Below are 53,935 nucleotides of genomic sequence, written 5' to 3'. Positions count from 1 at the left end.
CCTTTTCAGAAGTTGCAGGAAAATACAAATCACTAATGCATTTAGTTAATGTCTTATGATTAATGCATTTTCTAATAAGTTCAATACATTTAGTTGATTTCCTACTGAGTTCAATACATTTTCGAGTATTGTTTAATTCCATTTTAATGGCTAGATTCCATGATTCCGTCCACTCTCGCCGCAGCGCCGATTTTATAGGGCCCTACTTGTGAAAGCGTGACACTGTAAGATGGTATTTTGTAACTTAGCTAGTCATGTTGTCAATAGAACAAACGTTCAAATGATTCCCATCTGACTCAGATTGCGATTTATAATGGACCGTTCTAGGATTGCGTAAACAACAACAGTCATTTTGTGATGGTCGGGATGCAGGGCTCTGTTCCAAACAAAACAATACAGATGTCCTTGCTCCTCAACGGCACAGCTAGGGTAGCTAGAAAAATCACCTTATAGTTAAAGGCTCTCTTCTTGAGTCATAAAAGTGCACTGAAATTACTTAGGAACTGTGCACACTTTGGAGATGTGTGTGGCCACTTGAAGACACCAGTGAGACCTCTCACTCAAACCCTTTCATTTTTGGTCTTATGTTGAACCTACCTCAAATTTGTTCAAAAGAACAATGAATATTGTTATTTTGTTACTGAATATATCCAGAGCCTTTTCAGATTTCGCTACAAATGCTGTGAAAAGTACAGTAAATGTCAAATGAACTCTGTAAACTGTTGTCCTCATCTTTTGGTCTGATAATATCCCCATAATCTCCTGAGTTTTGGCTTTCAATTTCTACCATGGTTATGCATATGCTTCTTATATTTCTTTTGTTAGAAGCATTTCAATTTGGCCCTATTCATAGAGGCCAATTCCCACGAGTACAGTCGAGCAGAGCCTGGTATTGGAGTGTTGCTGCTGTGCTCTGATCAATGTGTCTGAGGGGAGCTGTGCTGTATGTTGTTCTAAGCACAGCTCCCCTTTTTCGTTTGGAGTTGTCCAATCGGTAATGAATCGAAATGAGGATATCCCAGGAGCTATGAGAAACGGAGACAGGGCTGAATAATTGTACACAATTGTACAGGCAGACAAGCATACATTTATGCACATACATATGCAGTAGACCTAAACACACACACACACACACACACACACACACAGTAACACTATCTCTCCCAGTTCCTGCTCGGTGCTGATAGACTCTGAAGAGCTCCAACAGGCTGAGGCCTCGGCTGATTTAATTATTGTTTGTGTTCAATTCAAAATGCGGGAATTTACTCTCACAGCACAGCTCAATCCCCACAACTCCAACTCCTCTCCCTCTCCTCACTCACTCTTTCCTGCTCTCCCTCCCTCTCTCAGATGAACGCCCTGGACACCTTGGGGCAGACGGCCCTGCACCGTGCTGCCATGGCGGGACACCTCCAGACCTGCAGACTGCTGCTGAGCTACGGAGCAGACGCATCCATCCTCTCACTACAGGGCTTCACCGCCTCACAGATGGGCAACGAGGCCGTGCAGCAGATTCTCAATGGTACGGAGAGAGAGGGTGTGAGTGTGTGTGTGTGTGTGTGTGCGCTTGACAGCTCTGAATGTGTGTGTACAGCTTTATCCCCTCTCCATTGTCTTCAGACAGTCTTTGTCGGTTCCATCGCTGTATCCTTTCTGCTGGCTGTGAGTGTGTTCCACTAAGACACTGGTTGGTGATAATGTGACTTCTCCCCCAGAAAATGTTCCAGTGAGGAACTCTGACGTAGACTATCGGCTCCTGGAGGCAGCTAAAGCTGGAGACCTGGACACTGTGAAGGTAGGATTCTCTTTTGAAGTGTCTGTGTGTGTGTGTGTGTGTGTGTGTGTGTGTGTGTGTGTGTGTGTGTGTGTGTGTGGTCCCTACTATAGGTATAGCTAGCTGACTCACAGGAAAAGGAAGGCTAGTAAGCAAGCTTACATGACAGTCCCAGGACCCGTTGATATGAAACTGTTATTTCTACTACTCCGTGTTATGGTGTATGAACTCACTGGACTGCATCGCCTTCAACTCAAGATATTGTGAGAATGTTTTGAAAACTTGCCAGTTTCATCACGGCTGCTTTTGCAGGTTGGATATGAACTAGGCTTTGGTCTCACATCTCACACTAATACTCACATTCTGCCTGCTGACTTCTTGTGCTGCTGTCAGAATGTTGAGTGTGTCACTCTTTAGACTGCTTTCCTCTCTCTCTCTCTCTCTCTTCTCTCTCTCTCTCTCTCTCTCTCTCTCTCTCATCTCTCTCTCTCTCTCTCTCTCTCTCTCTCTCTCTCTCTCTCTCTCTCTCTCTCTCTCTCTCTCTCTCTCTCTCTCTCTCTCTCTCTCTCTCTCTCTCTCTCTCTCTCTCTCTCTCTCGTCTGTGTGTGTTCACATCCCATGCGTGTGTGAGCATGTTCTCTGCAGACATCCTGCCCTCCTTAGAATGTAAACTGAGTATTTCTCTTTTCTCACTCACTCTCTGCAGACTGCCTGTGCTGCTGTCAGAATGTAAACTGATTTTCTCTCTCCCCCTCTCCTCTCTCTCCCCCCTTCCTCTCCCCCCTTCCTCTCCCCCTCCCTCTCCCCCCTCCCTCTCCTCTCTCTCCCCTCTCTCTCCTCTCTTCTCTCTCCTCTCTCTCTCTCCTCTCCTCTCTCCCCTCCCTCGCTCTCCCCTCTCTCTCCCCTTCTCTCCCTCCCCTCTCTCTCTCCTCTCTCTCACCCCTCCCTCTCTCCTCTCTCCCCTTTCTCTCTCTCCCCTTTCTCCCGCTCTCCTCTCTCCCTCCCCTCTCTCTCCTCTCCCCTTTCTCCATCCCCTCTCTCCTCTCTCCATCCCCTCTCTCTCCTCTCCCTGTCTCTCTCCGTCTTTCTCCGCTCTCCGTCTCTCTCCCCTCTCTCCCTCTCTCCGCTCTCCCTCTCTCCGCTCTCCCTCTCCCCTCTCCTCTCGCTGTCTCCTCTCTCTCGCTGTCTCCTCTCTCTCGCTGTCTCCTCTCTCTCGCTGTCTCCTCTCTCTCGCTCTCTCTCCTCTCTCTCGCTGTCTCCTCTCTCTCGCTCTCTCCTCTCTCGCTCTCTCTCTCCTTTCTCTCCTCTCTCTCCTTTCTCTCCTCTCTCCTCCCTCTCTCTCCCCTCTCGCTCTCTGCTCTCTCTCTCCCCCTCTCGCTCTCTGCTCTCTCTCTCCCCTCTCGCTCTCTGCTCTCTCTCTCCCCTCTTGCTCTCTGCTCTCTCTCCCCCTTATCTCTCTCCTCTCTCTTTCCCCTCTCTCACCCCTCCCTCTCCCCTCTCTCCTCTCTCCCCTCTCCCACCTCCTCTCCCTCTCTCCCCTCTCTCTCCACTCTCTTTCTCTCCTCTCTCCCCCTCTTCTCTCTCTCCCCCTTATCTCTCTCCCTCTCTCTCTCTCCCCTCTCCCTCTCGCTCCTCTCTCCCTCTCTCCCTCTCGCTCCCCTCTCCCTCTCTCCCCTCTCCCTCTCCTCCCCTCTCCCTCTCTCCCCTCTCTCTCTTCTCCCCTCTCCCCTCTCTCTCTTCTCCCCTCTCCTCTCTCTCCCCTCTCTCTCTTCTCCCCTCTCCTCTCTCTCCCCTCTCTTCTCCCCTCTCTCTCCCTCCCCCTCTCTCTCCCTCTCCCTCTCTCCCCTCCCTCCCTCTCTCCCCTCTCGCTCTCTCCACTCTTTCTCCGCTCTCTCTCTCCTCTCGCTCCCCCCTTATCTCTCACCTCTCTCTTCCCTTATCTCTCTCCCCTCTCTCTTTCCCCTCTCTCTCTCACCCCTCCCTCTCTCCTCTCTCACCTCTCCCTTCTCCCTCTCTCCCCTCTCCCTCTCTCCGCTCTCTTTCTCCCCTCTCTCCTCTCCTCTCTCTCCCCCTTATCTCTCTCTCCTCTCTCCTTTCTCTCTCTCCCCTCTCCCTCGCTCCCCTCTCCCTCTTCTCTCCTTTCTCTCTCTCCCCTCTCCCTCTCTCTCTCGCTCCCCCTCTCCCTCTCTCCCCTCTCTCCTCTTCTCGCTCCCCTCTCTCCCCTCCCTCTCTCTCTCCCCCTCTCTCTCTTCTCTCTCCTCTCGCTCTCTCTCCCCCCTCCTCTCTCTCTCCCCCTCCCCCTCTCTCCCCCTTATCTCTCTCTCCTCTCTCCTTTCTCTCTCACTCCCCCTCTCCCTCTCTCTCCTCTCTCTCTCCTTTCTCCCCTCTCTCCTCTCTCCTCTCTCCTCCCTCTCCTCTCCCCTCTCGCTCTCTGCTCTCTCTCTCCCCTCTCGCTCTCTGCTCTCTCTCTCCCCTCTCGCTCTCTCCTCTCTCCCTCCCCTCTTTCTCCGCTCTCCGTCTCTCTCCCCTCTCTCCCTCTCTCCGCTCTCCCTCTCTCCGCTCTCCCTCTCCCCTCTCCTCTCTCCCTCTCTCTCGCCTCTCTCCTCTCTCTCGCTCTCCTCCTCTCTCTCGCTCTCTCCTCTCTCTCGCTCTCTCCTCTCTCTCGCTCTCTCCTCTCTCTCGCTCTCTACTCCCCCTCTCCTCTCTCCTCTCTCTCCCCTCTCGCTCTCTGCTCTCTCTCTCCCTTCTCGCTCTCTGCTCTCTCTCTCCCTTCTCGCTCTCTCCTCTCTCTCTCCCCTCTTGCTCTCTGCTCTCTCTCCCCCTTATCTCTCTCCTCTCTCTTTCCCCTCTCTCTCACCCCTCCCTCTCCCCTCTCTCCTCTCTCCCCTCTCCCTCTCTCCCCTCTCTCTCCACTATCTTTCTCTCCTCTCTCCCCCCTCTCCTCTCTCTCCCCCTTATCTCTCTCCCTCTCTCCCCTCTCCCTCTCTCTCTCTCCCCTCTCCCTCTCTCCCTCTCTCCCTCTCGCTCCCCTCTCCCTCTCCCCCTCTCTCCCCCTCGCTCCCCTCTCCCTCTCCCCCCTCTCTCCCCTCTCCCTCTCTCCCTCTCGCTCCCCTCTCCCTCTCTCCCCTCTCCCTCTCTCCCTTCTCTCTCTTCTCTCTCCCTCTCTCCCTTCTCTCTCTTCGTCTCTTCCCTCTCGCTCCCCTCTCCCCTCTCTCTTCTCCCCTCTCCTCTCTCTCCCCTCTCTCTCTTCTCCCTCTCCTCTCTCTCCCCTCTCTCTCCCTCCCCTCTCTCTCCTCCCCTCTCTCCCTCTCCTCTCTCTCCCCTCTCCCTCTCTCCCCTCCCTCCCTCTCTCTCCCTCTCGCTCTCTCCCCTCTCGCTCTCTCCACTCTTTCTCCGCTCGCTCTCTCCCTCTCCTCTCTCTCCCCCTTATCTCTCACCTCTCTCTTCCCCTTATCTCTCTCCCCTCTCTCTTTCCCCTCTCTCTCACCCCTCCCTCTCTCCTCTCTCACCTCTCCCTTCTCCCTCTCTCCCCTCTCCCCCCTCTCCCTCTCTCCGCTCTCTTTCTCCTCTCCTCTCTCTCTCCTCTCTCCTTTCTCTCTCTCCCCTCTCCCTCGCTCCCCTCTCCCTCTTCTCTCCTTTCTCTCTCTCCCTCTTCTCTCCTTTCTCTCTCTCCCCTCTCCCTCTCTCTCTCGCTCCCCTCTCCCTCTCTCCCCTCTCTCTCTTCTCGCTCCCCTCTCTCCCCTCCCTCTCTCTCTTCTCTCTCCTCTCGCTCTCTCTCCCCTCTCCTCTCTCTCCCCTCTCTCTTCTCCCCTCTCCCTCTCTCTCTCTCGCTCTCCTCTCTCCTCTCTCTCCCCCTTATCTCTCTCCCCTCTCCCTCTCTCATCTCCCTCTCTCTCTCTCTCTCTCTCTCTCTCCCCTCTCCCTCTCTCTCTCGCTCCCCTCTCCCTCTCTCCCCTCTCTCTCTTCTCGCTCCCCTCTCTCCCCTCCCTCTCTCTCTCTCCCCTCTCTCTCTCTCCTCTCCCTCTCTCCTCTCTCTCTCCCCCCTCCTCTCTCTCTCCCCCTCCCCTCTCTCCCCCTTTTCTCTCTCTCCTCTCTCCTTTCTCTCTCCCCTCTCCCTCTCGCTCCCCTCTCCCTCTTCTCTCCTTTCTCTCTCTCCCCTCTCCCTCTCTCTCTCGCTCCCCTCTCTCCCCTCTCCCTCTCTCTCGCTCCCCTCTCCCTCTCTCCCCTCTCTCTCTTCTCGCTCCCCTCTCTCCCCTCTCTCTCTTCTCGCTCCCCTCTCTCCCCTCTCTCTCTCCCCTCTCCCCTCTCTCCCCTCTCTCTCTCCCCTCTCTCTCTCTCTTCTCTCTCTCTCTTCTCTCTCCTCTCCCTCTCTCTCCCCTCTCCTCTCTCTCTCCCCCTCCTCTCTCTCTCCCCCTCCTCTCTCCCCTCTCCTCTCTCTCTCCCCCTCCTCTCTCCCCTCTCCTCTCTCTCTCCCCCTCCTCTCTCCCCTCTCCCCTCTCTCTCCCCTCTCCTCTCTCTCTCCGTCTCGCTCTCTCTCTCTCTCTCCTTGCAGTCGTTATGCTCTCCACAGAATGTGAATTGTCGGGACCTGGAGGGTCGTCACTCCACGCCGCTGCACTTCGCCGCCGGCTACAACCGTGTGGCGGTGGTGGAGTACCTGCTGCACCATGGGGCCGACGTCCACGCTAAAGACAAGGGGTGAGTCTTGTTGGCTGGCTAGTTGTCTTTCTGTAGCCTTCTTGTTAGCTCAGGAATCTATATCTGTCAGTCTATCACCTTCTGTCTCTGCAGTGCTTTCATCTTCTCCACTCCACCATTCCTTCATCCCCCCAGATGATATAGAATCTCTATCAAAGATGGTATCTCTCTGTAGTGTGCCCTCAGGCTACATCTCTTATATTAGACCCTAGACACTTCAGAGTAGGGAGAGGCTCATCACCTTCTAACCCTCCCTCCCTCTGTGTCTCCCTTGCTCTCTCACTTTTTCTCCCTCTCTATCGCTTTCTATCCTCTCTCTCCCTCCCCCTCTCTGTGCAGAGGTCTGGTGCCCTTGCACAACGCTTGCTCCTACGGTCACTATGAGGTGGCTGAGTTGCTGGTGAGACACGGGGCGTCTGTGAACGTAGCAGACCTGTGGAAGTTCACCCCGCTCCATGAGGCTGCAGCCAAGGGCAAATATGAGATCTGCAAGCTGCTCCTCAAGGTATGTCCTGCATCTCAGGTCTGTGGGACTCTAAAGCAGAGTTAGTCAGTCTCCAGAGACTATCACACGCTTTCTCAACACCTCTCTGTTTCTCTCTCTCTGTCTCTCTCTGTCTCTCTCTCTGTCTCTCTCTCTGTCTCTGTCTCTCTCTGTGTGTGTGTTTAAATCCCTTTTACAGAGAGGTACTGTAGAAAGTCATAACAGTTCAGTATTAGAATTTTACCACATGCTAAAGCCCTGTGGTAGTTATACTGTTTATTACGGCTGAATAGCAGACAGGAACAACACTTGTGTTTTATGGACTTTTTTCATTAAAACATCACTGGAGAAGGGAGTTTTTAAAGGTGCTTACAGACGGGCCGCTGTAAGCGGCGAAGGTCTCAGACTTCAATGGGAGTAGGGCGGCAAAACGCAAGCAGTTTTGCAAGCGGCGCGGTTTGTGGTGCTCGCTCCCATGAACGGTGCCGCTGGCTCGGTGCTCAGTGCGCCGAAAGATTAAATTGGCAGAAGTCTTGAGCGGCCGCCGCGCACGGTTGACCAATGGGCAGAGTTCATCTTGTCAACCAATCAAACAATGTTTTAATGACAACATTTGAGCAGACGACAACCGGGACCACTGGTCTCTACACATGGTAGGCAGATCTTCACGCGATTCAATTGCCATTTACCATAGCCCGTGTGTAACCGCCTAATATGTTTTTGTTAATCATTAGTGTTCAGGAAAGGGGAAGGTGGGTACCTAGTCAGTTGTACAACTGAATGCATTCAACTGAAATGTGTCTTCCGCATTTAACCCAACCCCTCTGAATCAGAGAGGTGCGGGGGCTGCCTTAATCGACATCCACGTCAACGGCGCCCGGGGAACAGTGGGTTAACTGCCTTGCTCAGGGGCAGAATGACAGATTTTTACCTTGTCAGCTCAGGGGAATTCGATCCAGCAACCTTTCGGTTACTGGCCCAGCGCTCCTACCTGCCAGGCTACCTGCCGTTAAGCAGGGCCAATTTCTGTGAGTTATAAAATCATAAGGACCTCAGAAACATGTGCGTCTGAGTTGTAAGCTGGAGAGTTATTTTTGAGAGCGTTATCATAAAAGAACGCTAAGAGCTGCTGAAGCGTGTTACTTCCCACCTCATAGTTAGAGGGTAAAGTGTTGCATTGAACTTGATGCACATAAGAATAACCTTTTGAAGAAATTACTCCGTCACCTCACTGATCAAGTGACATGATTTCTATCTAAAGAGAGCTTATTAGTTTAGTTTCAGAAGAGGATATTTTCTGAACCATTTTAAAATGTCTTCTCAAAGGCACAATAGTCTCACTTTGGCATCTAAGCAACCAGCAACCATGGGTGCACCACCACCAAAACATATAACTCTGCCTAACTGCAGAAGCAAAGAGGCTCCCCTCCATATTTATTTTTGACAGTGAAGCTAAAACATATAAATGTGGCTCTATACTCCAGCATTTTAGGTTTGAGATCAAATGTTTCATATTTTACATTTACATTTTAGTCATTTAGCAGACGCTCTTATCCAGAGCGACTTACAGTTAGTGAATACATTTTTTTTTTAATACTGGCCCCCCGTGGGAATCGAACCCACAACCCTGGCGTTGCAAACGCCATGCTCTATCAACTGAGCTACATCCCTGCCGGCCATTCCCTCCCCTACCCTGGACGACGCTGGGCCAATTGTGCGCCGCCCATGAGTCTCCCGGTCGCGGCCGGCTGCGACAGAGCCGAGGCGACAGTACAACATGTCACATTTTATTTGAGGTGATTTTCATACATATCTGTTTTACCGTTTAGAAATGAAAGCACTTTATGTATCCTAGTCCCTCTATTTGAAGATGTCATAAGTATTATGACAAATTCACTTATAGGATATTAAAGTAGTCAAAAGTTTAGTATTTGGTCCCATATTCCTAGCACGCAATGACTACATCTAGCTTGTGACTCTACAAACTCGTTGGATGCATTTGTTTTGGGTTATGTTTTTGCCCAATAGGAACTTTTGATTTGATCTCGAATCCATTTGATCTCAAATCCAAAATGCTGGAATATAGAGGCAAATGTAAAATTGTAGCTTCACTGTTCAAATACATACAGAGGAGAGTGTATATTCATGTCATACAATTAAAGCTATACTCAGTGCTATCCCTTAGCAATCCATTACAAGCCTCTCTGCTCTGGTGGTCCCCTCAGCATGGGGCGGACCCGACCAAGAAGAACCGTGACGGTAACACTCCTCTGGACATGGTGAAGGAGGGGGATACGGACATCCAGGACCTGCTGAGAGGAGACGCTGCCCTGCTGGACGCTGCTAAGAAGGGCTGTCTGGCCCGTGTCCAGAAACTCTGCAGCCCAGAGAACATCAACTGTAGAGACACACAGGGACGCAACTCCACCCCCCTGCACCTTGCAGGTAAGACTGGCCACCGAGACATAGCCAGGGGTACATAGACATGACCCATCTAGTTTGACTTCTGTTACTGAAGTTCTGTTAACAATTATCAATGGCTGTTATACTTGTCAAAAGGGCCAGATTTGATTAATAGTTTAATCAAATCCAACTTTATTTGGCACATGCTTCATAAACAACAGGTTTAGACTAACAGTGAAATGCTTATTTATGGGTCCTTTTCCCACAATGCACAGTTAAAGATATACAGTATATATAAAAAGTGACACAAGGAAAAAAAAACACAGTGAAATTATGGTGGATACATTATGTACAAAAAAAGTTCAGATCAGCCACTATCCACTGCAGGAGTTAAATGCCATACCACGTGTAGCGACCGCTGAAGTAGGTGTGCTAGTGGAAGCTCATGGAAGCCACTGTATTTTCAAGCTAGGCGTAAGTGTGATTCTAGATTTCCGCAGTGTGTATAGGTCCGAATGGTCATGCAGTATGTGTAGCCAGATGGCCAGGGCTGTTGGGCAAGTCTGCCCTCCCTGTGTCTGTGGGAGGACAACAGATGGGTGAGGGTGAACAAACAGTCACAGGAGGCAACAGGGAACGGACCTGGGCTGAGTCAACAGCTGACCTGACACAACCCTCACACCACCCCATGTGTTTACTACAGTATGACCTCTCTCTAGGTGGCGGAGGATCAGGACAGACTCCCCTCGTCTCCCACACTTTCTACCACAGCTTGATTTCACAGTTAAATTAGCAACTTTAGACCGCACAGGAGAAATTAAGATGGGTGTGTGTGGTGATTCAACCTATTCAATTTCAACTGCTACCATGACCTAAAACCACTTTTTAATTACGTTTACGTGCAATACTACCACTTAAACTTAGTGTCGCTAGTCTATCATTCACTTCCATTCTGCTAACTAGAGGTCCGTGCCGCAGTGGAGGTTTCTCAATTATCTCCCTTAGCAGGACATTAAGTCCAATCAAACACCCTGCTGCTGGGAGAGGTGTGTGTGTAGTAGTGTTAGAGGTGTGTGTGTCTATGTGCCAGACGCCATCTCCCCTCACATTCACACCGTGAAGAGCTGACTATTACTTTGATTAGCAGTCTCCTCATTAACTCTTCCGAGTCGGCGAACGCTTCGGCGCGTTCAAATCGCGGGCCGGCTTTAGGACCGCGCAGCATCCAAACCAAGTGACGCAGAGGGCTGCCGTCGATTTCATGCAGAAATGGAGACCCGAAGCTACGTTTTGAGTGTTTGTTTCATGTAAATACACCAACTAAAACCAAAGTTATGATAATTTCAATTCCATGAAAAAAGTGCGTCAAAATATGCGCTCTTTTATGAGCGCTTTGCATTTATTATAATAACTTTGTCGTCTTTTGTGATAAAAAGGAACGGAAAAAAACGTGTGCTTGTGCTAACCCGGTTCTTCAGGATGCACACGAGTATATAAACATTCATTCCCATGACAACTAGCCATTGCGAAAGAACGAACGAGAGGAATTAGTTCAGTTCATGAGTAGTTTTGGAGAGTTTTTCACGAGTTAGTATTTCAATTGTTAGTATTTCAAGAGTTTTATTGTCAGCAGTATCGTTTTTGTGAAGCAATATGAGGCGCACACTTCACGTTGAACAAGCCGTCGACTTGTTATTCCAAATGAGCGATGAAGAAACTTTGGAAAGTTCGTCGTCAGACGACGACGACGACGAGCAGCCTGGGCCATCAACAGCCCCCACCCCCACAACAAGCCGACGGAGGCCATCACAGAGGGGGCGTGGAAGGAAGGATCAGGCCAAGACCAGGTCAAGATCTCCAGCCCAGTCAGCAGCACAGCCAGAACAGAGCTCTGAGCCATGGAAAACAGAGACTGATCCTGACACTGCCCCACAAGCCAGTAGGTTCATGCCCCGCAGACCACCAGGAGCCCAGGTGGATTTGCATTCAGGGCACACACCAAAGGACCTCTTCCTGCTCTACTTCGCCGCAGATACAATGAGGACAATCTGCAGAAACACCAACAAACAGGCAGCAAGAAATCAGCAGAAGGGGAGCAAATATCAGTGGACTGACGTTGATGTGGAGGAACTGCACAGATTTCTGGGTCTCCTCATCTACACCTCATTGGTGACTCTGCCTAGTATCCAGGACTACTGGAAACAAAGCCACATATTGTCTGTTTCATTGCCAGCGAAGGTCATGCCAAGAGACAGATTCCGGTCCATCTCATGGAACATCCACCTAAGTGATCCAGAGGAGGATGTCATAAATGACCAGCGCAAAGGTACACCCCAGCATGACAAACTGTTCAGGGTCAAACCTCTGATGGACGACATTCGCACTGCCTGCCAGGCTCATTACCATCCTAAGAAGGAACTGTCAGTCGACGAGAGGATGGTGGCTACAAAAGCCAAAACTGGCATGACCCAGTACATGAAGGACAAGCCTAACAAATGGGGGATCAAGCTCTTTGTGTTGGTAGAGTCTAACAATGGCTACACTCTAAACTTCAACGTGTATGTTGGGAAAGCACACACACCCAGCGTGCATGGACTTTCATATGATGCTGTTATGGACCTCATTCAGCCATCACATCTTGGTACAGGATACCATATTTATATGGACAATTTCTACACCAGCCCAAAACTGTTCCTGAGTTTGGGAAGTATGAAGTTTGGAGCCTGTGGGACCTACAGAAGCAACAGAAAAGGGTGTCCTAGTGGCAGAGAAAATGCCCTCACCAGCAAATCGAAGAGGGGGTCTGTGAGATGGATCAGAGAGGATCGCCTGGTCTTTGTGAAGTGGATGGATACGCGGGAGGTGTCGGTGTGCTCCACAATCCACCCAGCGTTTTCGGGCGAGACAATCAAGAGGAAGGTGAAGGAAGGACCTGGACGCTGGGTAGCAAAAGACATTCCCTGCCCTACCCCCATCATGGCCTACAATAAGTACATGGGAGGGGTTGACCTGTCAGACCAGCTTCTCCAGTATTACTCAACCCATCGCAGAACTGCTCGCTGGTACCGTACCCTCTTCCTGCATTTTTTGGACATGGGAACAACAAATGCATACATCCTGCACTGTGACATCAGTGCGACCCAACAGGTCACACCCATGACGCACAAGAACTTTGTGGCAGAACTTGTGGCCCAGCTGTGCGGAGTGACCCAGACAGGGGTTCCACTTCAAAAAAGCACCAGCCATGTTCCTGTGGCCATTGCCAATGTTGCAGAGGCCAAAGACAAAGCCACAGCAGGCCGCAGGGTTTGTCAACGCTGTAAACAAGTTGACAAGAAGAGGTTTGTCACACCATGGAAGTGCAAGGCCTGTGATGTGGCTCTCTGTGTCATTGTGGACAGGAACTGTTTTGAAGAGTGGCACAAATAGGGTAAAGGCCAGTGGCTATACCTACTTTTTTTGTAAATAGTTGTGTATTGCTTGTATATATCTCAAGAATACTTTTATATGTTCATATTTGCACTTTGTGGTTCAATTTGAAGCTTTTTTTTTCATTTTGGACAGAAACTGTTTTGAGGAGTGGCACAAAAAGGTTTAGGGTTAGAATAGAAGAAAAACGCCAGTGGTTATACCTACTTTTTATTGTAAATAGTTATTTATTGCTTGTATATATCACCAAAATACTTTTATATGTTCATATTTGCACCTTGTGGTTCAATTTGAAGCTTTTTAAATGCTTGGTTCACCATGTTTGAGGGTTTTACAATAAAAAAAACATCTTTTTTCTAAACGGACTTTGTGTTTTCTGTGTGTGTTTGGGTCCAGTGTGTTGAAATAGTATGTCAAAGTGAAAAACTTACTAACAGATCATATAGGTGAGGTTGTGCTGAAAAAAAAGATACCCAACATTGGTCTGGTAAACATTTCTTTATGTAGTATATCAGGGCAAAATTGAAGGTACCCAAAAACGGCCAAAAAAGCTCCAGACTCCGAAGAGTTAAAGTAGCAGTCAGAGATAGTCTGACAGTGAAAGAGAGACACACCGAGAGCAGTGTGTGGATCAGCATCGGGCTGCAGCTAATAATGAGTGTTAATTAGACTGGGTCCTGAAGGGGAGTAAAATAGAGGAACAGTGTGGATAGGGACAGTGTGCTCACCGTGCAGAGGCCTCCAACACACCACTGCGGAACTGATTTCTGGATTTCTGCTCAATTTCTCACACCATAAATTGCTGCAGTGGTATAGGGTCACTCCTCCTTTGAAGCTGAGCTCATTTGAGACCTTGAAAGAATACTGAGTAGAAGAGAGAGAGAGAGAGAGAGAGCGAGAGAAAGAGGGATTGAGATACCAGTGTCAGATGGAACATTGAGCCCCATGGTGCCAGAGTAATCCTAGAATTTGAGGACTAAAGGGACAATTTTGCACCTTTTTCCATACAAAGGTCTCTGAAAAGTTATTGCTGACCAAATGAGGCATTCATGGCAATACATATGAGCACATCTTTGTCTGTATTAACCCATGATGTGTTTGCGTTCCCCCACCAGCTGGCTACAATAACCTGGAGGTAGCAGAGTACCTGCTGGAGCATGGAGCTGATGTCAACGCCCAGGACAAGGGGGGCCTCATCCCCCTCCACAACGCTGCCTCTTATGGGGTGAGTACCATAACCTCATCCCCCTCTTCTCCAATCCATGGAGCACAGCCAAAAAAGTGGACTATTACTTATAACACCAGAATGGTTGGCATTGGAAAAATGTGTACCAATTTTATGGAAGGTTTACTTACTATTTACATTTACATTTACGTCATTTAGCAGACGCTCTTATCCAGAGCGACTTACAAATAGGTGCATTCACCTTATAGCCAGTGGGATAACCACTTTACAATGTTATTTTTTTTTGGGGGGGGGGGGGGGGGTTGGAGTAAAAGGGAGGGGGGGGTAGAAGGATTACTTTATCCTATCCCAAGTATTCCTTAAAGAGGTGGGGTTTCAAATGTCTCCGGAAGGTGGTGAGTGACTCCGCTGTCCTGGCGTCGTGAGGGAGCTTGTTCCACCATTGGGGTGCCAGAGCAGCGAACAGTTTTGACTGGGCTGAGCGGGAACTATGCTTCCGCAGAGGTAGGGGAGCCAGCAGGCCAGAGGTGGATGAACGCAGTGCCCTCGTTTGGGTGTAGGGACTGATCAGAGCCTGAAGGTACGGAGGTGCCGTTCCCCTCACAGCTCCGTAGGCAAGCACCATGGTCTTGCAGCAGATGCGAGCTTCAACTGGAAGCCAGTGGAGTGTGCGGAGTAGCGGGGTGACGTGAGAGAACTTGGGAAGGTTGAACACCAGACGGGCTGCGGCATTCTGGATGAGTTGTAGGGGTTTAATGGCACAGGCAGGGAGCCCAGCCAACAGCGAGTTGCAATAATCCAGACGGGAGATGACAAGTGCCTGGATTAGGACCTGTGCCGCTTCCTGTGTAAGGCAGGGTCGTACTCTCCGAATGTTGTAGAGCATGAACCTACAGGATCGGGTCACCGCCTTGATGTTAGCGGAGAACGACAGGGTGTTGTCCAGGGTCACGCCAAGGCTCTTCGCACTCTGGGAGGAGGACACAACGGAGTTGTCAACCGTGATGGCGAGGTCATGGAACGGGCAGTCCTTCCCCGGGAGGAAGAGCAGCTCTGTCTTGCCGAGATTCAGCTTGAGGTGGTGATCCGTCATCCATACTGATATGTCTGCCAGACATGCAGAGATGCGATTCGCCACCTGGTTATCAGAAGGGGGAAAGGAGAAGATTAGTTGTGTGTCGTCAGCGTAGCAATGATAGGAGAGGCCATGTGAGGATATGACAGAGCCAAGTGACTTGGTGTATAGCGAGAATAGGAGAGGGCCTAGAACTGAGCCCTGGGGGACACCAGTGGTGAGAGCACGTGGTGCGGAGACAGCTTCTCGCCACGCCGCTTGGTAGGAGCGAGCGGTCAGGTAGGACGCAATCCAAGAGTGAGCCGCGCCGGAGATGCCCAGCTCGGAGAGGGTGGAGAGGAGGATCACAGTATCAAAGGCAGCAGACAGGTCTAGAAGGACAAGAGCAGAGGAGAGAGAGTTAGCTTTAGCAGTGCGGAGAGCCTCTGTGACACAGAGAAGAGCAGTCTCAATTGAATGACCAGTCTTGAAACCTGACTGGTTTGGATCAAGAAGGTCATTCTGAGAGAGATAGCAAGAGAGTTGGCTAAAGACGGCACGCTCAATAGTTTTGGAGAGAAAAGAAAGAAGGGATACTGGTCTGTAGTTGTTGACATCAGAGGGATCGAGTGTTGGTTTTTTGAGAAGGGGTGCAACTCTCGCTCTCTTGAAGACGGAAGGGACATAGCCAGCGGTCAAGGATGAGTTGATCAGCGAGGTGAGGTAAGGGAGAAGGTCACCGGAGATGGTCTGGAGAAGAGAGGAGGGGATAGGGTCAAGCGGGCAGGTTGTTGGGCGGCCTGCCGTCACAAGTCGCAAGATTTTATCTGGAGAGAGAGGGGAGAAAGAAGTCAAAGCAAAGGGTAGGGCAGTGTGAGCAGGACCAGCAGTGTCATTTGACTTAACAAACGAGGATCGGATGTCGTCAACCTTCTTTTTAAAATGGTTGACGAAGTCATCCACAGAGAGGGAGGAGGGGGGGGGGGGGGATTCAGCAGGGAGGAGAATGTGGCAAAGAGCTTCCTAGGGTTAGAGGCGGATGCTTGGAATTTAGAGTGGTAGAAAGTGGCCTTAGCAGCAGAAACAGATGAAGAAAATGTAGAGAGGTGGGAGTGAAAAGATGCCAGGTCTGCAGGGAGTCTAGTTTTCTTCCATTTCCGCTCAGCTGCCCGGAGCTCTGTTCTGTGAGCTCGCAATGAGTCATCAAGCCACGGAGCTGGAGGGGAGGACCGAGCCGGCCGGGAGGATAGGGGACATAGAGAGTCAAAGGATGCAGAAAGGGAGGAGAGGAGGGTTGAGGAGGCAGAATCAGGAGATTGGAGGGAGAAGGATTGAGCAGAGGGAAGAGATGATAGGATGGAAGAGGAGAGAGAGCGAAGGTTGTGACGGCGCATTACCATCTGTGTAGGGGCAGAGTGAGTAGTGTTGGAGGAGAGGGAGAGAGAAAAGGATACAAAGTAGTGGTCGGAGACTTGGAGGGGAGTTGCAGTGAGATTAGTAGAAGAACAGCATCTAGTAAAGATGAGGTCAAGCGTATTGCCTGCCTTGTGAGTAGGGGGGGACGGTGAGAGGGTGAGGTCAAAAGAGGAGAGGAGTGGAAAGAAGGAGGCAGAGAGAAATGAGTCAAATGTAGACGTAGGGAGGTTGAAATCCCCCAGAACTGTGAGGGGTGAGCCATCCTCAGGAAAGGAACTCATCAAGGCGTCAAGCTCATTGATGAACTCTCCAAGGGAACCTGGAGGGCGATAGATGACAAGGATATTAAGCTTAAATGGGCTAGTGACTGTGACAGCATGGAATTCAAATGAGGAGATAGACAGATGGGTCAGGGGAAAAATTTAGAATGTCCACTTGGGAGAGATGAGGATTCCTGTGCCACCACCCCGCTGACCAGATGCTCTCGGGGTATGCGAGAACACATGGTCAGACGAGGAGAGAGCAGCAGGAGTAGCAGTGTTTTCAGTGGTAATCCATGTTTCCGTCAGCGCCAAGAAGTCGAGGGACTGGAGGGTAGCATAGGCTGGGATGAAGTCTGCCTTGTTGGCAGCAGAACGGCAGTTCCAGAGGCTGCCTGAGACCTGTAACTCCACGTGGGTCGTGCGTGCAGGGACCACCAGGTTAGAGAGGCAGCAGCCACGCGGTGTGAGGCGTTTGTGTAGCCTGTGCGGAGAGGAGAGAACATAGATAGGCAGAGGCATAGTTGACAGGCTGCAGCAGATGGCTACAATAATGCAGAGGAGATCGGAATAAAATGAACTAAAAATCTGGGAAAGGAGAGAGCGGGGCCTCCCTCACCACAACTCCCAAATATAACTCTCCCAACTTCCACCTCAGAAACTATAATTGTTGTAAACTACAGCGGTTCAATGTTTTCTAGGAATAGACTAACCTAGTTTATTCAGCTAGCTAACTAGGTGCAGTATTCACAGCCAGCTAGCATGCCGGTCTCCAACAGCAGGGTTTAGCGCCAATACTCAGCCACAACAACCACCAGTGTATCAACATGCAAGCAGATCGTTCGTGTCCGTGTCTAACGTTGTGGGTTAGTCCCGACAGCTTGAGCGAGTCCGTCGTCAACTTATTCAGCCAGTTAGTTAGCTAGAATAGTTAGCAAACTAGCTAGCCATTGCTTTCAGACAAAGAAGAACCCCTCCTTTCACGGCACGAAAACACAGAGAGAGCCAAACTAATGTTAACTAGTCACCCATGTCCCGAATTCCTTGAGCGACTCGGGCTATCAATATGTAAAAAACAAAACAAGTGTAGGTTATGACTTACCCCTAGCAGCTACTGTTAGCTAGCCAAGTGCAAAGCTAGCCAATATTTACAGAGCCAATCAGAGCCCCTCTCTACTCCTGTTCCCCCACACGGCCTCTCTGTGCTTCCTCCTTATGCCAAACACATTCTGTTGTGTTCCTGAGTGTGACACATTGTGTCGTGCGTGTAAATGGTGTGCTGTAGAGGTCCCTCCAAGGCTGAAGAAACTCATAAACTTTTCATACAACACTGCGTTTCATCATTCATTTAGTAGGGAAGCACTGCCGTGGCCTAGTGAGGAAGGCGCAGTGTAAACTCTGGCTGATATGGAGATGATACGGAGAGTGGTCACAGAGGAAGAGAGAGAGAGAGAGCACAGCAGCACTGACAGGAAACACAACCTTGGTCTAAATCAAACAAGCTAAATAAATGTCCAAGCCACAACCAAACCCTCTCCCACCCTAAATCAAACACAATCTCAGTGACAGCTCTGACCATTGAGACAACACAGATGGGGAATCTTGGCCATTTGTTAAGCAAATAAGCAGTCCAAATAGTCGTTGTTTGTGTTGTTTATGCCATTGTTTAGTCCAGTAGTAGTGTGTGTGGCCCTGGGGACATAATTAGGGCCCAAGCAGGAAGCTTGGAGCATGCTGTTGTTTACATAACAGTCCTGGGTTCTGGGCTGGCTCAGTCCAGTCCAGCGCCTGCTACCCTTGGCATGGGTCCTGAGAACTCCTCCTGCTGCCTAAGTATCTGCATGTGTGCTGCTCTGACGGCCACGGTGTGGGTTTGGTGTACAGTTGAAGTCGGAAGTTTACATAAACTTAGGTTGGAGTCATTAAAACTCGTTTTTCAACCACTCCACACATTTCTTGTTAACAAACTATATAGTTTTGGCAAGTCGGTTAGGACATCTACTTTGTGCATGACACAAGTAATTTTTCCAACAATTGTTTACAGACAGATTATTTAACTTATAATTCACTGTATCACAATTCCAGTGGGTCAGAAGTTTACATACACTAAGTTGACTGTGCCTTTAAACAGCTTGGAAAATTCCAGAAAATGTCATGGCTTTAGAAGCTTCTGGTTAATTGACATCATTTGACTCAATTGGAGGTGTACCTGTGGATGTATTTCAAGGCCTACCTTCAAACTCAGTGCCTCTTTGCTTGACATCATGGGAAAATCCAAAGAAATCAGCCAAGACCTCAAATTTCCAAACGCCTGAAGGTACCACATTCATCTGTACAAACAATAGTACGGAAGTATAAACACCATGGGACCATACCGCTCAGGAAGGAGATGCGTTCTGTCTCCTAGAGATTAACGTACTTTGGTGCAAATCAATCCCAGAACAACAGCAAAGGGCCTTGTGAAGATGCTGGAGGAAACGGGTACAAAAATATTTATATCCACAGTAAAACGAGTCCTATATTGACATAACCTGAAAGGCCGCTCAGCAAGGAAGAAGCCACTGCTCCAAAACCGCCATAAAAAAGCCAGACTACGGTTTGCAACTGCACGTGGGGACAAAGATCGTACTTTTTGGAGAAATGTCCTCTGGTCTGATGAAACAAAAATAGAACTGTTTGGCCATAATGACCATCGTTATGTTTGGAGGAAAAAGGGGGGCCAAGCAAGCCGATGAACACCATCCCAACCGTGAAGCAAGGGGGTGGCAGCATCATGCTGTGGGGGTGCTTTGCTGCAGGAGGGACTGGTGCACTTCACAAAAGAGATGGCATCATGAGGAAGGAAAATGATGTGGATATATTGAAGCAACATCTCAAGACATCAGTCAGGAAGTTAAAGCTTGGTCGCAAATGGGTCTTCCAAATGGACAATGACCCCAAGCATACTTCCAAAGTTGTGGCAAAATGGCTTAAAGACAACAAAGTCAAGGTATTGGAGTGGCCATCACAAAGCCCTGACCTCAATCCTAAAGAAAATTTGTGGGCAGAACTGGAAAAGCATGTGTGATCAAGGAGGCCTACAAACCTGACTCAGTTACACCAGCTCTGTCAGGAGGAATGGGCCAAAACTCACCCAACTTATTGTGGGAAGCTTGTGGAAGGCTACCCGAAACGTTTGACCCAAGTTAAACAATTTAAAGGCAATGCTACCAAATACTAATTGAGTGTATGTAAACTTCTGACCCACTGGGAATGTGATGAAAGAAATAAAAGCTGAAATAAATCATTCTCTCTACTATTATTCTGACATTTCACATTCTTAAAATAAAGTGGTGATCCTAACTGACCTAAGACAGGGAATTTCTACTAGGATTAAATGTCAGGAATTGTGAAAAACTGAGGTTAAATGTATTTGGCTAAGGTGTATGTAACCTTCCGACTTCAACTGTATGTGCTCCTTAGGCCCATGGGTCAGCTGGTTGCTGGCAGGCCTTGGCTGACCTTGACTGGGCCTGGCCATCTATATTCCATAGGGCCACTGTGTGTGGTGATGATGCATGTCAGTGGGCTCGGCTCAACACTCTGAGATGATTACAGAACACTAGACATGTCAGATAGATGTTGATATGGTTTCTAAGTTCTCTCTTTCAATACGATAAGCATAGGAGTCATTTAATTGATTAACTCTTTCATACATTGAATGATATTTGTTTGGGGGGGGGTCATTCAGATTTAGCCTAACACGTTCCTGTTGTTTCTCCCGCAGCACGTGGATATAGCTGCTCTCCTGATCAAGTACAACACGTGTGTAAACGCTACAGATAAGTGGGCCTTCACCCCCCTCCACGAGGCGGCGCAGAAAGGCCGGACCCAGCTGTGTGCTCTGCTATTGGCCCACGGAGCTGACCCTACAATGAAGAACCAGGAGGGACAGACTCCACTGGACCTGGCTACGGTACACACACACACACACACGTAATTACCTCAGGTAATGGCCTCTCACAAAGTCATTCTGCCCTTTAATACTGGAATACACAACTGTAGTTTGTTAGGAGGATTTCAATCATGTTCTGATATTGAGAAGTAATTAACTTTGGGCAATTAAGAACTTCCTACAGATGAATGAGGTAGATGGTGTACTGTGTAAATCAATTAATATGTTTATCATAGTATCCTCATTACATGTCTGTTTCTTGTCTCCTCTGTCTCAGGCTGATGACATCAGAGCGCTGCTGATTGATGCCATGCCTCCAGACGCCCTGCCCAGCTGCTTCAAGCCTCAGGCCACGGTGGTCAGCACCTCAGTGGTCAGCGCCTCAGTGGTCAGCGCCTCAGTGGTCAGTGCAGCGGACATCTCTCCGGCCTCTACGCCATCCTGCCTGTCTGCAGCCAGCAGCGTAGACAACCTGGCCGGGCCCCTCAGTGAGCTCACTGTGGCTGGAGCCACCGGGCCTGCAGACGGAGCCGCCGGGTCCGACAGGAAGGAAGGAGAGAGTACGTAACCCTTCCGTCTTTTATATATATCATAGATCAAATATAATAAAACTTTGTGTCCAGCCAAGGATGGACAGTTTTCTTTGGCATCACCATACAATAATTATTAAAAAGTCACATAATGCAGTCATACATATGAAAAAGAGTTAGTCTGAGTAGACTGTATTAAAGCGGTCATTTGACATATTGTTTGTTTTTGTGTTTTATTGAACAGCCATCCTAGACATGAACATCAGCCAGTTCCTGAAGATTTTGGGCTTGGAGCACCTGCGCGACATCTTCGAGAGGGAACAGGTAAATGCACGTATCCTAGTGGTCCCTGTACAAGCCAATCACCTTCACCTTTACTGTTACCCAATCATACACCTCTGTCACTCACGTCACAAGCCTAAAAAGCTAAACTCTCAATCAATCTGTCATCCATGCCCTCTCTGTCTGCAGCTGCCCTTTTTACTGGAGCTTTGGATCTTTTGTCAGTCAGTCAGACAGTCAGTAGTATTACTTGCCTCCTTATCCATAGACAGATCATCTCAGACAGGCTGAAGTCAGACTTCACCGTGCTGCATGGCCAGACACTATGAAATGACCCTTATGCTGCCCCCACTGCTCGCTCTCTCTCGTCTCTTTCTCTGCATGTGTCTGGAGCAGCTCAAAGTACCCCGTGTCTCCGGCAGGGTAGTTTAGACTGACCTCTTCATCCCACCACTGATTGATTTTATGGGGGTGTTGGGTTCCACGCTGAGCGGCGTGCGGTGTTAGGGGTGTGCGGAGCGACATGTCAGGTGAAATCAGGCTGGGGACACGGTAGCCATGCTGGAACAGAGCGGGATCTCATTTGCACATAGATGAGCAGAGAGGTCCCTGCAGCGAGGGAACGGGAGTGCAGAGCGAGGAGTGAGGTCAGGAGAGGAGAGCAAATCAGAACTTATTCAACCTTCTTGTCTCTCCTAAAGACAAGTTCAGAATCAGAGCAACCTGGCCAGGAAAGGAAATAAGTTACATGAAGGAGGGGGTTCACTGCTAAAGGAAAGGGTTTGTCTTTCAGATGTAGAGAAGCTTATGAGATGTAAGTGGAGTCGTTTGGTCTCGTACCAGATTGGTTTTTGGTTCCTCACCATTATCACTGCATAACAGATTCCGCTCCAGCCATTACAACAAGCCCGTCCTCCCTAATTAAGGTGACACCAACCTCCTGTGCTGCATTATCACATCTGTATGTGAGTCACATGTGGGGGGTTCCTTTTCCTGATTGATTAGACAGGGCCAGCGGCCCGGTGGCCAGTGGGTGACAGACCTGTCTTACATGTGATGGATAGCCAAGGAGGAGGCTCTTTGAGATTGGGAGTGGGAAAGAGAAAATAGGGGATTCAGCCTTAGAGGATATATGCTCAGAGAATAGCAATGATGAAGGGTCCCCCACACACAGTCACTAACCTACCACACTCACACCACGGCCTCTCCATAGAGTCTCTATATTACACTCTCTCTATGTGATTGTGTGAGCGTTTGTTTATTTGTCCATATCTGAAGGTTTGTTTTTGTGAGTAGGCTAGATGATGCTGTGTGTTAAGGATGAGGATTCTCCAGTGTTGTTGATGAGTGAATATGCATTTTAGTTGTCACCCATTTAAAGCCCTCTCTTCTCCTCATCCACTGGCTAAGTTTATCCCCTCAGTGGGTGGAGAGATTTTTCACAACTCACTGCACTGGCCGGATGACTGAGGGTTTACACAGACAGACAGACAGACACAGACAGACACAGAGAGAGAGAGAGAGAGAGCTCTAAACCATATCTTGGTAGAAATGGGTCATGCTAGGCTGCAAACAGTGCTAGAAATAAAGGTGGCCAGTAAGTACATTTAACCAGACAACTAAGATAGACACAAAAATATACATTTTTTTAATGGAATTTGTTGAGATTCGTCATCCGAAATGTCACATTATTTGTAGCCGTCAGTGACTTGCTGTTCTCTGCACTGTCACTGGCTCTTGGTTCTAATTATATTATGATTGGATGTGTTTTTTGGACAGCCACTCCGATTGGCTGTGTTTAGGACACTGTCACTGCTCCTGTTTTGATTGGCTGATTGTTCTGTTTCCGTGCAGATTACGCTGGATGTCCTGGCTGATATGGGCCACGAGGAGCTGAAGGAGATTGGGATCAACGCCTACGGTCACCGCCACAAACTCATCAAAGGCATGGAGAGACTCCTGGGAGGACAGCAAGGTCAGAGAGACAGATCTCAGCCAAGATACTGCCAGCTGGATCATATTACATTCATCTCATCCCATATTGATTTCATATTTAAGCACACTCTTATACAGTATAGTGACTTAATTGGCCACATTCACGAGAGTTTAAGGTTATTAAGTAGGACTGTTTAACCTCTTATGAAATAGTACCACACATGCACACTGCTGCTAACCCATACCCAATGTCTCTCAGTACAACCTCCTACTCATAGAACGCCACCTATTGCTCTGTGTTATTATGGTTTCTCATAGTTAGAAAAATGTATTGAAGTGTCACTCCACTATGATGCAATTTATACAAAAGACAGATTTATTTATTTTAAACCACATTGTGGACCACTCAAATTGAGTTGAGACACTAAAGTCAAACATGGTACAGGCGTCATCTATACTACATTACATCATCTATACACATATATGCATAAAACAAAACAAAGTCAAGTGGATAAAAGGACAATTAGGCACTTGTAAAGAAACGTCTCCGTTGGATAAGGCGGCAGGCTTTGCCGCAGGCATTTACATTATTGTTACCTGATAAAATTTCACAGGATAAATGATTTTCATATGTTGTTGTGTTATTTTCCCTCTTCTCCAGGTGCTAACCCGTACCTGACGTTCCACTGTGCCAGTCAGGGTACGGTGCTCATAGACCTGGCCACTGACGATAAGGAGTTCCAGTCTGTAGAGGAGGAGGTATGTACTACTATAGCTATCCTCTACCATGTAACCACTGCTGACGTAGCTCTGATTGGACCAAGGGCTACTTGCTCAGTCAGCAGCACACCGACACAGATCATTTCCTCAATCATATGGACAATAGAAAACAGGCCTTCATTCAATTAGATTCAATCAGTGTTAGAACTGGACAAGGTAGACTTAGCAGAAATAAGGACATTGAACCAAAAGCTCTGTCATGATAACTCTGTTTTACCATCCTTGCAGTTGCAAAGTACGATCCGAGAGCACCAGGACGGGGGCAACGCAGGTGGGGTCTTCAGCAGGTACAACATCCTAAAGGTGAGTCGTAGGCACCTGGAGAGGAGACAACCCCCCCAAATCCCTATTCATCCTCAGTAAACACCTCTCTAATAACTGCTCTTGAGTGGCGCAGTGGTCTAAGGCACTGTATCTCAGTGCTAGAGGCGTCACTACAGACCCTGGTTCGATTCCAGGCTGTATCACAATCCGGCCGTGAGTCCCATAGGGCGGCGCACAATTGGCCCAGCGTCGTCCGGGTTTGGTCGGGGTAGGCCGTCATTGTAAATAAGAATTTGTTCTTAACTGACTTGCCTAGTTAAATAAAGGTTTAAAAAAATAATAATAACACTGTTGTGTGGAAGATATGAGCATGTGGGTAGTTCTGTTGAGTCTGACTGTGTGTGCTCTGTCCATCTGTCTGTCTCCAGATCCAGAAAGTCGTGAATAAGAAGTTGAGGGAGAGGTACTCACACAGACAGAAAGAGATCGCTGATGAAAACCACAACCACCACAACGAGCGCATGCTCTTCCACGGTAGGTTTCACCAGTACCTCTACCATTTACCTATCATTTCTGGTGAAGAGACACAATTCTCTTATAACTTTGTTTCTGAATGAGGGTTGTTTTTTCCCCCTTCCTCTGCCAGGCTCTCCATTCATCAACGCCATCATCCATAAGGGTTTTGACGAGCGGCATGCCTACATCGGGGGCATGTTCGGAGCGGGCATCTATTTCGCAGAGAACTCCTCCAAGAGTAACCAGTACGTGTATGGGATAGGAGGGGGCACTGGTTGCCCCACTCACAAAGACCGCTCCTGCTACATCTGCCACAGGTCAGACTCACTCCAGACAATCCTAAATAATGTGTGTGACGTGTAGTCTGTACTAATCATGTGATGTAATAATCCATGTGATGTGTGTTGTGTATTGCAGCCAGTGGTTTGTACTGTTCTGATGTGTGTGTTATGAATGAACTCAAGTTGTGTGTAATGTTCTGGTGTGTGTTAAATTGTTTATTACAGGTGTGTGTGTGTGTGTTTTGTTCTAATGTGTGTTGGGTTGTTGTGTGTTGCAGGCAGTTGTTGTTCTGCAGGGTGACCCTGGGTAAGTCCTTCCTCCAGTTCAGTGCCATGAAGATGGCCCATGCCCCCCCTGGACACCACGCTGTGATTGGCCGGCCCAGCGTCAATGGACTGGCCTACGCAGAGTACGTCATCTACAGAGGAGAACAGGTCAGTCGAACACACACACCTTACACAAGAGCCACGGTTCCACAGTGCACGTCTGTAGAAAAGCACATACTGTAGATGTGTTGAGACTGTATGGTTGGTGTTTATCATGACAATGACTCCTCTGTCCTCTCCCACTGTATTCCTCAGGCGTACCCAGAGTACCTAATCACGTATCAGATCCTGAAGCCAGAGAGCACACCCTCATCCACAGCCGGAGAAGAACAGAAGTCCTAGTCCAGACTCAACCAGACCAACTCACACCCACCTGTACTGGGAAAGAACCAACCACAGAGACTGTTACCAGAAACACTTCACACATTCTGGGCTGAGACGGGACAAACCACAGCCCCTTAACTCAACTCCACAACAATGGAAAGATTTCTTTCCTCCACTTGTTTTTTTGTTGTTGCATTTCACTATAAATGACCAGTTTCTCACAACCACAACCCATTTATTTCCCCCCCCCTTTTTTTGTATTAATTTCTTTCCTCATCCTTCTTCAGTGTTTACATGAAAATGTTGCCTTCCCGGGGATTCGTCTCTCGAGTCATGTTGTCGCCCCCTAGTGCCCATCTCCTGGTCTCTCGCTCATGGTTGCCCTTGGTGATTGTTGTCACTGGTTACGGCCAAATAGAGAGAACCAAGCGGATAATGGTTAGGTCAGGCATGGGGACTCAAAGCTCATTGGTTAGTGGTTAAGGTTAGAGATGGGGACCCAAAGCTCATTGGTAAGCGGTTAGGCTCAGAGATAAGGAACCATGGCAGTCTGCCTTTACCTGAGTGTTAGCTGCCCTAGTGAAGCCTGGCAGAGGCTCCTCTACCTATCCCTCAGACAGGGATAGAGATCAGGGTGGGTGTAGTAGTTTATATACTAGCCTCACTCCAAGCCCTGTGTCTTCAACAAGCCTGGCAAGGGAAGCTTCAGTATAGAGACCCCGGACCCAGATCATGTGTGACTAAAAAGACAACCAATAACCTCTCCCTTTCCTTTCAAGCACACTAATATTTTAAGCAAAAACTCATAAAAGCATTAGACCTCATTTATCCTATTAGCTCTGTATTATTTTTGTGATATTTCCATAATGGTTTTACGCTATTGTTTTGACTGTTTTTAGAGATGTGTACACTATAATGGGACCATGTCAAAACTGGGTCCTGATGTTTTTTTTTAAGTTGATGATATATAATATTCCTCTCTGGGGCCATTAGGGTTTTCCTCTCCATTCCTGGATTTGATGGAACATCCTCTGAAAGGTATCAGATTGGTAACACAGCAAATGTGATTGGGACTCAAATGGAGTTATGCGAGAAAGTACAGCAAGCTATGACACATGTATTACTATTATAATTACTGTTATTTGTATTTGTATTATTATTATAACATTACTTTGCACAAGAAAACACTGAACATCTGACGTTTCATGACCATTGCCCATCCAGTCAAACTCATCTATTAATGGATTTGCACTTTTTAACAGGAATAATTTTTAAATTATTTGAAAATTAATTGAAAATATCGTTGACAAAAAGATGTCCAGTATTGTACAGTGTGTAGCGGACGATGCCTTTGTATAGCTCACCATGTTGTTTACGGATGAAGAGTGGGCTGTATTAGTACTGTAAATTAAGTGGGGGTTTTTGTGGATCTTTTATGCTTTGGGTTTTTTCTGGGATGAAATTGAGTTTTTAGTTGAGTGAGTTGCTCAATTGTACCCTCTTAAGATTGTACCTGTATGAACTGTTTGCAGCTGTGTTTTCATCTTTTCTTGGTCACTTTTTGCCACATTCGTCCCTCTGCTCTCTGTGCTCTCTCTGAGGCGTAAACAATAACATTTCTTACTTCCTACTGAATGTGTCTACCATCCTCTGGGAAATAGCAGTTTGAAGCGACAGAAGAAATAGTGGCTGATTTGAATGCCACAGTCTGTGAATTGGAAGACAGTGTCTCTGTCTCCTCTCTCACTATCTGGTTCTAGCTGCATCTTGCTAGTGTGGTGCTGCGCTTTCCCAGTTATTTCCACTGCTAGGAGCACTAGTCCTCCATAACTGCCTGTGCTTTGACCTGAATGTTACTACAACCTGGAGTGATTCCCAAATGGCACCCTAATCCCTATATAGTACACTACTTTTGACCAGTGCCCTATTGGCATTGGTCAAAGGTAATGCACTATATAGGGAAAAGGGTGCCATTTGAGACGGAACCCTGGTCTCAATCTCCACTCCGCTTTCCTTCATACCAACAGCACCTGGATAGAGCCTCGCTGCCTCTACCTACTTCCTACTACAGTTCTTATCTTATTTTTTAACCGGTTTATTTTGTTTTCCTGGTGCTGAAAGATCCTGCAATGACCCACTCACAGCTGATCTGCAGACTAATGTAGCACTCCTCAGTGTTGTAAAGAAGTCTTAATAAAGTACATAACATCACATCCGACCAATGCCTATTACCTGCTACTTTTCTCACAATTAAGTAGTTCACTGAAGATTGTTTGGTCTGAATGTTAGACTTTGAATGGCTTTTGTTGAAGTTAAATGCACAGAATATGTGTTCCTCTAAAGGAGCAGGGCCTTGTATTGGCTACAGCTTATATCTCTTTCTACCAAACACTACATACTGTACAGGACTTTCATGGAAATGTCTAGAGGAACAATTCACTAGACACCGAAACCGTATTGTCCATGCTATGCATTCCTGTAGAGAGTAATTGATTTCCTGCAAAATGGGGGAGATAAATAGGTGTGAGGACCGAGTTAACCATTACCTCAGCGATCACATGCAGGAAAAGACGGATGTTTAATCAATCCTCTCATTCAGAAGGTCCATTAGAAGTCAGTCGGTCAAACCAAGAAATCTATCCTCCTGTTTGTCACACAGAGCTAAATTGTATTCTCTGCTAGATGATGTGGATGGCCCTAGAGCTTGTATGATGATGTTTGTGCATAGTGTATAGGCCTATACATGTATGGAGGGGATATGCTCACATCTGTAAAGTGGCAATTGATTAATACTTGTAGTCTGACAGAATGGAAAACAATAATGAAATCAATGTATTATAGCCTGTATTTTTGTTATTAAATGGCTAGAGCTGCAGGTTAGTCCCCAATGATGTCATCGTTATAGCCAACAAACTCCTACAATGTGATTTAGAGGCGAAGCTAGAGGCGAAAAAAACCCACTAGATCACCTTTACTCCACACACAGAGACACATACAAAGCTCGTCCTCCATTTGGCAAATCTGACCATAACTCTATCCTCATTATTCCTGCTTAGAAGCAAAAACTAAAACAGGAAGTAGCAATGACGCTCTCAATACGGAAGTGGTCCGATGAAGCAGATGTTAAGCTAGAGGACTGTTTCACTAGCACAGACTGGAATATGTTCCGGGATTCATCTGATGGCATTGAGGAGTTTACCACATCAGTCACCAGCTTCATTAACAAGTGCATCAACGTCGTCGTCCCCACAGTGACCGTACGTACATATCCCAACCAGAGGCCATGGATTACAGGCAACATCCGCACTGAGCAAAAAGCTGGAGCTGCCGCTTTCAAGGAGTAGGACAGTAATCCGGGCGCTTATAAGAAATCCTGCTATGCCCTCCGATGAACCATCAAATGGGCAGAGTGCCAATACAGGACCAAGATCGAATCCAGCTACACCGGCTCTGATGCTCGTCAAATGTGGCAGGGCTTGCAAACTATCATGGATTACAAAAGGAAACCCAGCCGCGAACTGTCCAGTGACGCGAGCCTACCTTCTACATACTTTCAATGCTAGCAACACTAAACCATGCATGAGAGCACCAGCTGTTCCGGACGACTGTGTGATCATGCTCTCCGTGGCCAATGTGAGTAAGACCTTTAAACAAGTTAACATTCACAAGGCTGCAGGGCCAGATGGATTACCAGGACGCATACTCAGAGCATGCACTGACCAGCAGGCTTGTCTTCACTGACATTTTCAACCTCTGCCTGACCCAGTCTGTAATAGCTACATGTTTTCAAGCAGACCACCATAGTCCCTGTGCCCAAGAACACCAAGGTAACCTGTCTAAATCACCCTGTAGCACTCACATCTGTAACCATTAAATGCTTTGAAAGGCTGGTTATGGCTCACATCAACACCATCATCCCAGACAACCTGGACCCACTGATGACGCAATCTCTATTGCACTCCACACTGCCCTTTCCCACCAGAAAAAAGGAACACCTACGTTAGAATGCTGTTCTTTGACTACAGCTCAGCATTCAACACCATAGTGCCCTCCAAGCTCATAACTAAACGAAGGATCCTGGGATTAAACACCTCCCTCTGCAACTGGATCCTGGGCTTCCTGAGGGGCCGCCCCCAGGTGGTGAGGGTAGGCAACAACACATCTGCCACGCTGACCCTCAACACAGGGGCCCCTCGGGTGCGTGCTTAGTCCCCTCCTGTACTCCCTGTTCACCCTACGACTGTGGGGCCGCGCACGACTCCAACATCATCAAGTTTGCAGACGACACAACAGTGGTAGGCCTGATCACTGACAACGATGAGATAGCCTACTGGGAGAGGTCAGAGACCTGGCAGTGTGGTGCCAAGACAACAACCTCTCCCTCAACGTCAGCAAGACAAGGAGCTGATTGTGGATTACAGGAATCAGAATGCCGAGCACGCCCCCATTCACATCGACAGGGCTGTAGTGAAGCAGGTCGAGAGCTTCAAGTTCGGAGTCCACATCACTGAGAATTATCATGGTCCACACACACCAACACATTCGTGAAGAGGGTACGACAACGCCTCTTCCCCCTCAGGAGGCTGAAATGATTCGGTATGGGCCCTCAGATCCTCAGTTATACAGCTGCACCATTGAGAGCATCTTGACTGGCTGCATCACCGCTTGGTATGGCAAAAAAAGCCATATTATAACATGTGTTGTGATAATTGCGTTGTTTGCTCTATAACCTGTTAGTTCATATGCCTTGTGACCGTGATATATAGGCCTAAAAGCCGAGACAATAAGAAGATACAGTGGCAGAATAAATTCAACCACACCTTTGTTTCATCACAAAACCGGAGAGCAACCTGTCTGGTGAAGTCCACAAAGCATATTGCATGTAACACACAGTTATAGTGCATTCGGAAAGTATTCAGACCCCTTCCCTTTTTCCACATTTTGTTACATTACAGCCTTATTCTAAAATTGATTTTTTTTTTATAATCCTCATCAATCTACACACAATACCCCATAATGACAAAGCGAAAACAGGTTTTTAGAAATGTTTGCAAATGTATTAAAAATAAAAAACTGAAATACTCAGACCCTTTGCTATGAAACTCGAACTTGAGCTCACGTATATCCTGTTTCCATTGATCATCCTTGAGATGTTTCTACAACTTGATTGGAGTCCATCTGTGGTAAGTACAATTGATTGGACATGATTTGGAAAGGCACACACCTGTCTATATAAGGTCCCCCAGTTGGCACCTAAAGGACTCTCAGACCATGAGAAACAAGATCCTCTGGTCTGATGAAACCAAGATTGAACTCTTTGGCCTGAATGCCAAGCATCACGTCTGGAGGAAACCTGGCACCATCCCTACGGTGAAGCATGGTGGTGGCAGCATCATGCTGTGGGGATGTTTTTCAGCAGCAGGGACTGGGAGACTAGTCAGGATCGAGGGAAAGATGAACGGAGCAAAGTACAGAGAGATCCTTGATGAAAACCTGCTCCAGAGCGCTCAGGACCTCAGACTGGGGCAAAGGTTCACCTTCCAACAGGACAACGACTCTAAGCACACAGCCAAGACAACGCAGGAGTGGCTTCGGGACTAGTCTCTGAATGTCCTTGAGTGGCCCAGCCAGAGCCCGGACTTGAACCCGAACTAAAATCTCTGGAGAGACCTGAAAATAGCTGTGGAGCGACGCTCCCCATCCAACCTGACAGAGCTTTAGACGATCTGCAGAGAAGAATGGGAGAAACTCCCCAAATACAGGTGTGCCAAGCTTGTGGCATCATAAAGAAGACTCGAGGCTGTAATCGCTTCCAAAGGTGCTTCAACAAAATACTGAGTAAAGGGTCTGAATACTTATGTAAATGTGATATTTCCGTTTTTTTTATTTTATACATTTCTAAAAACCTGTTTTTGCTTTGTCATTATGGTATATTGTGTGTAGATTGATGAGGGGGAAAAAACTATTTTAGAATAAGTCTGTAACGTAACAACGTGGAAAAAGTCAAGGGGTCTTAATAAATTCTGAATGCACTGTTTATGACCTACAACGTGGTCAAGAAATGTTAACGTTTCTGACATTTTCAGACCACTAAATAACTATTGATTTAGAACCACGGAGAGTTACCGCAAGTCGCAAAGAAAACAAGAGCTGCTTCCACTATTCGAGCACCACTTCAACTTCAACATTTCAACATCAAATCCCCTATGTTAGTCTTATAAAGTGACAACTGAAAGATACAAAAAACTATTTAGTCCAATCAACGTAAGCTAAATATAATGTGGCTGTCCATGGTTCTGATTTCGCTCTCTGTGTGTGTGTGTATGTTTGTGTGTGTGTGTGCGCGTTCGTGCAAGTAGAAAAACATGTTGACTCACCCTACTTGTAGAGAAACACCAATGCCATCCTCCTCTCTTTCATGTTGATGAAAGCGTCTATCACTCTGTCATACAGTACACACTTTTATTTTTTGTTGTTGTAGGTTTCCTGGCTAAAATACTTGCTCGCTAGCCTAACATCCTTTCATGGGCAACGATGAGCCAGCAAGTTAACATTAGCATACTACATATAGCTACATATTGAACTTCCATCCTCTCAGGCCAGGGACACAATGTATGAATTAATGGTTGGATCAGAATCGCAGTTATAATCATTGGCCAGTATGGAGAATTAAGTAAAACCACAAGTCCAGATCCCTATCTCCATCCATGGCTAATTTAGGAAAAGGCCAATTTTAAGCTAGCTAGCTAGCCACCAGAGGACAACAACACAACAGAGATACAACAATTCAAGTTGTTTATGGCAATTATGTATGCTCTACATGCGATTTGATCGTAGTGAAGCCAAATCCAAACTGGCTTTCCTTTACCGTTTTTTTTAGTGCGCCAGGACCATTCACAGTTGAGCTCGCTCAGTTTAGCTCAACTCTGATTGGCTTTTTTTTAATCAAGGGAGGCCAATGCTCGCTGGTTTCCCTTGCATTCAATGCTACGGGCGGCAACAATGTCATACTCTTTTGGACCAGACAACGTCAGATAGATGGCCTACACATACAGCGACACAGTGGCGCTGTTTCGGTCGCAGGGATGCTTTCTCCGGTGAGATCTATTCAGCTTCTTGCGAATTGAAGGAAAAGTATGAAACAGACAGGCGAAATATAAATTATTGAATATGTTTAATATGGCTTCCCTTGGCATCCATGAATACACGCCACTGGTACGGATGCACCAAGTCTGGAACATGCAGGACCCTGAACAGCTTCATCCCTGAACAGCTTCTATCCCCAAGCCACAAGACTACTAAATTATTAGTCTATTCAAATAGCTACCCCTACTATCTGCATTTACCCTTTTTTGAGTCATCACATACACAAGACTACTAAATTATTAGTCTATTCAAATAGCTACCCCGACTGTCTGCATTTACCCTTTTTTTGAGTCATCACATACGCTGCTGCTACTGTTGATTATCTATCCTGTTGCCTAGTCACTTTATCCCTCCAAACCTGTATGTACATAATCTACCTCAATTACCTTGTACCCCTGCACATCGACTCGGTACTAGTACCAATGTGTATAGCCAAGTTATCGTTACTCATTGTGTATTTATTAATCGTGTCATTATGTCAATTTTTTTCTCTGCATTGTTGAGAAGTTCCCGTAACATTTTACATTTTTTACATTTTAGTCATTTAGCAGACGCTCTTATCCAGAGCGACTTACAGGAGCAATTAGGGTTAAGTGCCTTGCTTAAGGGCACATCGACAGATTTTTCACCTAGTCGGCTCGGGGATTAGAACCAGCGACCTTTCGGTTACTGGCACAACGCTCTTACCCACTAAGCTACCTGCCGCCCCGTAAGCATTTCACTGTTAGTTTACACCTGTTGTTTACGAAGCATGTGACAAATAACATTTCATTTGATTTCTATGGAGAGGTTTATGAGGATGTGAAGTATTAAGATCACCCACTAGGGGGTGTTATAACCCTAAACTAATGTTGGGAAATGCAACACAGCTCCTCGAACCATATTCTAATCATTGCACTGATGCTTATGGTGATTTTTAGACAGGACCTACACCGGTCATGAACAGACCATCACAATCCAGCAAGCTTTGCGGCAAAGATTTCTGCATAGTCTAAGGTTGGCTACATCTAAACACCAGCCTTTTCCATGTGAGATGATTTAGATGGTAAGCAGGCCATTGATTATTTTCAAATCAAATTTTATTAGTCACATACACATATTTAGCAGATGTTATTGCGGGTGTAGCGAAATGCTTGTGTTCCTAGCTCCAACAGTGCAGTAGTATCTAACAATTCACAACAATACACACAAATCTTAAAGTAAAATAATCGAATTAATAAATATTTTTAATATTAGGATGAGTAATGTCTGAGTGGCATTGACTAAAATACAGTAGAATAGAATACAGAATATACATATAAAATGAGTAAAGCAGTATGTAAACATTATTAAGGTGACTAGTGTTCCATTATTAAAGTGGAACATTACATGTGCTTGCAATTATGATCTGGTGATTAGAACTACCAAAAATGTTTAAATTCAAGGTTGTATTTGAATATGAGTCATCTGCCTGTTTATGACCTAGGTATTTGTGTAATAAAGTGTTCATGAATATAAAAAATACCATCACTATGTAGCCTTCCCAGATACCATGTGTGATGTTTCATGCAAATAAGACACAGAGATTTTCTTTTTTTAAGAACATTGTTGTATTTAACAATGGAATTTTAGAAATAAATAAAGCATATACAATTGAACAAAAAAAGTTTAAAAATGTCAACTTGATGAATGATATTGCCATAATGAGACAACAGCATTTCACTTGACACAGGTAGAAAGTATTGCATTGTTCAATGATTGTGGACCAGAGAACGCCTCTCATCTTCATATCATTTACATACCCTTGCTCAAGTACAAAACAACAAAATGGGTGTATGAAAAGTAATCAGTTACCACCTGGTATCGTAACAATAATGTGCAAATCAATTAAATAATACAGTATTGCATCACTTAAAAGTGCTCTATAAAAGGTGCCAACATTCTTCAAAAAAGAGGAGGAGAATTAAATCCTGTTTCCCCAGAAGCCTTTGCTCCTGGCTCTGATCGTCGCCTGGAGAACTGTCTCTTTAACATGAAAAGAAAAACAATGAACCATTTCACAGGAGTCAGTCCAGTGGCAGCACACACAAGCACTTTTCTACTTTATCTTTTCCCAGTGGTCTGATATCCCAGTGTCTGTTTCTTAGGGGTGTTTGTGCGTAGCTGGGAAACATCCCAATTAGAAAGTAGACTGGATCTACTAGACATTGGTGGAGTAACAGTGATAAGACAAAAAAACAAGTCAACAACAGGTTCATAGGTCAGTTCCCAATTAAGTCTCCCTCCTCCAACAAGCATTAGGCCAATCAAGATATATGGTCTGGAAAGAAATAGTACCTATGTAACAGACAACACTATGCCTCCATACATGGATGAAAAACGACACATTCTTATCTTGAGAATTAAAACAATTATTATTGGTAAGGCAAAAAAACACTTCTCAAATATCCTGTCTGTATCGATAAACGAATACACATAAAAACATGATCAGAAATACACAACACAATGTAGTGCTTTGGTGGCAACTGGAAGAGAGAGAAACGCATTATTGCTCTACTTGGGGGAGAATACATTGTCTGTATTGCAGTGTTGACTTGAAACGTTATTGTTGTGTAGAGATTTCCCAGTTTATCTGCCTCAGTCTGTTTGAAAAGAAAAGACGCTGGGGTACTTGAGCACATCCAAAAGCGCCAGAAAAAACATCCTATACCTTTTCTGAACAAGGCACTGACCATAAAACAGAAAAAAACTAACTTTCCCCTCAAAAGCATATCTGTCCATCTGACCGAGCCTATTACATGGAACACCAGGGGTTGCCCGGCTGTGTAGCAAGGGCTCAGACGTTCAATTGGCACCGTCTCAGAAAGCTAGTCTCTTTATCTCAACGGCCTCTCCTCCTGCACAAGGGGGGCGCTTTTATTCTGTCATTCATCAGCAGTCCTACTCCAGGAGAAGAGAGGAGAGGAGGGGGTGCATGGGAGATAGGATGGGGATGTCAGGGACAGGAAGCCGGACAGGACGCTAGTAGAGCACCTGTCACAACTGAAGAGCCTCCTGCTCTCCATCAGGAAGCCACTAAATGACTGAGCGCTCTTTCTCTCTCTTTCCCCCTCCTCCCCTCTTTGCTCTTTCGTTTTCTCTGCATCTCTGCACACGGCCATTCACCCCTCTCAGCAAGACTGGAGAGGCTTTGGAAAACTCCACAGGAAATGAAAGAGATGGACTGCAACTTAGAAGTCTGCCGCCCCGTCCTTCGCACTAAACCAGGGGAACTGCATATCTTCTTGAGCCTGTTTTCAGAAAAAGCTTATTTAATGTTCATTAAATAGTGATGAGTATGTGTGTCATATTCTATACAGTTTTTTGAGTCAGGCAGCAGCATAGGCACCCTCAGTTTTTAATTGTCAATGGACCTTTCAGCTTATACCAGTTAGGAGAAGAGAACCTCTCTCTCTCTCTGCCCTGGATAGTGAGAGGAATGGGGCTGACAGAAGCCCCCCGGGTCAGTTCAGTGTCAATATCTGTCTGTGGGGGCAGGGCATCAGCAGCTGGGCGAGGTTGTGATTGGACTGTGCAGGTAGGCCAGGCTGCTGGGCTGGCCATGTGCTACCACGGAGACGGGGAAGCTGAATATGAAGGGCGAGGTGGGAGTGGAGGAAGACTTGGGGCCCAGGCTGGCTGCCGAGGGGCTGGCGGCCTCCACCGCACATGACGTGGCCAGCACCTGGGACTCAAACTGCAGCAGCTGACCCATGAAGCTGAAATTAGGGGAGATGATACTGCGGCGTTGCTTGACGAACTCAAAGGCTTCGTCCAGGCGAACACGCTTCTTCTTCATCAGGTACGCTAGGCAGATGGTGGCAGAGCGAGAGATGCCCGCCTGGCAGTGTACCAGCACACGCCCGTTAGAGTCTTTTACCGAGTCTGAAGAGAGACACAGAGAGATATGGGGTTCAGAATTGACTCCAGGATATAGATATGCACAGGATAGGTAATACATAGTGCTCAGGATGATCTGTTGTCATGGTCCATAAGCTTTGTTGATAGACACTTCTAATAAAGCTGTGTGTGTGTCAGTCACCAGATCTCCACCCAATTGAACACTTATGGGAGATTCTGGAGCGGCGCCTGAGACAGTGTTTTCACCCACCATCAACAAAACACCAAATTATGGAATTTCTTGTGGAAGAATGGTGTTGCCTCCCTCCAATAGAGTCCCAGACACTTGTAGAATCTATGCCAAGGCGCATTGAAGCTGCTCTGGCGGCTCGTGGTGGCCCAACGCCCGATTAAGACACTATATTGGCGTTTCCTTTATTTTATATACAGTTTCCAGTATATCCTGCATCCAAGACACCTACAGCAGCCCTTTCCATACATAAACATTTCTCACCATGAGAAATAGCAACAACAGGGGATATGCCCTCATCACAGGGAGGCCATTCTGAGTGGTAATGCACACATATTTCTACATAGGTAGAATTTCATAAATACTAATTAAAACACAGACATGTGGTATCCCGTTCTATACAAGTGCAGTCGTGTTCTCTCGCGTGCACACACACAGGTAACTCCAACTAACGCGGCGGCGCACCCAAGAACAGTGGATGAGTCAGACTCTGATCCCTAAGCAGCCAGCTCTGACGCATTTAAGCCCATACACGCTTATACACACACACACACACACCTCCAAGCCTACTGGGGTCTCCACACAACATTGCAGAGGTTTTCATGTGGAGTGTGACACACCATAGAGTGTGTGTATTCCACCAAGATGGAACTTCTAGGAGCTACGCCCTCCTATCCTCCCTCATGCTAATCCCTAACCATTAGAGCCCCCAATGACTATAGCTCAGCACTCCTCTCCCTCCGTCACCCATATCAACAAAGCATTTTGAGCATGGGCAACACTCACACTGAGATTCTGCATGCGCACATTATTTACTAGCTATTTATTACCAATTATTTATTCTAAAATGTTCTCCCTTCAGTTAGGCTATTACCTGGCACGGAATGAAAATGTTCTCTCAAATACATTATGCCTCCCAGGTTAGAAAAATACTTCAAACCATTACTCATACACTAGCATTAATTACCAAAGGAGCCATCTGTACAACATGTTCTTGAAAAGCTATCAATTAAAGTAAGAATCTCTTCCCTGCAAGAAGACAACCTTCCATCACATGACCAAATTAACATTCTACTGAGCTATAATGCAGCTGGACCATGTAATTCTCCTTCTGCTCATGATGATGATGAGGATGAAGAATATGTATTAGTTTGCGTCCCAAATGGCACCCTGTTCCCTTTATAGTGCACTACTTTGACTCGGGTTAAAAGAAGTGCACTATAGGGAATAGGGTGTCATTTGGGATATATCCTATGTATTCTTCTAAGAAATTGAAACTTACCGATAAACTCAATGGCTTCTATGAACCAGGAGCTGATGTCCTCTTTGTGGTTGTCCTCCACAGGAATGCACTTGTACTGGTAGACCCCCTCGAAGTGGTTGGGACAGTTAGAGGACACATTGAGCAAGGCCGAGATGCCCATGCCGTCCAGCATGTCCTTTTTGGAGGCATGGAAGGCACTGCCAAGGTACAAGAAGGGAAGAATCTCCACTGGACCAGCCTGGAACATTGAGAAGACAAAGTGGGCATTAATACAGAGCCAAGAGAGAATAGAGGCACGTTTACAGTCATAATGTATTTTTCAAACATCACAAAGTAACACAATTAATAGGATTGGAGAAACAGCCTATTGACAATTTAAAATCATCAATAAATAAAAAGGTTCTGATAAATACAATTTACAGTGTGCACTTTTTATGTGCATGATTTTAATAGAAAGGTGGCAGCAATAGGGGTCTGAAATGTGATCGTATAAAATATAGGCCAATCACCAATGACAATGATTTTAACTCCAGCAGGTTATTTATCTCTGAACAGCTTATTGATTTGGGCTCTGTTATGTCATTGCTGATATGGGCCCCGCTTCAAACGGCAGAAATGATCGATAAGGCCTATGTAAAACAGATATGCATAGAGAAGGTAGGCCGGGGCAATGTTCGTCAAACACAGGCCTACCACCCCTTCCAGCAGGGAGAGAAAAAACGGAGGCACAACTGGTGCTCTTATCGAGCCCGGAAACCAGTAGATGGCCAGAACTTACGAGTCCCCTAGTATTTCACTCAATGCCACATATTCAGTCAAACTCGGTCACCGAGATAAACAGGTACCCTTCTTTACCTGGTCATGGTGCAACGTCTGTGGAGTTCCACAGGAAGAACAGGAGTCCAAACTGGACTGGGTAGAGAACGAAGATAACGTTTTGGTCTTCAAACAGAACTCGGGATACTCCGTGAAAAATGTGTCATAGCCTCCTGTGAAAAGAGATTAACGTTAGACATCAGGATATTCCAATCACAGGCCACACTCAACACAAAATAATAGCGCACCTTCTGCGTTAACAAACTACTGTATCATTTACTAATTAGGCCTACCTAGCATAATAGGCCTACAGATCATAATTTTTTTCAATAACAACCAAATTAAATATTTCTGAATAATTACATAAAACATTATAGAACACAATCATAATTAGTATTTCAATTTCTTCAAATGTAATATATAATTTGGGTAGGCCTATGCCTAGTGGTTAAGGCCTGAATTAAATGTGAAAATATAGTAAATAGTTGAATAGATTTTTACTAATTGCATTTCCCCAATAACTTCCAATCATTTATTGAGAAATACTCTTGTGTGATTTTCTGGCAACACTTCATGCTTCAATGCGTGTGCGTCATTTAAATCTATTTTGGATAATGAAATTGCGAGCAATTTGCAACAATAACCATTATAAAATAACCTTTTTACATGTAAACATTTGCTGATGTGAAATCTTGATGATGAACCAATTGTTGAGGATCACAAGACACTCACTGCGGCACATCCTCGTACACCCAGATGTGGCTCTCTACGCATTACCTCATTGTTAGAGCCTAATGCCCATTTGTGGGTTGAATTGTGCAGCAATACAAAAACGGCACTACATATACCCTACAATTTTAAGATGATTGAGAAAGTATAATAATAACATGGTAATAACACATTTGTCAGATATAATGAGACAGATGTGATATTTATGCTTGTAAACAAAGTCAGCATTGGGCATGTTTTTAATTCTGATAACCTAAAGTGCATTGTGATAATTTTACCTTTTAGTAGATATATTTCAGTTCCAAATGTGTCTCTGTATAATGCATTGAGCACCAGAGTGATTGTGCTATCGTCTTTAACCGTGTCTATATCGGGCGTCCTCTCGTCGTAGAGAATCACAGCGGAGTACAGTCCTGATTTCAGCCGGGCTTTGACCTCTTCATCACCCGATAGAATCTGGTCTAAACTCACGCAGCCCTTTGCTCGCCTTCTCACAATGGTGTTACAGCGGATATTCACTGCGCTCCGAATGTGTCCAGCGCTAAACGCCAGGAATGATCTGCAGTCCAGCACCAGACATTTCGCACTGTCGTCCTTCAACAACCTTTTCAAAACGTTGCAATCCATTTCGCAAAGTTCATCCATGATAACCATATTTTCCCCCATAATGAAGAAAAATGTGTTTTTCGTGTTGAAGAACACGAAGAGAGTGCTGGATGTGCGTTAATCCTGGGCAGCTCCTGCGCAATGTTGTGCTGTTATTCTTCTGAGAGCATTACTATCACGAGCAGTCACCTCTTTCCGTTTTATGAATGGGTGGTGGCGTCACGCTGGAGGTGACGTCACCCGCTAGTACCATTCATTATCCATTCTCTCCTTTCTCTTCATTCATGAAAAGTCAACAATCAAAGCCGACAGAAGATGAAATTACCGCTGCCAAACCTCGAAAATTAAGTTGACTCTATTCTTAATGACAGCAAAATGCAGTAGTCTATTTATTTTCCCAAGATAGTCAAAATGTTCTGTAATTATATTAGTCTACCATGTCTAGGCTATTTAATCATTTACTATTTTATATTCCTCCATAGGAAGATCAATTTGTCAAATTTTATGAACGTGTTATATGCCTTTGCCATTCTTGATTTAGATTCTAAGTAATATACCTTTGTGAATAGGGTACAGACCAGTGGAGGCTGGTGGGAGGAGCTATAAGAGGATGTGCTCATTTTAATGGCTGGAATGGAATTAATGGAAAAGAGTTTCAATATGTTTGATTCCATTCCAGCCATTACAATGAGCCTGTCCTCCTATAGCTCCTCTCACCAGCCTCCTCTGGTACATACTATGCTTTCCCTCCCCCACTCCCTTTCTCTCAACTGGATGCCAGAGGGCCAGGATACCTCTCTTGTTTGCTCACACAGCCATTACAGGATCCTGCAGGATATGACCAATGATATTCGCCCAAACTTGTTTTTATCAACAGGATCAGAGTGTTGAAAGCAGAATATACAGATTTTCTCAGTTTCAAGCAGTCAGTAGTTTCACTGTTCTGTTCCATGGCAGCTGCCTTCTAGAACATTCACACCTCATCAGTAGACTATCCCTCACTTCCACTGTGAAGGGGGTGGGGGGCTCTACAGACGGCTATATCAGTCTCTAATACAGGACTAGTAAAGGCCCAGTGCACTACTTTAGTGAACAAAAAAATTATAATTGTAATTGTATTTTTTGCCTTTTGGTTTTAATTTAAGGTTAGTGTTAGGCATAAGGTTAGCGGTGTGGTTAAGGTTAGGGTTAGGTTTCAAATCAACATTTAAGAAGATAGGCAGGGATTATCATTTTGTGGCTGTGGTAACTAGTGATGACGAGGATAGACCAGGTAACTAGTGATAAACCATTACATTTTTTGTTAACCAAATTCGACACTCTCTCATTGACCTCTAAAAAAAAAACGCCACCTGCTGGAGAAGACAGATTTTGGGTCCAGTTATCCCTCTCGCTTCGCCTCTTCCTCGCTGATGAGCCTCAGTAATGGAGTGTTGTGCCAGAAACCCCATTGAGTGTTTTCAATTGTTTTTGTTTTCCTCTCCTATAATTGCAGCATTGTTGCTCTCCCTATCAGAAGAAATCCCATTATAATCCGCCCTGAATATTTTTTTCACTGACATCATTATTAACGAACTGTTTCAATTTATTGTCATGGTGGAAAATCACTCTCTTTTCTTTCTATTCTCACCCTCCATGTTTTATTTCTGTCAGATATCTACTGGAGATCTGTCCTCCATGTCCACTCTACTTTGTCTCTCTCTGAGTGGTTTTGATCAAGCATTAGTAAACAAGACATTCACAGAGGAAGTCACGGCTTTAAAAGAAGGAAGCATAATTGATTTCCTCAGACAGATCTGAATGAATAGATGAAGGCACCACATTGAGTATCCACAGAGTGATTTCCTGATTGTTTGTTGTGGTGTCATTGTCACTAAAGTCTGATTAAGGTTCAATGTCTCTGGAGAGTTTCAGTTCTTAATGCCCCATTCTCACTCAAGTGTCATCATTACTGAGTCTTCACATCTGGCAAAGGCCAATAATAATTCAGAGAACATGTCATGTCATTAATCTTACAGAGGTTAGTGGTTCACTACGCACATATAACTGCCAAAATAAAGGAAACACCAACATAAAGTGTCTTAATAGGGCATTGGGTCACCACAAGCCAGAACAGTTTCAATGCACCTTGACATATATTCTACAAGTGTCTGGAACTCTATTGGAGGGATGCAACACCATTCTTCCACAATAAATTCCATCATTTGGTGTTTCATTGATGATGGTGAAAAACCCTGTCTCAGGCGCCGCTCCAGAATCTCCCATAAGTGTTCAATTGGGTTGAGAACTGGTGACAGAAGGACATGGCATATGGCTTACATCGTTTTCCTGCTCATCAAACCATTCAGTGACCACTCGTGGCCAAAATAATGGCCTGCCCAGCATTTTTATACATGACCCTAAGCATGTTAATTGCTTAATAACAGGAACCACACCTGTGTGGAAGCACCTGCTTTCAATACACTTTACATCCCTCATTTACTGAATTATTTCCATTATTTTGCAAGTTACCTGTATATAGTGTCATAGCCTACTGTAGTCTCTCTCTCTCTCTCTCTCTCTCTCTCTCTCTCTCTCTCTCTCTCTCTCTCTCTCTCTCTCTCTCTCTCTCTCTCTCTCTCTCTCGCTCTCGCTCTCAAAGGTAAAAGTGTATCATTTGCATAGTTTAACACAAACCTTTCAGAGTGCTCAGGTATTTGCATGTTGATTTCATCTCAATGGCTTCGGTAAGGTAGGGTGGAGATGAGGTGACACAGGGCGGATGTGTTAATGTAAACATTAACACAACATCCTGAGCTGCAGGACACATGGGAGACGGACAGACTGACTGCACTCTGCTACTATACAGAAAGGCTAGATAGGTATCAGAAATAGTGTCCAGGTTACAGTAAGACAGCATAACAGAGGACAAATAGTAAATAAGAATTTCCTGTGAGTATCCTGAGGTGTCAGGCGTACTGGCAGTGTTGCATTGCGGTACCAGCTGAATAATGAATGGGAGGCCTTGAATGTTTCAGAGCAGAGAGGATGAGAGAGAGAGGTGACGTGTGTGTGTGTGTGCAGCAGGAGGATATTCAGTGGTTTAACATCCAGGCCAGTGTGACAGCATGTGCACAGTGGTCAGAAGTCAGAATGGAATTTGTCCTGCTGTCACCATGGCTCCCAGCGCCACGTATGCATGCAATGAGACAAAGATTCAGCTCGCAGGGAGCTGCAATGAATCTCAGCCGTCATGGCAACAAGGGAAAGGTATATGAAGTGGGTGAGCGCTGGATGCGGCTGTCATTGGATGTGTGTGTTAGTGTGTGTGTGTGACCCTTCTCTGTTCTGTTTGACGTCATTATACTCCAATCCCCCCCCCCACCCCACCCATCCGCCGGTCCCCATCACATCACACCCCAGGAGAGGACACCCAGGCAGGCACACAACACAGGCTGGGATCCCTCCACATCCTCCCAAACACACACTACTCCCAAGTGAACCTTCATTTTTCTCCTCTCACACACTCCTTGCCCCATCCCTCCCTCAATGGAATGATAAACATCCAGCACTTTGCATGCTGTGTAGGGTATGAGTCACCCGTTGAAGCCATGGGAATACATCCCACTCTGTCGCCCTCCTTTCTCCTCTGCTCTGCTCTCAGGGCAGCTGTGTCTCCCTCCCTGACTCCACCAGTATGTTTGTCTGCCTCAGTTCATCCACTGTCTCTCCTTCTCTCTTTCTCCCCCTGTCTCAGGTTCATGGAAACCACTCACATTCCCAATGCACAAATCTCTCTGTACCTTGCACTCTAAATCTTTTCTCCATAAACCCTTTTAATCCAGTATTTAAGCCTCAACTGAGAGTGGTGTGTTTTTATGAATGCGTATGTGGTTTCTTGGTATAGGTGTGTGTCTCTATATGTTTATATGGGACAGAAATAGAGATGGGTGGGCAGGTTGCATGTGTGCATCATGTGAACAGGTTGCATATGTGTTATGTATGTTTTTGTCCCAGGCTTTAGATTAGATTGTAACACCAGACAGCTTGATTTCTCTTGGGATTGCTGGACTGGGCTGAGGGAGAGGGCGTTGAAGGTAGACCGAGAACCATTCAAAAAGGACAGAAGGTCAATTCAACTAATTTTCCTTCTGTGGAAATTCCTCCAAGTTTTGTTTGGGTCATAGACGAGTTGCCCTCTCATCATGGCCAAATATGTAGTAGGGCTCTGGATAAGCATTATTCACTACATCAGGCTATGAGATGCATATGTTGTACCATGAGGAAGTAGAGTTCAAAGAAACCCAACCACATGAATGTAATGTAGACGGCTACATTTGGGAACATTGTATATACCAACTACTTTTTCTAAGTTAAGAAAAATGTAATATAACATGTGTAGTGTATGACGTTAAACGTCAATACACTACAGAGCAGCACTAGACAGTGGTGTTTTTTGGAAAAATCTGTGAGTTAATCAATGACCTAGTTACTGTGTCAATAACCCCAACCCGTCTGTTGACTTCTCACCTGTTTGCTAGTGTTGGATCTGTAAAATAGTATATTGGTTGGGCAGCAGGCTTCAGTCCAGGCATGGAAAGTTCACCCTAGCCTCAGTGCTTGTTGGCTTATTGAGGTTGGGACTTTGGAATCCACAGCTCCAACTCCATTGTGGATGTTATGTGACTTGACAATTTCCTTCTCTTTATGTACCGTGCATTCATACAGGGTTTGAATTGTTGAGGTACGTTCAATGCACAGTAACAAGCAGAAATGGAATCCGCAACTCGCTGGTTTGAAAGGACATCTTTTATGTGGCTGGGACCATGTGATGAGTGTAAGAACAGGATAGGAAGGCAGCGTGCTTCTAAACCCTGTAAAGGCAAGCCAGAGAACTCTCACTCTGGATGGAACCAGCTCAGACTCATTGCAGAGTCCATTTCATTTGGTGTACAAAGGTGGATCGAATCGTGACAATTTAAGAGGTCATGCGTTCACTACTCTGCTCAATGCAGAAGAAATGAAGAGTTTAATTCCAAAACGCTATATATACATTTTAGAAATGTTGGTAAATGACCTTTTATTGTATAAAAAACGTATGAAAGAGATTGGTGTGTTTTTCACCACCTTATCTTGGCATGGGGTTGTTCATTAACAGACAAGTATTTGGTTTCATTTCAGAGACAAATAATCATATTTTAGCAAATAGCTATATATCCGCTTCACTCTCAGAGAAATAAGTAGTACTGCTAGGTTTTACACAGTCAAATGTAACAAATAACTACATCATAAAAAAAAAATCTATATAGTAATATGAGATCTGTATGTAAAATTTTTACATTTGACATTTTTGACATTTAGCAGATGCTCTTATCCAGAGCGACTTACAGTTAGTTAGTCCATTTATCTTAAGATCACTAGGTGAGACAACCACATATCACAGTCTAATATATAGGATATGAACTTTCCATTCCAGCTAAACAATGGATATATAGCGTTTTGCAACAAAACCAATTTGAATACACATCTAAAATATATGAATAAAAAATCTGAGAGCAGTAATACACACACATGAAGGTACCCATAAGCAATAATTTCTGATGAAAAAATACAAATGTGAAAAAAAGGTGGATATAGTGTTTTGGAACGAAACTCTTTGAATAATGAGTTCTCTAGTCTAGGGACTATAGTCTTGTTTGGCTTTTCCCCTATAGCCGTATTGCCCAGCCTCAGACATGCCAGTTGGGTTCTGCCCACAGATGCTAGGCAGTGCAGACAGAATAAGAAACCACAGCCTCAGTTGGGCTGAGTAATCTTTTCCTAATTAGTCAGTTAGGCCTGAGGAACAGTCTCTCTTGTTTCCCCCTATCCTCTCCAGTTATACCCAAATGGCCTGCATGTTTCTGCTGGCTGTTACAACAGTTACAGACACCACAGATCTATTGAGCTCATGCTATTTTTTCAAACGGAGGATTTCCTAACATATAATGACCGAATTCCGAAATTCATCCTGGAATCGTTGCAAATGTAAGTGGCTGTGTTAATTGATGTCCAGAAATAGTAAATATAAACGTTTTCACAATGTTAATATTTTAATTCTATGACAGACCACAAAAGCAAGCTACAGCATCTGAATCAATATAACCGTAAGTTGCATTTCTGTTGCCTAATAAAATAATTGTTTGATATTTAGGAGTGGTGGACAGCATCTATCAAAATAGGTCTCAGATCACAGGGAAGCTGCTGGCTAATGGGTCATCACTATTGCTACTGGATCATTCCACCATCTCGGTGCCTTTTGAGATGTGTAACTTGGTGAAAGAACCCTGTTTGATTTCACAAAATTGTAGCATTCTTGCGCTGCAGTGGATAGCTGCCGCATTATGGGCTCCTGACCAAATCTGCTATTTTGTGTGTTTTTCTACACTGATCATAACTTTTTTTGTAAATTATATTTCTGACATCATTTTCTATGACCGAAATGCGCTTCTGGACATCAGAACAGCGATCACTGACCTCGGTTTGGATGAAGACTTCTATTTAAACAAGTCAGCAGCGCAGGACATACTGCTCATTCCGGACCAGGTCCTAATCCCCAAGACTCGAAAGAGGAAGAGACTGCGCAAGAGAGGCCGACGAGCAGGCACGCTGACGAGACTACGTCGGCAAGTAAATAAACCGCCTCTTCTTCTTATGGCGAACGTACAATCACTAGAGAACAAACTGGACGAGCTCCATTCAAGACTATCCTATCAACGGGACTTGAAGAACTGCAATATCCTATGTTTCTCGGGGGTCGTGGCTGAACAAGTACATGGATAATATACATCTAGCTGGTTTTTCTATGCATTGGCAAAACCGAATGGCAGCTTCGGGTAAGGTTAAGGGAGAGGTGTGTGTCTCTTTGTTAACAACACCTGGTGCGTGATCTCTAATGTTAAGGAAGTCTCAAGGTTTTGCTCGCCTGTGTTAGAATACCTCATGATAAGCTGGAGACCATACTATTTACCAAGAGTTTTTTTTTTTTTTTTTTTTTTTCATAGCTGTCTATTTACCACCACAAACCAAGGCTGGCACTAAGACCGCACTCAACGAGCTGCATAGGGCCATAAGCAACCAAGAAAATGCACATACAGAGGCGGTGCTCCTAGTGGCCAGTGATTTTAATGCAGGAAAACTGAAATCCGTTTTACCTCAGTTTTACTCCACACACAGAAACGCATACAAAGCTCTCCCTCGCCCTTCATTTGACAAATCTGACCATAACTCTATCCTCCTGATTCCTGCTTATAAGCAAAACTCAAACAGGAAGTACCAGTGACGCACTCAATACAGAAGTGGTCCGATGAAGCGAATGCTAAGTTACAGGACTGTTTTGCTAGCACAGACTGGAATATGTTCTGTGATTCATCCGATTACATTGAGGAGTTTACCACATCAGTCACCGGCTTCATTAACAAGTGCATCGACGACGTCATCCCCACAGTGACAGTATGTACATATCCCAACCAGAAGCCATGGATTACAGGCAACATCCTCACTGTGCTAAAAGCCAGAGCTGCCGCTTTTTAGGAACAGGACACTAATCCAGACGCTTATAGGAAATCCCGCTACGACCTCAGACGAGCCATCATACAGTCAAAACGTCAATACAGGACTAATATCGAATCCTACTACGCCGGCTCTGACGCTCGTCAGTTGTTGCATGGCTTGCAAACTATCACAGATTACAAAAGTCGCGAGCTGCCCAGTGACAAAAGCCTACCAGGTGAGCTAAATGCTTTCTATGCTCGCTTCGAGGCAAGCAACACTGAACCATGCATGAGAAAACCAGATGTTCCGGACGACTGTGATATCGCTCTCCGTAGCCAATATGAGTAAGACCTTTAAACAGGTTAACATTCACAAGGCCGCGGGGGCATACTCAGAGCATGCGCTGACCAGCTGGCAAGTGTCTTCATTGATATTTTCAACCTCTCCCTGACCCAGTCTGTAACACCTACATGTTTCCAGCAGACCACCATAGTCCCTGTGCCCAAGAAAACCTGTCTAAATGACTATCGCCCCGTAACACTCACATCTGTAGCCAAAATGCTTTGAAAGGCTGGTCATGGCTCACATCAACACCATCATCCCAGAAACCCTGGACCCACTCCAATTCGTATATCGCCCCAACAGATCTACAGATGACGCAATCTCTATTGCACCCCACACTGCCCTCTACCACCTGGACAAAAGGAACACCTATGTGAGAATGCTGTTCATTGACAATAGCTTAGCTTTCAACACAATAGTGCCCTCCAAGCTCATCACTAAGCTCAGGACCCTGGGACTGAACACCTCCTTCTGCAACTGGACCCTGGACTTCCTGACGGGCCGCCCCCAGGTGGTGAGGGTAGGCAACAACACATCCCTCACGCTGACCCGCAACACAGGGGCCCCTCAGGGGTGTGTGCTTAGTCCCCTCCTGTAGTCCCTGCTCACCCACGACTGCGTGGCCGTGCATGACTCCAACACCATAATTATGTTCACTGACAACACAACGGTGGTTGGCCTGATCACCGACAACGATGAGACAGCCTATTGGGAGGCAGTCTCATTTCCAAAATTCCCCCCAAGAAATATATACAAAAAATATATCTATTATAATATCGTCTTTGTATCTCAAAATCATTGTAATGTGGTTAACCTTAAAAATCTAAATGAAAATTATTAAAATCTATTAGATAAACTTCAACGAGAGAGCGACCATAGATCATGGAAAAGGGCCACACTTGACCGTTGCATTTGAATCATTTCCATGGTGAATGGCTAGGCCTGCTACACTATGAAACCATACACTATTACAAAGACTTTGATATTACCGGCCGCAATTGATATGGTGAAACAATGTGTGGGGAGGCAGAGGTACAGCACCTCACATCAATACCTTTGACAGATAACACTGTTAAACAAAGAATTTATGCTCTGACTGACCGACTCAGCTTATGCTCTTCAAATGGACTTTAGCTGTGAAAGCCAAGATGCCCATACATTGACTTTTGTTCGCTATACATGTCGGGGGATGCTATTCACGAGGACATATTTTTCTGTCTCACGATTCCTGAGCATGAAACGGCATAGGGGATGTTAAGTGTGCTGCGTGGCTATATTGACCAAAAACGGATTCCATGGGATTGAATGGTGCACAGATGGGGCTCCATCTATGGTGGGACGGTGGGCAGGCCTCTGCACTCTAGTTATGAATGTGTCTCCCTCTGCCATATGGACGCATTGTATGATACACCGAGAGCAACTGGCGGCAAAAGAGCTGAGCACAGAACTCTGAGATATAGGCTACTGCAGCAGGTGACTTCGATTGTAAACTACATCAAACCATATCCACTGTGCACACGCCTTTTCGCAAACTATGTGGAGATATGGGATCAGAGCATGACAATGTTTTATTTCAAACTGAGGCTTGGTGGTTATCGAGGGGGAGTGTTGGAAAGATTTTTCGCATTGAGAGAGGAACTGGTGTCATTCAAAATGGATGTAAAAATAACTTGGTTGACTTTCTGTGTAATGATAACAGAAAACAGCATCAGTAAGTGTCCCACACGAGTGATGACTGCTCACATCCAACGCTTGGAAGAGCACTTTGGGACCTACTTCCCAATCCGTTTGACTGTGATCCTGGCTCAGTTGACATGCTGGTAAGTGAAATCGAACAGCTGATCGAGCTGTCATGTGACCGAATGCTGCAGACAACGCGTTCACAGGTCACTATGGAGGAGTTTTGGTTTCTGACTCAAAGGGAATACCCTGCTGTCTCCCTCTGAGTATTAATGTCGGGTTCAAAACAACTGGGAACCTGGAACTGGGAACTCGTAAATCTCTGACTTCCAACTTCAGTGAGTTCAAGACAAATGGGAACTCGGAAATAAATTAGCTCCGACTGGGAAAAATACATTTGAACAATCATCCAACTCGGAATTCCAACTTGAGAACTGGGGCCTCTTTCTAGAGCTCCGACTTTCTGACCTAAAGATCACTGACGTCATGATTTGACCTCGTATTTTTCAGAGTTCCTAGTTGTCTTGAAAGCACCATAAAACTCATGGTAGGCTACCCTTCGCCAGCTCATATCTGTGTAAATCTGGATTCAGTACTCTCATCTGCATTAAAACCAAATATCGATCCAGGTTGGATGTGAGCAGAGATTAGGTGCGCACTATCGACCACACCCCCTGACTTTGAGAAGCTCTGACTCGACATGCATCAAGCCACACCCATCTCATTAGTGGTGGTGAGATAAGAGACGTTATGTCAGACTAATTTGCCATTGACTGTCATAGCCCCACATTAAAAGTATGTAATGGTGAGTTGAGAAGACAATCAGAAATAATGTTGTAATGTTTTTCAATTGACTGCCATAGTCCCAAATAAAAAAGTTAACATTGGCTGTTAATTACATACTTTTTTTCACATGGTTGGGGTTGTAGGAATTTTCAGATATCAAAATGGGGTATTGGGCCAAAAAAGTTTGGAAACCCCTGTTTTGCACTATGATTTGACGATTAGATGTTCAATATTTATTTAGAATAATTAAAAAGGAATATTTTCACTATATTAAAATGAGAGTTCAGTTCACATAACAGGGTTGACCTTAAAATGTAGTTTTTTACCTTAAAATGAATCACTAATCACATAAAATAAATAATAATCTTCAGAAAATACTTTGTCAAAGCAACAAAATAACTAGCGCTTTACAATGATGGTGAAAACTTTGAGAAATGTTGGGTTTAAGTGGGTCTTCCTGGTTGTCACAGAGCGTGCATAAAGGGACATGTCAAAATACTAAATGTTGGCTCTTTAGCAAGTCTTTATTCATATAAAATAAATCTGATTTATTGAATTATCCATGTGGTCTATATAAAAGGGCACTTTATTGAACATCTCTCTCTCTCTCTCTCTCTCTCTCTCTCTCTCTCTCTCTCTCTCTCTCTCTCTCTGTGTGTGTTTCAGTGTTTAGGTGTGATAGTGTGCGTGTGTGTGAGTGTATGTGTGCTCAGACACAAATTCCATCTATACAACTCCGGAAACTGCTGTATTCTCATTCAAACTCCCTGTTTTGAATAGTCAAATTTGTCAAGCAGATGGGAGCAGATGGGTTCAGGTCAGGCCACTGACAAGAAGTTACTCAATGATATTACTGGATAAAGCTCTTGGATAAAACACAAACCTATTCATTCTTCAGTGATCTGACACCATGGGAAATTGAAATGTTCACAGAGTGGACTGCAGAACCTCGTACTTTAACCAACAAACCGATACAGGGGACATTTTAATGATACATTATAATAGACGTACTGTGTGAATGTCCTTTGGTTGACTACAATCCCCTAACATAAACAGTGCTGTGTAATTCAGTCTTAAGTGGATTCCAAGCATTTTTTCAAGACAGCCAAAGCCTGTGTCCAACTTGTGTCTGTCTGTCTTTCTCCCCACAGCCAAAGCCTATGTCCAGCCTCTGTCCATAGATTTCTCCCCACAGCCAAAGCTCCTGTCTAGGGTGAGGCTCTCTCCCCTCCATCCTTCCATCCCCAGGATGTCCAGATCCAGGATGTCTGCTCTGCTGTGCTATGGAGGGGATGAACAGGGATTATCCCCGGCCAGCCCACCAGGCCAGCCAAAGTGGGAGGCATGGGGAGAAGCCGTGCTAAAGAGTGTCTGTGGTAAGTGGCATGCGAGCGGTGCGGACACTCAGGGATAAGGGAGCAGAAAAATACTAATATTAAACAATGTGAGAGCTAAACGCCCAGGATCCAGGAAGCTGTGGAGAGGTCCAGCACACGTGGACTCCTCTGCCCCACACTGCTGCTGCTCAGGTTTCTCTATACGCCTCTTGACTCACTCCTAAATAGAGTAGGGCTAGGCTATACAGTGCCTTTAGAAAGTATTTACACCCCTTGACTTTTTCCACATTTTATATCTTGACTAGATAAGTATTCAACCCCCTGAGTCAATACATGTTAGAGTCACCTTTGGCAGCGATAACAGCTGTGAGTCTTTCTGGACAAGTCTCTAAGAGCTTTGGACACCTGGATTGTACAATATTTGCCCATTATTCTTAAAAAAGACTTCAAGCTCTGTCAAGTTGGTTGTTCATCATTGTTAGACAGATATTTTCAAGTCTTGCCATAGATTTTCAAGCCGATTTAAGTTAAAGCTGTAACTAGGCCACTCAGAAACATTCAATGTCATCTTGGTAAGCAACTCCAGTGTATATTTGGCCTTGTGTTTTAGGTTATTGTCCTGCTGAAAGGTGAATTTGTCTCCCAGTGTCTGTTGGAAAGCAGACTGAACCAAGTTTTCCTCCATGATTTTGCCTGTGCTTAGCTCTATTCAGTTTATTTTTATCCCAAAAAACTCCCTTGTCCTTGCCGATGACGAGTATATCCATAACATGATGCAGCCACCACCATGCTTGAAAATATGAAGAGTGGTACTAAGTGATGTGTTGTGTTGTGTTTGCCCCAAACATAACGCTTTGTATTCAGGACAAAAGTTCATTTCTTTGCCACAATTTTTGCCGTATTACTTCAGTGCCTTGTTGCAAACAGGATGCATGTTTTGGAATACTTGTATTCTGTACAGGCTTCCTTCTTTTCACTCATTGATATTAGTATTGTGGGGTAACTACAGTGTTGTTGATCCATCCCCAGTTATCTCCTATCACAGCCATTAAAATCTCTGTAACTGTTTTAAAATCATTATTGGCCTCATGGTGAAATCCCTGAGTTAGGAAGGGCGCCTGTATCTTTGTAGTGACTGGGTGTATTGATACACCATCCAAAGCATAATTAATAACTGCACCATGCTCAAAGGGATATTCAATGTCAGCTTTTTTTTTTTACCCTTCTTTGCGAACCATTAGAAAACCTGCCTGGTCTTTGTGGTTGAATCTGTACTTGAAATTCACTGTTCGACTGAGGGACCATACAGATAATTGGATATGTGGGGTACAACACTATTATTGCACACAGAGTGAGTCCATGCAACTTATTATGTGACTTGTTAAGCACATTTCTATTCCTGAACTTATTTAGGCTTGCCATAACAAAAGGGTTGAATACTTATTGACTCAAGACATTTCAGCTTTTCATTTGTAATTAATTTGTAAAAATTTCTAAAAAAAAAACAAAAATCCACTTTGATATTATGTGTAGATCAGTGACACAAAATCTCAATGTAATCCATTTTAATTCAGGCTGTAACACAACTAAATGTGGAAAAAGTCAAGGGGTGTGAATACTTTCTGAAGGCACTGTATCTCTCTCTCTCTTCACTCTTATCGTATACCCCACCCCCTGGGCATAAAGAATGGCTGGATCAACATGGTAATTTGAACTTGTTACAACTATAATC

At 45.6% G+C, this 53,935-nt stretch overlaps 2 protein-coding genes across 2 annotated transcripts; one reads left to right on the top strand and one right to left on the bottom strand.

Annotated features, from left to right (window-relative positions):
• Window positions 1–1,350: 1,350 nt before the first annotated feature.
• On the top strand, window positions 1,351–28,095 carry LOC311119457 (poly [ADP-ribose] polymerase tankyrase-1-like; the record flags this gene model as incomplete). Its single annotated transcript, XM_084194146.1, has 16 exons — window positions 1,351–1,522; window positions 1,716–1,795; window positions 6,327–6,472; window positions 6,812–6,977; window positions 9,182–9,401; window positions 13,904–14,013; window positions 20,471–20,659; window positions 20,916–21,198; window positions 21,413–21,492; window positions 23,305–23,425; window positions 24,047–24,144; window positions 24,394–24,468; window positions 24,858–24,963; window positions 25,076–25,262; window positions 25,505–25,661; window positions 25,809–28,095. Coding segments are annotated over 16 exons (2,277 nt in total), but the record flags the coding sequence as incomplete, so codon positions are not given.
• A 6,156-nt stretch (window positions 28,096–34,251) lies between these two features.
• LOC311119456 (dual specificity protein phosphatase 4-like) lies at window positions 34,252–40,690 on the bottom strand. The gene is made up of 4 exons (XM_084194145.1): window positions 40,219–40,690; window positions 39,251–39,384; window positions 38,414–38,633; window positions 34,252–36,926 (listed from the first exon to the last, which is right to left on the bottom strand). Exons 1-4 carry the CDS (start codon window positions 40,604–40,606, stop codon window positions 36,544–36,546), a joined length of 1,125 nt encoding a protein of 374 aa, XP_084050271.1. The 5' UTR covers window positions 40,607–40,690; the 3' UTR covers window positions 34,252–36,543.
• Window positions 40,691–53,935: the final 13,245 nt, after the last annotated feature.

The sequence above is a fragment of the Coregonus lavaretus genome (assembly GCF_964263955.1).
Source record: "Coregonus lavaretus genome assembly, contig: HAP1_SCAFFOLD_4107, whole genome shotgun sequence".
NCBI classification, from domain to species: domain Eukaryota; kingdom Metazoa; phylum Chordata; class Actinopteri; order Salmoniformes; family Salmonidae; genus Coregonus; species Coregonus lavaretus.
Note: the sequence above shows the minus strand (reverse complement) of the source record. Positions and strands in the feature narration are given on the sequence as shown.

What these genes read in the sequence shown, in the direction of transcription:
- LOC311119456 (XM_084194145.1), bottom strand. Translation starts at nt 40,606, where the DNA reads ATGGGGGAAAATATGGTTATCATGGATGAACTTTGCGAAATGGATTGC. An exon ending in AGACGTTGCACCATGACCAG is followed by an intron (nt 38,634 to 39,250) that starts GTAAAGAAGGGT and finishes TCAATGTTCCAG; the next exon opens with GCTGGTCCAGTGGAGATTCT. An exon ending in AGAAGCCATTGAGTTTATCG is followed by an intron (nt 36,927 to 38,413) that starts GTAAGTTTCAAT and finishes GTCTCTCTTCAG; the next exon opens with ACTCGGTAAAAGACTCTAAC.